Source organism: Microcebus murinus, chromosome 8, assembly GCF_040939455.1.
Source record: "Microcebus murinus isolate Inina chromosome 8, M.murinus_Inina_mat1.0, whole genome shotgun sequence".
Taxonomy (NCBI): domain Eukaryota; kingdom Metazoa; phylum Chordata; class Mammalia; order Primates; family Cheirogaleidae; genus Microcebus; species Microcebus murinus.
In genome coordinates, this window is record NC_134111.1 from 73,425,264 (window position 1) to 73,497,352 (window position 72,089).

Sequence of the window (72,089 nt, forward strand, 5' to 3'; positions counted from 1 at the left end):
TTCCCTACTTCCCCCCACCACCCCCATCTAGGCCAATTCAACCATCTTTCACATTTTCCTGCTAAGATGCATAAGAGGCAACAGCTCCCTTTTAGCTCCCCTTTGAATATTGTTTTAATTTCAATAAGAGATTCTGTTCTAAGGTAGTTATTTATTTTGTAGGCCATTGACTTTATCTTGTAATGCCTGAAAAATGGAGGTTGGAGTCTGGAGACATGTGTTGGAATCCTGGATTGGTCTCTTATTAAGCTTTGAGACTGTGGATAGACTCTGGAAGCTGGTCTCCTTTCTGGGAGAGCTGCTGTGAATATTTAAGGAGATCATCGATCTCAAGTCCGGGCATAGTGTCTGGTGCTTAACAGACCCTCAGTTCACGTTCATATTCACCCCACCCATCCATTTAATTTGGAAATGGGTTTCTTACTCATCAAAGGTTACTGGATATAAAAAGGGGCAGGAAGACTGGGTCTACGTAGAGCATGAGACCCATAGTAGTAGAAGGAAGCACGGGGAAGGGTCTGTGGTGGATGTGCACCATTGTCTCCTGGAAGTGTCAGAGGAGGTAGTTACAGTGTAAAAGAATGGGACAGTGAGTATGGCCAGTCCTGTGTGGGTGTGGATGCCTTTTACAGGTGGAAGGATGGAGCTCTCTAGGCAGGCACGTGAGCAGTCATGGGGACTCTGGTTATTGCCTCCTTGTGGCTTCTCCACAGCCTCACTGCCCTCCTTTGACTTTCCCTGTCCATTTCCCTCCGTTTCCTTGAAATACTTCCTCTCAGTTTGTTATCAAGTCATAAAGGATCTGAAGAACTCTGGGACTGGCGACTGATGACACATTACCATGCATTTCCTCCAAAGAAGAATGATATTTAACAAGGGATTGTGTCTTATTCCAAAGAAATGTCTTTCTAAGGGTAAAATTTCTGAGTGATGGGCTGAGCATATGGTTAGAACTTGGACTCTACAATTAGAAATCCCCAGATTTGAATCCTGGATCCATCACTCAATAGCTCTGAGATCTTAGGCAAGGTACTTCCCCTCTCTAAGCGTCAGTTTCCTTATCTATTAAATAGTAGGCACAATGATTTATCCCCCTGCTGGCACTTACTCAATAAATGCTAGCTGTTATTGTCATTACTGTTTTTATTACTTATGTGCAATCCCATCTCATTGGCACTGATCAATTCTATTCACATATAAAGCCAACCCAGTATCAAGGAAAGGGAGAAGATTCACTTCATCTGAATTAGTTGCAGGAAGTGGCATATTCAGGTCGTTTGGACCCCTGCCTGCTGTGGGCTGAATTCGCGGCTCTCACAATAGAACGAGAGCATTTCTTGTCTTTTCCAGACAGAGTGGAGACGCTGCATGTTTCACTGCTGAGGAGTTTAATTCTAAGATGAAATATTTCATCTGCTTAGCATATTGTTAAATTAGGCTGGTTCCCTATCTTCTGAAATACACATTTTGGAATTGATGGATTTAGAATAATTTCTTTTTTTTTAACTTTTGCTCACTCTAGCTTTAAGCCATGAAGTCTTTTCATCTCCTCTTCCAAGAATAAACATTGACAAAATATAAACAAGGACTGAACCTGAAGAATACAACAAAAGAGCCAAAAAAAGATATAATGAAGCTTAAGGTTTGGTGGTTCTTGGTTTCCAGTTTTGTCTTTTCAAGCTAGAGCCAGTTGGATATTGGGGAGCTAACTTTGCCCTTCATGAATGAACAGACGCATGGCAGGACCTTGCATCCGGCCAGGCCTTGATCTCTTCAGTTAAGGAAAAAAGTGTAAGTAATTCCTCCTTTGGAGCAACAGTTTTCTGGGACAGCTGTTTTCCAGCTTATGGGGGAGAAGGAATTTCTGGCTGCTGGTTAGCTTCAGCTGAGGGGTTTGCAGACTTCCTGCTCGTCCCAGTTGGCGCTAATGCATTCCTGATCGTCCGCGGTCACTGAACTGCTCTCTTCATTAAGAGAATAGGCACGGGGATCAGTTTTCAAAATCATAGACATCTAAATGTGTGCAGGATTTGGCTATTTTAGACATAAGTACTTAAACTATGATGAAAAGTCCCGGATGCCAGACATCTGGGTAAACCTCGCGGGCAGCGAATCATATGTTTCAAGGTATGGAGAAACTTTCTCTTCTAAAAGGGCTGCTTTAAGGAATAAACAAGGCCCGAACTGAGAAAGAATTCCAACTTCAAGTTTACACTCAGAATAACTCTGGTGAGTCATTTTGACAACTCCAGTTTCTTCATCTCTAACATGAGTATAGTTGTTTGAGCCAGACTCACAGGCCAGTTGTGAGAACTATATGAGATAGATGATTTCATCTTATTATGCGTTTATTTTTGGAGATTAGAAAAAATCTGGGCATTTATCCTAGAGAAATGAGAACTTACATTCACACAAAATCATGTACACAGATATTCAAAGTGGTTTTATTTATAATAGCTGAACACTAGAAATAACCCAAATGTCCTTCAGTGGGTGAGTATATAAACAAATTATGGTATATCTATACCATGAAATACTACTCAGCAATAAAGAGAAATTGATCCATGCAACTTGGATGGATCTCAAGTGATTATGCTGAGTTTAAAAAGCTAACTCTAGAAGTTTGCATACTGTGTGATTCTTCCATTTATATAACAGTCTTGAAATGACACAGTTTTAGAGATGGAGAACAGATTAGTGGTTGCCAGGGAATAGAGGTGGGGGGAGGAGGATGGGGATTGTGGTTATAAAAGGGAAGTCTAAGGAATCCTTTTGGGGATGGATCTCTTCTGTGTCTCAATAGCGGTGGTGGTGAGTCTGTGAATCTATACATGCAATGTAAAAGTGCATAGAATTACATACACATGCAATTAGGTGCATGGAATACTCATGTACTATGAATAAGATTGGTGGATTGTATCAGTGTCAATTGGCTGGTTGTGATATTGCACTACGGTTATGCAAGGTGTTATCACTGGGGGAAATAACTCACAGGGTCTGTCTGTATGATTTCTTATAATTGCATGCGAATCTAAAATTATCTCAGAATAAAACCATTAATTTATTAAAAATACAGATAGCTTTAAAAAATATTTTTCACGACTAGTCCAGTAACATAGTAATATCACCTTTTAGATCAATTGAATTTCTTGGTACTCTTTTTCCATATTTCTGTATTTTATTCATCATTGCATCATTGCATGTGTTTGGAGCAGAATGAGTCTTCAAAAAGGAACTCACACTGTCCTGTTAGCCTAGCAGCTAAGCAGCCCAGCTTCTTAGCTTTAATGCAACAAACACACACACACACACACACACACACACACACACACACACACACACACACAGTATATAACTGTAATATGATAGTTATATAAAGTATAGAAATCAAAAATAATCCTACAACTGTATTCATATTCAGTGCTCTAGGTATCTCATTCATTCAAGCAGCCCTCTATGGGGTTAATATCTTTATGCAACTTTGAAGTTGTTCACAATATTACTAACTTTTTTTACAACAGTTTAAGTTATACAAGTAATTCGTGTTCTCTATGGGAAAGTTAAAAATTCAAATAAGCAAAAGAGAAAGGTAAAAATCAAAGAACCCAACGAATTTGTAATGTGAATTTGGAAAGTTAATTTGTCACCTGAAACCCAGAACCATCTGCTGCTGATTAGGATTTTTAGCAGAAAGTTTATCAAGCCAGAATATGGATTTGATTAAACAGGACTCAATTTATAATCAGCAATGATTTGCCTCTTCTCCCTTTCTTTCTACTCCTCCCCTCCCCAAAGAAGTGACTAAAAGGCAGAATTTCACACATCCAAATGAATATTTATGCAGACTCTTATGAAGTAGCTGGATGACAATGTGAGCAATAGGACAAAACTTCATGGCTTGGGGAAATGTAAAATGGATAACTCAACCTCAGGAAGGTAATGCTCTGATGTTCTGGGCCTCCGATTTCTCAAGGGTGCAGGACAGCTGTTGGACTTAAGGAACATAATCGCATTATGATAGTGCTATGATGGAGTTGCATGTCGATATCTATAAAAAGAGGTCAAAGACTATTAAAGATTCTAATGAGGTAATCATTCCTTAATAAGTTCTCCTAAGACTGCAACATTAGGCCATTAGTGAAGAATCTGAAAAGCAACTGTTAGGTGTCCAAAATAGTTACTAGTATTTGTATTAGAAGCAATCAAGCATGTGTTCAACCCATTGTTGTCACATGAGTGTGCAGGGATGCAACGGCATGTGGCCTTGGCTGAAGAACAAGTCGTCATCCTACGATAATGAAGTTGGGGCTAATGCTAATGCTGGATATATTTGGAAACTTCAGCAAGTGCTTTAGACAAGGCTCACCTGTGGTAAAATGCGAGTCTCCAAGGAAAGCAAGAGAACTGGGCTCCTTGTTCTCTGAATGGCTGCCGGGATGCTTCACTTGGTTCTGCAGGCGCGTATGCCTAAGTGTTGTTATTACTGGCAAATGCTAATTTTTTTTTTTTATTTTGGCATATTATGGGGGTACAGATTTTAAGGTTTCAATAAATGCCCATTTCCCCCCCTCCCCCCAAAAGTCTGAGTCTCCATCATGACCATCCCCCAGATGGTGCACATCTCACTCATTATGTATGTATATACCCGCCCCCCTCCCCCCTCCCCCCTGCCCAATACCCTATTACTGTAGTACCTATGTGTCCACTTAGGTGCTACTCAGCAAATGCTAATTTTTAATATTCATCCTAGGTCTTTAGGTCCAAGCCTCTCTAACGTCTAACGCCTGTGGAGTGGGCAGACATGGGAAATTTATGGACTCTGCTTACCCCCCTTAACTTAAAGTCTGGATAGGCAGGCCTGACACCTCTTGCCCCCCTTTCTTCTGGACCCCACCTCGTTGTCCATGAGACAGCACCCAGAGGAGGGAGGCCTTCAGGAAATGAGAAATACTGCTCAGGTAGGAGCCCCTCATTCTACCCCAAATACCCTCTATTTGCCTAGGAGGAAAGAAAGCTGGAAAGAACCAAAAAGAGAGCGCTTAACTCCATTTTTCTCCTCCTGGTATTTCTACTCCCTTAGAACAGAAAGAGCCTTTATATCTTCTTAAAAACTCTATTTTGTCCCTGATCCAAGGAAAGTTAGTCTGGAGGGGAGGGAAGGGAACTCATGAACATGTCTTAGAGCTCTAAGTATTTGATCAGGAGTACATGGGGAGGGGACCTTACTTCTCCTATCTTCTCATTCATCCCTCAACACTCTGGAGCAGACACAGGTGAGAAACTGACGTTCCTTGGGGATCTACTGGATGGGTCCATGTGCCGCTGGCTCATGCTAAATGGCTCACTTGTTTTTCTTCTCTTGGATTTGCCTGATTTAGATGGAGCTGCTTTATACAGCCCGGTCTTCTATAGATCTTGGCTTGGATCTCCAGTTGCTGGGAAGCTCTGCATTTGTCCAGTGTTTGAATCTCACTGGTGCGTAGGTTCGAACGGGAGTAAGAGGTAGAGTATCTCTGCACAGTCCCCAAATTAACTTTGCCAGTACTGCACTTCATTCCTTGTTTGACTCCTTGAGTCTATTTATAAAGTGGTTAGAACTGACAAATAAGGAGGAATGAATGAGTGATTAGTCCCTCTCAACTTCCAACAGTAAAGTGAAACAGCAGTGTCACTGAACCCCACATGTGATAAACAGCTCTTGAGAGAGAAGCAGGGGCCGACCCAGTTATTGAGAGGAAAGAATCTGACTGAAAAAAAAGAGAAGAACATAACACACTAATGCGGTAGCAAAATTTCAAAGCTACAACATGTAGATGGAACGCCAAGTTTGGGCATATCTGGGGAGGCGTTGGATGGGCTACCCAGAGTCTATTTAAATGAGTCTGAGGAACTTCCTAAGAGAAAACAAACCCATTCTAGAAGAAGAAGGAGTCAGGCTTCTAGACCAAGTTACTAAATCCTAAATATGGATGTGAAGGGCAATTCTGAGTACAGTGGAGTGTTTCTCTCAGATTTTTCTCCTGACCCAGATGCCCACTACACCTCTGTAGTATTTTGAAATAGTTCAGTATAGATGATGTGATATATGTGTGTTTAATTTAACCTATATATAAGGTTTAGTATATTAGTTGGTTAACATTTAAAATTCCCTAATCTTTAATCTACACTTCAGAAATGGCTAAGAAAGTATTTCATATATCCTCATCAAAATCTAGCCAACTGCACATCTTGAATACCATTAATTTCATTTTTGAAAAATTATTTCTAATATCTTTTATGCTCATTAACAAAGTCACATTGATCTAATGTGTCTGTAAGAGAGTCTCACACTAAAGGAAGACATTTCCTCCCACTTCCCAACAGCAGCCTGAGGGTCAAGGTCCCCTTGAATCAACCCTGAATGTCTGAGATTTGCTGGGCTGGGGCTCAGGGCACAGCAGAGCCTGTTGGAAGGGGGTGTGGCCAAAGTGGAGCTGGTGTCCAGCCTAGGCACCCAGCAGAGGGGGCAGAACAACAGAGTCCTGGGGAAGCCTTGGCATGCCCAACAGGTTCAGGACAGTTTGACGAACATGGCACCACCCAGAGGAGGGAGGCCAGGCAAGAAGAGAGAACAAAAATATCAGAAGAATCTGATGAGTCATGTCTGAGAACTCCCATAGATACCTGGTGGAGATTTTGTTGGGATCTGAGGGCCAGAACCTGCAAGCATGGATTGCAGATGTACAATTGCATCTAAGTGGGAAGTTGGACATAAAAAACACTTAATTAGCATGGAAATCCAAAAAAGATCTCTCAAAAGGTACTTCCAATTCCACACTTGAGCTAGCCAAGAACAGTTGTCTTGACTCCTTAGAAAACTGGAAGGTGCCTGATAGAGACAGGCTGTCATAGACTCATCTCATTCCCACAAGTCCGTCGCTAACACAGCTGGACAGGTGTGTGACCATGACTCCAGGTGCTTGTGAACGACTCCAGCCTGGGTCTGGAGTACCCACCTCAGTACAAAGCTGTTATTTTCATTTGGGAGTCAAGAGTGAAAACAGTAAATATTTGAAATACCTGGAGAATCTGTTCAAAACATAAATTCCTCAGGGCTCACTCTTGATCTACTGAATCAGAATTCCTAGTAATGGGATTGAGAATGAGTGTGGGACCCCAGATCATTCTACCATGCCCAGCCTGCCCTCTTCCTTACCCTGGTGGAGAATTAGTTCTATTTATTGCTATAATGTGCTATTATCCAAGGAGAGGGAGTAGCAAGGGGAGAGGAAGGGAGAGAATAGATTCATGAGAAAAAAGTCAAATCATGTCAAAATAGGAAGAAAGTTTATATGTATTTTATAAACACAATCTCCAAAATGTATTTTCCTATACAAATACATATGTCAGAAATACATTTCGTTTTTTCTCATTTCTTTTTTCGGGCTTGGTGAGATATATTGGTTGAGTTTATATGTCTATTCATTGGCCTATATTTTGTCATTAGCCATGAAGTCAAAGTCATTATCTCAAATTTACAAACAAGGAAGCTAACAGACACTGGAGGAAAAGTAAGGCATTAATGTTTACACAACCAGAAAGTGGTGGAATTGGCTTGGAACACACCTCTGCCTGATTTTTAGGACTCTATAGTATAAACACAAGAACAAAATGAATAACCCAGGAGAAAATATTAAAAAGAATAGATTACTGAAATTAAAACAACATCCAGAGACTATTCAGAGAAGCCTGAGGTCGTGTCTGAGGGTCACCATTTTCTCAGCAGAGTAGACTCTGAGGCCCGGCTCATGCAGAGAGTGAGGAGAGGGAGGTCCTGGGACAGGAAGCAATTTCTTTGAGCTTTTGCAACAGTGAGAGGCAGATCCAGGCTGCACACTGCTGGGGTTTGTCTCCTTCCAAAGTCTCTGTGCTTTCTCTGACTTCAGCGACAGCATCCACTGTCTTTGCTTTGTGCAGTATTGTTGAATCAAACCCTGATATTATGCCTTTCTTGTTAAGTACCCTCCTTGAAAAGTAACTTTGTCACAATTAATTTGATAGATGCTGGAGACACCACAGTTTTTTGCATTAAACTAAATTGTTTCCACTTCTCCACAGTCATCTCTTTGCCTCCAAACCGTGCTCCCCAGAGTCCCGGGTTAGTTAGGACCCGTGATCTGTCACCCCCACTCCCACCCCGCCTTAATTATCTTTTTAAAAAGAGGTCTCATTTTTTTCTCCTGGGGATTTTGGCTGCTGTTTGATTCTGAAAGAACACCATAGGGAAAACAAATTTTCCACTACTACCAACTTAAGCCTTCTGTAAACCAAGCACAGAGCACACGCTCACCTTCTCTGGGCCGGCATACATTCATATTCCCAGCGCGCCCACTGGCTTCCCAATGCTGAGTGCCTGCTGCCCATCCGGAGTCTCTCTCCACGTGCCATCTGTGTGACAGTAACAATGCTTTCCCTGCCACGGTCTCATAATAGAAACGCCATCCAAAACACCCTAAAGAAAGAGCCCACAGATGTTCAGGAAAATACACAATAATCCTTGGCTGATTAATTTAATATCCTTTGGAGACACTCTATAGATCACTAGGCTGCTGTTTTATTCTGGAAGCCATAACTTCCACCATTCTAGCCCCTACACTGTTTCATTTCGATTCATCTCAGGGCAAGGCAGATGATACCCTCCACACAGGAACAAAAGAGCTAAGCCATATATTATTGCCTCCCTGATATGAGTGTCAGTGCCTAGAAAGATGCCTTTAGTAGCAATGTTGAAATGACACATGGAAGGACAAATGATGTGGGGAGTTTGTAAACCATTTCACATCTTGCCAAATGACTTTGTGTATTTGTGATTTTTTTTTTTAAAAGATAACTTTTTATTTCTATGTTATGTGTTTACTGTGTTTGTCTAGAAAATGAACCTTCCCACTTTGGCTCCCAATAAAATAAGCAAAACAAGTATCTTCTAAAAATCTGATAAAAATACTGAATTGTGTATTTGTTTTGTTCCTTCATTTAGTGTGTATGTCTATAGCACGGGTTCACAAACTTTTTCGGTAAAGGGTCAAAGAATAAATATTTTAGCCTTTTTAGGCCATATGGTTTCGGTTGCAACTAGTCAACTCTGCTATTGTAACATAAAAACATAGACAATATGTAAACAAATGAGCATGGCTGTGTGCCAATAAAACTTTATTGACAAAAACAGGCAGTGGGCCAGATTTCATCTGTGGGCTGTAGTTTACTGACCCCCTAGTGAACACCATTTAGAGTATAAGCTACATAAGGACAAAGGAATCCTCTAACATATAGTGTGCTAATGACTGATGGGGAAAAAAATGGCTACCGTTATTGAGAACTTATTATGTGCGAGGCGTTGTGCTAAGGATATACAAACATTGTCTAATGTGGTGGGTGTCATATCTCCATTTTGCAGATTGAGAAACAAGGCTTAGACAGTTAAGTAACTTTTCTAAGATCACCCAGTTAAGCAGTGGAGCTCTGTGACCTGCCTTTCCAACAGCTAGCGGACAAGACACTGAGGCACTGGGCTGCATTGGTGTTGCACCACTTATGAACTAACTGGGCTCAGGACCCCAGTGATGGTGATGGTGCCCTCAGCTTCATATGAGAGCTGAGATGCTAAGCAGTCGTGGGGCAGGAATTGTGACCGGCGTCCCTTATGCTTCCCCAGAGCTGTACAGAGAAGTGGCTCGAGTGGGTGTGCTCAGGAGCCTGAGTGCCCAGGTGCAGAGCTCAGCCCTGCTATTCATCAGTGTGTCTGCACAGGCTGGCTAATGTCTCTGCATTCAGTTTCCTCATCTGCTAAATGCGGAAAGTGATCTTACGACCGGTAGGGTTTTTGTGCAGATAAAGGAGTCATACATGTGAGACGCTTACAACAGTGCAAGACGAGTGTCATTATTTTAACATGAAAGATAGGTCATGGCGAAAAGAGGCTGCTTGTACCTGTGGCTGGCTGACAAGATCTGTGGTCAGAGAGGTCAGGTAAGGGAGAATTGGAAGGAAGAAAAGAGGAAAAGCAATGGGAAAGATGAAGGTGGAAGATAAAGAGTGGTAGAATTATACATACATGACATGAGTGTGGTAAGGGCAGAGACACTTCGTGCACATAATGATAATATTTGTAAAGTGAATTAAAAATGAATGTCCTTACAACTCATCCCTGGGCATATTTGATATGTTTCTTTCCATGATTTTACATCTACCTCTTTCCCCTTCCGTGTGTTCTACAGATGCTTCATATATTTTTTCCAGCCTTTCATTTAGTATTAAAATAATAATCACTTGAGCTCCACGCACAGTGAATGAAGGAGGGCCAGTCCCTTCTTAAATATTTCCGAGAGCCCTGGGGGCAAGGCTGCGTGTCCCCCCAGCTGTGCTGGCTGTGTCCTCACCCTTTGCTCTGGCTGCCCCGTGCCCTCGCGGGGCACCTCTTGTGGGTGCTTCTCCAGGCTCCTGCTGGGCTGCATCCGCTCGTGCAGAGTGCAGGGACTTGCTCCTCCCGACGTTCCACAGCCCTGCTGGCGCAGGCAGTCACGTTTAACAGACTTTCAATGTCTTGAGGGTCACACTAGGGAATTTCAACGAGGAAAAGGAAACCTATGACAGTATCCGACAGCTGTGCCCAGTGACCATATATATCCCACTGGATGTCTCTTTTCTGAAACCCAGACTAATTGCTGCTACCAAGAGGAAAATGCCAGTAGACAGCATGATGGTGACAACTGAGTCAGACTGTAAGCTCTGTAAAGGCAGGGCTTGTGTCCGTGTTGCTTGGTACTGTCTCCCTTCATCTGACACAGTGCTTTGGCACACAGTGGAGGCTCCCTGCATGCTGTCACGTGGATGCATGGAGGAACACGACCCACAGGGACAGCAGGCTTTGGTAATATTACACAGATTACTTTTTGCAGTTGGGTTTGGATTATTCTGCTGGCTCGGAGCTTCCCCACGGCCAGGGGCCTAGGCACCTTCCCCTCCCGACAAATCCGTAACATACACAAATTTCCACTTCTGTCCTGGAATTCAGAAATGCCTCCAGTTGTAAAAATACCATCTTTTCATTTCCAATACGATATACTATTGGATATACGTTGGATATACTATTTTACATAGTCAAGATCATTGTGTATCCATTGTTCTGTATCCTATTTTCACTGCCCCTCTGCCTTTGAAATTGTTTGTCAACACGATGTTTAATGACTGCATAATATACCATAGAATGTGGTAGATGTATACAACTTGCTCAATAATTCTTCTCTCATTGTATATTTTGCTCTTATAAATAATGCTGCAATTAACATTCTTATAGTTGAATCTTTGTCCATAGTTTACACTATTTCTTTAAGATAGATTTCTGGGAATAAAGTGATCAGATCAAAATATACGAATATTTGTTGCCAAATAATATTCATATATTTGTACTTCTTGCCAAATTGCTGTCCAGAAAGATTGTCCAAATGTATACTCTCCACATAATGTATAAATGTGTTTATTTTATCAAATCACCCTCAGTATTATCATTATTTAAAAATCTCCCATACCATGCTCGTGGATCAGCAGACTCAATATCATTAAAATGTCTATACTACCCAAACTGATCTACAGATTCAATGCAATACCTATTAAAATCCCATCAGCATTCTTCACAGATATAGAAAAAAAAATTTTATGCTTCTTATGGACCCAAAGAAGACCCCGAATATCAAAAGCAATTCTAGGCAACAAAAACAAAATGGGAGGCATTAATATGCCAGACATCAAACTATACTACAAAGCTGTAGTAATTAAATCAATATGGCATTGACACAAAAATAGGAATATTGACCAGTGGAACAGATGTGAGAATCCTGATATAAAACCATCCTCATATAGCCATCTAATCTTTGACAAAGCAGACAAAAACATACGCTGGGGAAAAGAATCTCTTTTCAATAAATAGTGCTGGGAAAACTGGATAGCCACCTGTAGAAGGCTAAAGCAGGACCCACATCTTTGACCTCTCACAAAAATCAACTCAAGCTGGCTAACAGACTTAAACCTAAGGTGTGAAACTATTAGAATTCTAGAGGAAAATGTTGGAAACACTCTCCTAGACATCGGCCTAGGCAAAGAGTTTATGAAGAAGTCCCCAAAGGCAATCACAGCAGCAACAAAAATAAATAAATGGGACATGATCAAACTAAAAAGCTTCTGCACAGCCAAAGAAACAGTCATGAAAGTAAACAGACAACCTACAGAATGGGAGAAAATTTTTGCATCCTACGCATCCAATAAGGGGCTGATAACTAGAATATACTTACAACTCATGAAAATCAGCAAGAAAAAATCAAATAACCCCATTAAAAAGTGGGCAAAGGACTTGAACAGAAACTTTTCTAAAGAAGACAGAAGAATGGCCAACAAACATATGAAAAAATGCTCAACATCTCTAATCATCAGGGAAATGCAAATCAAAACCACAATGAGATATCACTTAACTCCAGTGAGAATGGCCTTTATCAAAAAGTCTCCAAACAATAAATGCTGGCGTGGATGCGGAGAGAGAGGAACACTCCTACACTGCTGGTGGGACTGCAAACTAGTTCAACCTCTGTGGAAAGCAATATGGAGATACCTTGAAGTGATACAAGAGAATCTACCATTTGATCCAGCAATCCCATTGCTGGGCATCTACCCAAAAGATCCAATGACAGTCTACAAAAAAGACACCTGCACTTGAATGTTTATAGCAGCACAATTCATAATTGCAAGGCTGTGGAAACAGCCCAAGTGCCCATCAATCCAAGAATGGATTAATACAATGTGGTATATGTATACCATGGAGTACTATTCAGCTCTAAGAAACAATGGTGATATACCACATCTTATATTTTCCTGGTTAGAGCTGGAACCCATACTATTAAGTGAAGTTTCCCAAGAATGGAAAAGCAAGCACCACATATACTCACCAGCAAATTGGTATTAACTGAGCAGCACCTAAGTGGACACATAGGTACTACAGTAATAGGGTATTGGGCACGTGGGAGGGGGGAGGGGGCAGGTATATACATATATAATGAGTGAGATGTGCACCATCTGGGGGATGGTCATGCTGCAGACTCAGACTTGTGGGGGGAGGAGGGGAATGAGCATTTATTGAACCCTTAAAATCTGTACCCCCATAATATGCCAAAATAAAAGAAAATCTCTATTAATCAGATAGATAAAAAAATAGATTATCAGTGTTACAGGTTGAGTAATCCCTTATCTGAAATACTTGGGACCAGAAATGCTTTGAATTCTGGATTTTTGGATTTTGGAATATTTGCATATACATGATGAGCTATCTTGGGCATGGGACCCAAGTCTAAAATATCCAATTTATTTATGTTTCATATACACTTTACATAGCCTGAGGATAATTGTATGCAATGTTTTTAATAATTTTGTGCATAAAAGTTTTAACTACATTTTGGCTGCACCCTGTCACATGAAGTCAAGTGTGGAATCTTCTGCTTGTGGCATCACGTGGGCACTTAGAAAGACTTGGATTTTGGAGCATTTCAGATCAGGGATGCTCAATGTGTATTTTACAATATGCTCTTTTGATAACTATTGAGTCGAAAGAATTTTTTAGAAGTCAGGTTAGCAGTTATTGTTTCCAGCAATACCAGGTACTCCAACTGTTAATATGTATAAGCTTTCTGTGTAGAATTTCCTTTAAGACCAATACCCTTGCTGCTGAACAGAAGGCCATGATGGATTATGCAGCCCAATCTCTGCCATATGTTTGCTGCTTATTATTAAGCCCAACTACTGAGCAAAGAGAGACATAATTAGCCTTTTTGGGAATTATTTTAAACCTTCAGCAGTAAAAGGCCTAAAGTTGATTTATTTCCCAGAATCTATCTGTATCTGATGCCTTTTTAAGTCTAGTCAGACTAAATGACCAGTCATGATTTCAACCTTCTACAAAGGAGTTTCTCGAGTTCTAGGAGATGGTCAAAAATAATCACCTTAGTGCCTTTGCCCATCTCTAAGGTATCAGTTGAAGACAAAAGATTGAGTCATTTGAAAAGAGACAGAACCACTGGGGCACTAACAGAGACAACACGAGTTGAATTTATCTTCAATTGCCAGAGGTTGAGACTGAGGCATTGAGCCCTGGGCTGAGAGAGCTGTGAGCTCAGCTGAGGGGACTCGGCGTTTGCTGCTCAGGTGGAAATCAGGAGAAGGTACACTCTGTAGTAAAGATGCACGTCCTTTTGTGGACTGACTAAACAAGAAAACTGCTTCTGCCAGTGATTATCCTAGGCCAGACTTAAATCTGTGCTTCCAAAATAAAGGCAAGTCTGATGTTAAAGCTGTTCTACACATTCTTGTGCTTCCAAAGACTTTATTGTTTTGCAATGATGGGAACGAATTTTCACTCCCAGAGCACTTGGAAGCACATTGTAATTCCCATCCTTACTCTCCACCCAAATTGTTGTCTCGATGACTTTGCTCATTTGTGCTGTTATTCATCGGTGGCACATTTGGAAACAAGATCCTGAGGTTGTCACGGGTCTGCACGTATTTACATAGTTTTCAAATGCCAAAATGATAAATACTGTGCAGATGTTCCACAGGACAGTAACCCCGTCTGCCTTTGGCAGTTTCACACGCAAACGACGGAGCATATCAGCTCTAGAAATAGACAGTGCTGCATGAGCTCATTGACTTTTCTTTTCATGCAAAAGTCAAGGGGCCAAGATTAATTAAAACCAGGAGCTTGTTACTTTTAAAGATAACATGATAACCATTCCAAAATGTTCCTCATTTTTGCAATCCCAGCAAGTTGGGGTAAGCCAAAGAGTGAGAATATAAAAACTGCCTGGTAGAAGTCTACAGCCAGGGGTCATGCCTATTTGTATTTCCATGCAATTATTCATTGGGCAAATGTAGTATGTATGCATAACTGAATGAATGTGCAAATGAATGAATGATTGGAATAACTTTTTCAGTTCTTCAATGACCCAGTTTATGATGCAGCGTGTTAGCTCTGCTCCCATGCTCCCACCCACAGCCCTAGCTCCCACATAGGAAGTATTTATTAGGTGCTTAGCCCTGTGTCAAGTGGTCCTGATGCCTCTTCTTGTGCATTCTTCATGATGACACTGTGAAGTAGGTATTTCTTCTCTGTCTCAGAAATGTGAAGCCTAAGACTTAGGGAGGAAGATGTGAAGTGGCAGAACCAGGATTCAAACCCAAGTCTGCTGGATTGCAAAGCCTGTGTTCTCAACCCACATCTGAGACTGCCGCTTATTTAACAAGAGGTCACATTCACTTAAAGGTCACCATCTTTTCCAGGTCTCCATTATAATTTTCCTGGCCACTGAATCTAGATTTGGAAGGCTCCTGAAAGACCACGTGGCCCATACACCCTCATTTTGCAGGTGGGAATCGGTGGTCCCTCAGCTGCCCTGTGGAAGTGAGGTGCAAGTCAGACACATGTCAGCTAACATCTAATCCAACACTCATCGTCTTGCAGATATGGTCAAAGCAGGAATCATAGGAATGAAATAACGAATTTCGATTGTTTCATCATTTCTAAAAATCACCTAAATTGACACCATGATAGAATCATCCTTGAGCACATAACTCCCACGATAAAAATAAACATTAAGAGGACAGATGTATGAGAAGTACTTTCACTTGAAAACATCATTAAAATGGTGAGAACATGGTGAACTTACTAATTGCACAATATCTTCCACAAATATTTGAATATGGCCTTTAAAAAAAATATCGATGTGTGTGCTGCCTATGAGTTCTTGACGGTGGGAGAAACTGATGGTATGTCACTGGTTAAAGCTAAAAGCAGGATGAACATGGACAACGTCAGTCTTCAATTCCTGCTAACTCATCACTCTAAACTATTTTAATGGATCTTTTCCCCCTCCGTTTCTTCCTGCACAATTGATGCCCTCGACACCCTTCTGTGGGACCAATTCCCTCTGCTTCCCCATCAAGCTCCTTCCCTCTGGTCCTGCCCCTGCAGTTTCTCCACCGCATCACCACCAGAGTGGTTTGTCTAAGTGCAGCCTAATCATGTCCACTCCTCTGCTCGGGACCTCCACTGGCTCCTCCCTGGTCACAGTTCTTTTGTATTGCTTTCTCCAACCTCATCTCTTTCCTCTCTTGCCTCTCTCCTTACATTCCAGAAACACTTATACCCGTAAAGACTCATCACCTAGAAATAGCCATGCGTGAAATTCTTGGGCAGTTTATCCACTGTACCCCAAAGTTACTGATTACACAAGAAGACTGGACAGGATCTCCAGGCCTCCCTCCAGCGCCTGATTCTATCACTCTGGGAGAACACACACAACACCCAGCCACCAAGATGCTTCAGTCTATAAGCTGATGGAAGAGGCATGTTAGCTTTAAGGAAAACTAAGAAGGAATTTCTCAAAGAGGATTTAAAAAGTACAATGAATACTCTCCACCTTAATGCTGAGCCCAAGTCCCATGATGACAGCCCTCGTTTGTCTGCTCATGAATCTGCCCAATGGTGTGAGCCAAACGGCAAAGAACCCACGGGCAAGCTCTTCAGGAAATGATGTAGTAAACTGTGGTGGCTACTCATTTTGCCAGTTTAGAAAGTTCTCCTACCCAGGGTTGCCAGGTTAAATATAGGACATATTTTTATTTGCCAAGTCTGGGAAGCCAACTCCCCATCCACTTCATTTTTTTGGTTAAAAGATACCATCTTCTTGGCCACAGGTAAATATGTGCCCAATTCCTATTCCAATAGAAACTGGTCCAGGTCATGTACCTACAACCCAACCAGTGCCAGAGTCATTTCTTGGGGTGGAAATGTGCCCTTTTGGCTGTTTGTGTTTGCTAACCTGGGATTTCTGGTAGCCACATCCTTTGTTACAAAATAATGAGATCAAAAACCAAAGAGAAGCAGAGATAGCAGTGAACAAAATGGGCGCAGAGAACACTGGCAGCTTTGAGTCCCCAGTTAGAGTTTCTCGGGCTCTGGTTCCCGCAGTGTGTCCCTGTCATGGTTACGGGAGTTGGTACATTCCTTTTTACCCCATTAACCCAAGTGGACTTAGCTTTCCGTTACATGTTCCTGAAAGAGCTCCTGGCTCATATGTAGAGAATTCTGTTCCAGGCTTTATGTTTTCCCTAAATTACGTGTGTGGAGCAGGGAGAGCACACAGGGTAGAGGGCAGGGGGACGGGCACAGTCCGCCCCTGTTAGCCACCTACAGAGTGGAGAATCATTTGCGGCAAAAAATTGAATCCCAGCCTCCTTTCTCTCTGTTTTTGGATAGTCTTCTTCCCACTTCTCTTCATCATAAAATCAAAGACCCTCATTTTACAGATGAAAAATTGTAAATAAGCAGAAATTAAATAACTTGTCTTAGGTCATATGGCTAAAACCCAGGTTTTGAATCAATTATTATGTATTGAGGTTATAGAAATTAATTTTAATATAAACCTAAGGTAATAAAAAATGAGAAAGACAACTTTTACGTCTAAAAATCTAAGGTGGTCATTTGGGAAATGTAAATGCTTCTATTGCTTTTATGATTATTGATTGTAGCAAATCGCAGATTGGAAGGATTGATTGTCTCTTAATCATTCTCTTGGCAGTTATGTCTGTCATATCCTCTTTCTTCTGCTATCAGACCCTGTTGCTTTGGGAACTGGGCTGGGAACATGACCCAGCCTGGTCAGTCATGGAACTTGATGTCCATGGCCACAAGGGTGGGTCCAGAAATGGGTAGGTTATTGCCTGAGAAAGAAAGAACCAGTGATTAAAGGGTAATATAATTAGACTCCTTTCCTGAGATTTGCTTTTTATTAGATGTGATGGAGAGCATGTTTCCCTCCCTGGCTATTGCACTTGGAGGATGTATATCTGGAATACTCTGCACCCATTTCTCCTACCATATGGGAAAAAAAATTGTCTTCAGTTGGAGGAAAGAAAAACCAGTAAAAAGGGAGAAGCAGAAACAAGTGAAGGCTTGCTCTTTATGACTTTCACATCCTGAGCACAGATTTATCGCTCCCCTTTCTCCCTCTATGAACGCCAAAAGACTCGTTTTACCAAAGTTATTTTGATGCAAATTTCAGGCACTGAAAAACTAAAGGAGTAGTTTGATTGTATTTGTGACACTACTTTTCTTTGTTGACATGGATCATTGTAAGTTGCCTGCTTGTAACTGTCAAAGTTAATAACAATCTGGCAACACCTTTAGACAGAAAATCTAAATTCAATATGCGTTTAAGGGGATAAGTTATAGCAACCTCACACAATATTCGAAAATAAAATTTCAGTATAGACTTTAATGTAAAAAAAACCTCCTTAAATCCCATGTATACTAGCTACAGAAAATAAAATATTTAGGATTGAATTTAACCAAAAAGGTGAAAGACTTGGACTCTGAAAACTATTAAATGTTGATGAAAGAAATTGAAGAAGACACAAATACATGGAAAGACGCCCTGTGTTCATGGATTAGAAGAATTAATATTGTTAAAATGTTGATACAACGCAAAACAATCTATGGATTCAATGCAATTCCCTATCAAAATTCTAATGCCATTTTTCATAGAAATAGAAAAAACAATTCTAAAATTCATATGGAACCACAAAAACCTCTGAATAGTCAAGAGAATACTGAGTGAAAGAACAAGCCAGAGGCATCACATTACCTGATTTCAAACTATACTACAAAGCTATAGTAATTAAAATAGCATTGTAGTGTTATAAAAGAAACACATCGACCAATGGAACACAACAGAGAGCCCACAAATGAACCCATGCATGTACAGGCAATTGATTTTCAACAAAGGTGCCAAGAATGCACAATGGGAAAGGACAGTCTTTTCAACAAATGGTGTTGGGAAAACTGGATAGTCACACACAGAAGAATGAAATAGGACCCTTGTCTCATAGTATATACAAAAACTAACTCAAAGTGGATTAAAAACTTCAAGATAATACCAGAAACTGTAAAACTACTAGAGGAAAACATAATGGAAGAACTATACAATGTTGGTCTGGGCAATGATTTTTTTGATTTGGCCTTAAAAGTATAAGCAACAAAAGCAAAAATAGACAAATGGGATTATATCAAATTAAACACTTCTGCACAGAAAAGGAAACAATTAACAGTGTAAAGAGACAACCTACAGATTGGGAGAAAATATGTGTAAGCCATACATCAAATAAAAGGTTAATATCCAAATTATATAAGGAACTCAACTCAATAGCAAGAAAACAAAAGCCCAATTAAAAAATGAACAAGCAACTTGACATTTCTCAAAGAAGACATACAAATGCCCAATAAATACACAATCAAATGCTCAACATTGCTAATCATTAGTGAAATGCAAATTAAAATAATAGTGAGCTATTATCTCACCCCTGCCAGAATGCATATTATAAAAAAATATGAAATATATGTTGGTGAGGACGTGGAGAAAAAGGAAACCCTTGTACACTGTTGGTGGAAATGTAAATTAATACAGCCAATATGGAAAACCATATGGCAATTCTTCAAAAAGCTAAAAATAGAATTACCATATAATCCTGCAATCTCACTTCTAGGTATTTACCCAAAAGATTTGAAATCGGTTTGTCGAAGAGACGTCTGCACCCCCACGTTCATTGCAGCATTATTCACAATAGCTAAGTGTCCATCAAAGGATGGATGGATAAAGAAATGTGGTATGTATACACAACGAAATACTATTCAGCCTTGAAAAAGAAGGAAATTCTGTCATTTCTGACAACATGAGAATTGGAGAACACTATGCTAAGTGAAATTAGCAAGGCACAGAAAGACAAATACCACATGCTTTTATTTATATGTAGAGTCTAAAACAATAAAACTCATAGAAGCAGAGAGCAGAATGGTGATTCCAAAGGCTGGGGGCTGGGGGAAATGGGGAGATGATAGCCAAAGGGTACAAAATCTCATACAGAAGGAATAAATGTGGGGTTTTTTTGAGATCTATTGCACAATGTAGTGAATATAGTTAATAATAGTGTATTATACATTTCGAAATTGCTAAAGGTAAATTTCAAATGTTCTCACCACAAAAATGGTATTTGAAGTGATGTAGTTTAAGTAATCCACATTGTATTCAAAAATCATAATATCACTTTGTACTTTATAAATATATGCAGTTACAAATTGTCAATTTATAATAAAATTTAAAAAATAAATTTAAAAGATTTGGTGATAGGTGCAACACTAAATAGTTCCATTTTTAAAAACTCCTAAAGCTACAAAAAATAGATAAGAAATTTTAGAATATGATCTTAGGGTAAGGAAGGACTTCATAAGTAAATCTAAAACCCAGAAACCATGAAGAAAAATACTGACATATTTGACTGGGGAAACATTTAAAATTGTTGGAATATAAAACTTGCCGTTAACAAAGTTAAAAGACAAGTGACGGAATGGAATAATATGTTTGCAAAATACATAATTTATACTGGGTTAATGTTTATAATATACAAAAAGTTCCTATGACTCAATAAATGAACATAACCCAAGACAAGAATAGACAAAAGTTATAAATAGGCAATTCCCAGAAGAAGCAAGAGAAATGGCTGATTCTAATCTATCAGTGCAAGGAACACAGGCAGGAGGTTTAAAATCAAAATTTAAAAAGTCAGAAAACACTCCTTTGAAAATGCCCCCCATGCCTGCAGCGTCCTGCCCTCCTTTGTTGCCCTAGAGCACTTGTGTATTTTTCCATCTCGGACCCAAGCATTCATCGAGATTTCTTTTGTGCCACCAAGATACTTTATGCGTCTGTCTCTTATGGCCCTTGGGTCATTACATCCAGTGTCTGCTTACCAATTTGTTTTCCTCACTAACCAAGGGCTGGGTTTATCACTTTATTTTAGTGACCCAGACTTAATCTCTTCAAATTCCTATACCTTACCTAACATGTGTCCATAGAATAGACTTTCAATAAATGTTTGCTAAATGAATAAATAACAAATAAATGTTGCATTTTTATGGGCACTGTTGGAGTCAATACTTGGATTCCACAGGAAAATGCCTACCTTTCCATTTCATTTGGACTAGAGATACTAACACATACTATCTTACTCATGCAAGAGAGGGGGAACATGACAGGGAAAATTCTGTCTTTAATCAACTCTAATATACCACCTTTTAGAGTCATTGCTGTGCATGTATCAGCTAGATTATTATTCCTGATGGCATGACAAAACAAAGGAAATTCCTTGATATTTCAGTCAACAGATGATTGAATGGTCATTTGAGAAAGAACTGTCCTTCCTGGCTTTTGAATGAAAACATGCTTTCCTTATCATTTGATAAGATCTGGGAAGCAGCAGCATGGAAACCTGCAGAAGGGGTGTCAGTGGCTGAAAAGATGATACAACAGCACCAGCACTCTCGATGCCTAGCACATACTGTGTAGAAAAACAGCTATCAGCAATTATGAGTCAAAAAGTGATTAAGGCAGTAGACTTTGAATGTGAAGAAATTTAGAGATATATTAGCCAATTTTTTTTGCTTGCATTTTCCTTTTTATACATGCATAAGAGTGCTATATAATAAAAATCTGTTTCCATCTAAAAAAACTTTCTCAATAAATGTAAAATAAAAATTCTAAGTAATGAGAAAGCAAAAGCCTTACATCGTAAGTTGCATAGTTGAGCTGGCAGAGGTTTTTTTTTTTTTCCTTTTATGGTGATATTCAATAATGGTGCATCTGCAATCACTGGCATATTAGATTTGATGAAAATATAGTAATAATAACACCTTACACATATTAAGCCTTTATTTTTTTCCAAGGCACTATACAAAGCACTTTATATGCATTATCTCACTTAGTTGTTATAACAACTCCGTAGGTAGACTATGATTATCCTCATTTACAGATAATGAAACTGAAACTTAGAGGAGTTAATAATTACTGACAGAATTAGAATTTTTGAGTGAATCAGAGTCTGTGCCATTAATCACTGTCTGAAGGAAGCAGGAACAGCAGTTTCTTGGGACACATACATCATTGCAGGGCTGTGGGTTCGGGGAGCGCTTTCTGGAATATCCAGTTGTGTATTTTAGTGTCTATTCTGTTGAAATTATGATAAAGGAGAATTAAATAAGTGCGAGCATGTGTTTATGTTTATAAATAATAAATATGAATATCTATTATACGAATGACATGTCAAATGTTGTAAATATTTGCCGTGCAGTGGGAGATGTGTTTGTGGAGCGGTATATACACCAACACGTAGCACTGTGACAAAGCCCTTGGAGGTGACAGACCCAGTCAAGTCACATCCCTGTCAGAACGGCAGGTGCACAGAGCACAGTTCACCCCTCTCTAGCACAGAACGCCTAAACACAAGTTACCCTCTTACATTTCAGTGGTAGTTCTACCATATTTATATAAAAATCTATACTTACAGCACTAGCTCACGGAATCCATTTAGTAGTAAATAATTCAACTTAGAACAGCCTCCTAATAATAAGTATAAAGTCAAATTAAAAAATGCTGCAAATGAGAATCAGCTACTGAACCTGTGCAAATATAAACCATCTGGAATGAATCAGCAATCTTAGCCAAAAGTAAATTAACTCTTAAAACTTCTTTTCTCTCCAACTTTCTGGCAGACACTCTGATTTAAGCCCTGAAAACGGACTTGACCTTATTAGAAAACCATTTGGAAGACTGCTTTATTAGCTACAGAATATCTTCCCAGATGGTAAAAGTCAATAAAGAAATAAGTTTTAAGACTTTTCATAGGTGTCAGGAAAAGCTGTTTGCTTAAACCATTACTTATATAGTTTTCTATTTATGAACATCTTTGTCTCTTGCACTGATGTTAGAATGACAGCTTCCACAGAACATTAATTAGCTTGGGGGTGAACATATGTCTGTGTAAAGGTTTTATCCATCATGTTTTGAAAGAATATTGCTTGCTTGCTCTCATTTTATCCAGTCTGCATCTCTTCCCAATACCACCTATTTTAAGGTAGAAATACGAGGGCTTTTTGTTTTTTTTTTTTTTTTTTTTACTCTTTGCATAATTTTTCTGCTGGTGGGTTGCCACTGTAGCAGCCGTCCCCAAACTCTAAAGCAACGGTAAGATGAGTGGTTGCAACTCAGTGGCATGGTTTTTTAGTACTTTCTATCTCAAACTCTGTCAATGCTTAACCATTTGTGTCACCAAGAGACGGATATTTATTGTTCCTGCTGTTCAGGGAGAAATGTTAAGATCTTGGCCGCAGGCCTTTTCAAACAACAGCCGGTGGGGTTTCCCATTAGAGGGCATCGCGGGACATTGCTCGGTGAGCTTTTCTGGTGCATTTGAACTTTGCCAACAGTACACTGGAGGTGTGGTTTCTGTTTCCTGGCATTTGTTCGCCTCCTTTTTTTTTTTTCTTTTGAGGCAAGGGAAGAGGTAGGATATTCTGTTCTCTTGTTCCTATCAGGGAGGAATTTTTCTCATCTCTTTTTCGTAAACACAAATCTGGGCTAGTTACTAGGGTGTCGAACAGCCAGAGAATTTAATCTGTAACAGGTTTAAGTATAATCCTATTAAATGGTCCTCTGTGTCCTTTGAAATCTCGATTAGCTGGGGAACTGCCCATGTTGAAAGCCATACAGTCTTGCATGGAAGGAATTATGCTCCTAGCTACAGCTGGCCCATAGGATCATGGCTTTTTTGAGCCCTATCCCAAGATAATTTCTCTTCACTCGCTAGTCTTCCCGACTTAAGGGTTTTAAAAACTCTGTGAAAAGTGAAAAGGCTTTGTGAGAAACTATGAGAGTAAATCAATTAGTTCTGTATCAGACTAAAAAGGAAATCTTCTCACTGGTGTTCTGTGTAGCAGATACTTCATCGTCAGGGAACTTGTCTGTCCTGTTGATGACTGAATCCCTACTGCCTAGAACAGCAGCTGGCACATTGCAGGCATTTAATAAATATTTGCTGAATGAATGGATGAATGAATGACAATTATTTGGCTAACCTTGAGACATTGACTACAATGTGCTAAAGACGATCACTTATTTTCTTTATTATGATTATGTGTGAAGATGACAGGCTAATGTTTTTCAAACCTTTGGAGTGTTAAAATGACATTTCGCTATCTAAGCAAACAGGTCTGTATGGGTGGGAATACTATATCCAGATTTGGCTAAGCCAAACTACACGATAAAGGCTAAAAATTCATATATGAACCCATCTTTGTGGTTCTAAATCGACCAAAGGATCTTCGCCTTGTCACATTGCTCTGCTGTTTTATTAATTCAAAGTGGAGACCCCAAGAATCCTTTGTTTTTGGTGGTTGAGTAAAGGATCACTATCATGCCTGCTGCTTCTCAGTTAGACTTTTAATGTTCATGGTACAGTCACTTCACTATGACTTCAAAATCAAATGACAAAGAATTGAGTAGCATTTGATTCTGTGCTGGCTAACATAGGTCTTCCCAACTATGAAGAGGCTTCCGATAAAGATGCCAAACTAAGAACTCCTGTCTACAAAGGCAGTTTGGAAGGAAGGATGACATTCTTGACCCTTTCCACTTTTTATTATAGTCTTCCCTCATTTTAATTTCCCTTGCATCTTTTACTTGTTTCCATTTTTATCTTCTTCTCAGCTTTTCTTTCTTTGACCTTCTTTTCTTAGTTTCCATCCTTCTTTTTTTTTTTTAATGTATTTTTAAAAAGAACTTGTGTTAGTTTTAACTGAGTAGTTCTTCAATCAGTGGTGTTTATCTGGTTTTTTTCCCTACTTAAAAAGACCTTTAAAAAATTATCACTCTTCTTGAATACCATGTTTAAAGAGATTTTTGTCTACTAAATTCACTTAAGTAAATATTCATTACTTCTTCCTGCTCCTTCACAATTACAAAGATGTGGAAACAACCCAAGTGCCCATTGATGCATGAGTGGATTAATAAAATATGGTATATGTATACCATGGAGTTCTACTCAGCCACAAAAAACAATGGTGAACACCTCTTGTATTATCTTGGATGAAGCTGGAGCCCATTCTCCTAAGTGAAGTACCACAAGAATGGAAAAACAAGCACCACATATACTCACCGTCAAGTTGGTACTAATTAATCAACACTTATGTGCACATATGAAAGTAACATTCATTGAGTGTCAGGCAGGTGGGAGAGGGGAAGAGGGGATGGGTATATTCACACCTAACGGGTGCAGTGTGCACTGTCTGGGGGAAGAGCATGCTTGGAGCTCTGATTCAGGCTTTGCAAAGGCGATATATGTAACCTAAACATTTGTACCCCTGTAATGTTCTGAAATGAAAAATAAATTTAAAAAAATCATCAAAGATATATAACTGCCTATCCAAGCTTATGATTAGCATGGCATGTCAATGCCAATGTTGATATTCTATCCCAGTAAAGACACTTGAAAGTTGGTCTTTTAGGTAATTTAGGAAGCCTGAATCTAGGTAACCTTGCTGACTAGTACCAAGGCAATGACAAATTCTTTCCAGTTGGATTTTCTTTTAACCCACACAAAATGAACAAAAAGAAAAGAGGGGTCATAGCTTAAAAAACAAGATGGTCATGACTGAGTTGTTAAAAAAAATAAAACATAGATTTATATTACTACCCTGAAAGCATTTAGCATAACGTACTCATTTTATTACAAATCTGATGCTACCCAGTGACCTTACATCCGATAGTGATGACAAAGGGATGATGGATTTCCCCTTAGAGAACCAAAAACAACCAAACAAAAAAAACACACTTAATAACTTGTCGTATAGAGATCCTATGAGAAACTTTAGACACTGATTTAGAAAAGACCTGAAAATTCTAAATTGTCTTTCTTTTGTATTGTCTTTATTAAGCTGATGTTTACTATTGTTTCGTAAACATTGGAGGGCTTTTCCGAATTTAGTTGCCAGGGCTGGAATGTATTTCTAGGCAATTAAAAAGCATTGTCTTGCACATCACTGAGAGGCTAAGTGACCTTATCAACATTTAACCTTTTCCACTAAAGTTAGCACATTAATAGGTGAAAAATTCTCACCTACTTTGCACACATGTGGGGGGAAATTTAGTGCATGAAGCAATTCCAAAAGGAACTATAGGGATTGAATAGGTATGTTATTCTAGCTTACTGGAGTCCAAAGGGTAGTGGGAGGCAAGGCACTGGATATAACCCAACAAATACGTTAGCATGGTGTATTAGTTTGACTCTTTATGATTGTGAGAAAAAAGACAGGCATCAATTACTCTCAGTAATGAGGATTTGTGTTAAGGATACAACAGAATCTGATCTTTTTTAGGCAGCTAGATACTCCTTGTCCCAGACCTTCTAAAATAGAAAAATACACCAGATAATGCTGCCTGACCATGTGACTTACCTTCACCTTGCTAATTAGTATCTACATTTCCCCAAAGAAAGGACTTGATTGGGATGCTTTACTTCCATCCCACGTAGAACCGCTCTTTGGGCAAATTTCCAGGTCAAGTTGTTTTAGAAGCGGTCACCCTTTCTTGGTGGAGCCCATGAGTGGAGCCTTTTGATTCATACACCAATCCTTGGTTGCATTGTTGTGGCCAGAGTGGCAGGGATGGTTTTACCTAGCGTATAAAACACTAGATACGGGAGCTTAATGCAGGAAAAACACCTCTTGATTCTATACAGGTTTTTTTTTTCCTACCAAGAAAGAGTGACAACAGATAATCACTTAGAAACTTCACGGCTTATTCAATATATGTGTGGGCTGAAATAAGGCTTGATAATTTCCCTAAATTATCTGGATGAATCAGGCAAAGTTGTTGGTACTTAACCTCCAAAATAGAGATAATTATAGCTTAATAGACTGCCTCAGAGGGACAAAAGTCTTGGATTTTATTTTCAAGACGATGGTCGATAGATTTATGTATCATGTTTGATTGTAGATGCAGATTAAAATAAGTCTCAGCAAAGATGAAAACTAGGAGAAATATACTTTCTTTTTTAGTTTCCCTCAGTTTTCTTATCTATAAAACAGGGGTAATATTGATAATAATAGCTACTGCATAAGGTTGTTGTGAAGATTAAATGAATTAATACAAATGTACTTAGAACAGTCCTTGGCATGTGCTAAGCACTTAGTTCATGTAGAACATTATATTGTTATTAATAATTGCAAATATAAAATAATCAACATTGTAGTATAGTTCAAAGTCTAAAGAAAAAAGAAATTAAAAAAATAATAATAACATAATCAACATTGTACAACAGCAGAGAAAGATAAAGATTTCTGAAGAGGGATGTACTCTGAATATTCTAGATAATCTATTTGAAGGGTACAGTTTTTTAAAAAAATAGGCTGAAAATATACTAAAATTCTGCTGTTCAGAGTGTGTGGCCCCTAGGCCAGCTGCATGTCTGGGAGCTCGTTAGACATGCAAAGTCCCAGGCCCTGCATTTCGACAAGACGCCTAGGTGGTTCCTACCTACATTAGCACACGCTGCTCCTTTTTGGGAGCTAATTTTTTTTTGACAGTTTTTTTTCTTGAAGCTATGCCATTGAACGGTATGTTGATCTATCTAATTTTATTTTATATCTCCTATAAAAGTTCCTCTTTGAAAATATTCATTTCTCTTGACTGTCTAGGGCACACTGTGTAGAAGAGGCAACAGAGCAGAAAGCACGAATGTGAGCGTCTCAGTTTGCATCCCCAGAATAAAGGGTCAAAATGCCTTTCTCTGTCCGTTCACCAAGGTGCACACCTGCCCCCAAACTGTCCAGACACCTTATTTTGCTTCTCCTACTTTGTACCTAAAAGGAGGTGTGTTTCTGCAGCTCCAAGTTCCCCTTTCTCCTTTCCTTTGAGGTCAATTTTTTGAGGATATAGATATGGTCGCTCTCCACTTTGAGATCCTGCTTACTTATCGCTCCTGCAGGTGCATGGCCCTCTTGCACCCCACTTCCGGGTTGGGGCTGGGCTGGGGCAGCTGTCGTCCCCATGTGCTGGGTGTCCTGGGCCACAGGCTTAGCGGGCTGTGAGTCAGAGGCCACTCCTGAGGGGAGGGAATTACAGTGTGTGAGGGAATCCGTTGTGGTGGGCTGTGCACATGCGCGAGCGCAGACACATACACACATACACACCACACAACACACACGCCACACAAAATACATATATTTACACACATGGCCCACACACGTCGCACATAATACTTATACCACGCACACCCCATACACATTCACCACACATAACACATATACCACACACACCCCATACATACATATACCACACCCCCCCATACATACATATACCACACACACCCCATACATACATATACCACACCCCCCCATACATACATATACCACACACCCCCCATACATACATATACCACACACACTCCATTCATACGCCATACACAATTTATATACCATACACATGCAACACACAATATATATACCACACACATACACTCCCCACACATATGCCACACACACACATACACTCCCCACACATATGCCACACACACACACATACACCACACACATGCCTGCACCACACCATACCACATACATACACTATACATAATACTTATACCACAGACACCTGCCACACATTCACCACACACAATACATATACCACACACACGACACATAATACATATGCCACACACACCACATACTTACGCCACACACAATTTATATACCATACACATGCAATACACAATATATATACCACACACATACACTCCCCACACATATGCCACACATACACACACATATACACCACACACATACGTGCACCACACCATACCACACACACACACACACATGCACATAACACACACATACCCCTCTCCCAAGGATAAACATTGATTTTCAGAAAGTATAGTCTAAGTCATCATTTTTCAAGTTAAGATCTAGGAACATATTTTTTCCCTTTCCAAAAGAACATTTTTTCCCTTTAAAAACAAAAGAGGGTGTAAGTTTAGAAACAATGGTCCAAGTCCATAGGAAGAAGTAGAACCCTTTTCCTAATTGCCCTGTGATTTTTCATACTGGCCTGTCTCACAATGGCATTATTTTATGTGATCACATTACAGCCTCATCCCCTAAGCGCTGCCCTATCCCATAATCCAACTGAACATCCATCTCCTAATGGCCTAATGCCTGCTCCTTGGCCACCCTGGAGCCCGTTAAGAGACTGCTTAATCTCCCAGGCTCAGCACCAATCTCTCTCTCTCTGTCTCTCTCCTCCACCTCTCTTTCTCTCTCTCTCTTTCTCTGTACTTACCTCTGAACAGGAGAGGCAAGGAGACTTTTTCTTCCTGTCACCTGGTGGTAAACAGAGAAGAGCCCAGCCTGAAGGTCGCATTGGCTGCTGGGGGCTGCCCACTGCAGTGGTGGGTTGGGGTCTTGCTCTCCTTGGAGGCCATAGCATTGCACTGGCCCCTTTCTCATCTGGGGTTGGGGTTGACTGAAGCTTTGATTCCCTAAGGAGTTAGAATGGAGTGCAGGAAACTCTATTCTTTCTATGGTATTTACTTTGAGATGTTTGTAAACATTTTTCCTAATTCTAAAAGAAAATCATCTACATAGGAAAGCGTGATGGAAATACAGGACTGGTATCCCAGAGGCCTGGTAGTGTGCCTACTTTCTCAGCCTCGAGCCCTTAACTATAACATAAGCTGAAATCCCTCATAATGCTGAAAAACAGTATGTTTTTCTTAAATATATGGCACATGGTTTATTTTATGGTCTTTCATACTATTTATTTTTTTAAATTTATACTCTACCTTGTCTCAGAAAGGATTTAAGGGGCTTTACAAGGATACATAAAAAAATAGCAAAATAGCATAAATTAGAAATATGTGAAGAACAAAAGAGGAAAACAAAGAGAGAGCCACAAAATGGAGCCAGGCAGTAGCTAGAACTTCCAGGCATCCCTTGAAACCTTGCCTTTTTGCTTCAGGTAACTGTGGCAGATTGTTTTTACATCCAGATAAAGAATATGAACAGAAAGGGACATAATTCTCCTTATAACAAGGCAGTCAGTAATAGCATTTTAGCAGGTATGGAAAAACCTGTTTGCTTGTAAGGACCATCAACCTGCCAAAAATTTAATCAAGGAGTTTGTATAAGTCAAAGACAATTTATTATGTGTTTTATTGTTGTTTGGATATATATATATATATATATATACACACACATACATATATATATAATCATTCTATACATTTTAAATTAAGAGCAGGCACATTGCATATAAAATATAAAAATATCAAATAAATTAGAGCAAGTAGGAATCAACCGATCCCAGTTGCATAGTGTAGTGAGTTCTTTAACTGAAGGGGTGGAATTCCACCGGGTGAGACCCGCAGGGACTGGAACACACTGTCCCAAAGAGAAGTGCACAGACTTCTGCTCTGAGGAGCAGGGGAGCTCAAGGCTTTGGGCTTCAAAATGACTGAGTGGGCTGGTATGACTTTAAAACAGGGCAACTTGGTTTTAAAGTCTGAATTTAAACGCGTGCTGACAAGAGATGCCTAAAAGTGGTGTGTCAAAAGGTTGGTATTTGGAGCCAGTTTCAGTGCCTCATTTGCTGCTGGGTAGGGGTGGTGGTAGGTGGGAAGGGTTTTTATTCTGTGGGCAAAGAACTGAAACCACAGATATCACCTTATGGGAACCAGAGAAGCTCTATATTGTCTCTTTGGCCTCATCTTTTAGCAGCTTCCATGACCCTAGGCACAACCCCCAAATATGTACTCATATACATACGCACTCACACATACACACACATTCACACATTCATGCCTACACACACCCTACCACATACATTCATGCAGACACACACTCCTCACATACTCACATGCGCACATGCACACACATACACACTCACCCCTACGCACACGTGCACACACATTGACATACACACCAGGCCTTTGAAGGCTGCAGAAGAGGCCTCTCTCTCATTTCCAGGCCCGTGCACAAGCTGAGCCCCCACTCCCAGAGTTCTCCCTTTTCCATCCTCCTTGCCCTCATTTTCCACGGAAAACTCTACTTGTCCCTTATGATTCAACTTAAATGTCACTGCCTCCCAGAAGCTCTCTCTCCAAATCCTGGACTGGTAACTACTCTTAAACAACAGCTTTCACAACAACTTTGCTCAAAGAAGTACACAAAAGAGATGCGTTGCCATAACATCCACAGAAAAAAATTTGAAAAGTCTGTTCTGTCAGGGAAGTCCTGCACTCTGTTCTGATGCTCCTCCCACCGCCTGACACCAAGCACACAGTGTTGGACCAGCACAGAGAGAGCGGGAGAGATTAGAAAATTCAGATAGGTGGCAACAGATGAGTTATTCATTTATTTCAAATGCGTTTTTGCAGGGAGAGCCACATGAGATGGATATCTTATTTCCAGAGAAATCTCAGGGGAAAGAGCTGTCATGTGGTTTCATTCCAGAACTCCTCAGTATGGTACAAACAATGTAATGGAGGACAGACAGCCTCAACAGCAGACCACAATACGGAGCTGCCTCAGTTGCAGTTCATTCTACCCTGTAACTTCTTAACATGAAGTGTAATGCGCCTTACAATAAAACAGTGCACTGACCTTTGGGTATTAAATCAGATTTCACGCTCCAGGACTGTGATCAAAATATTCCCATGCTATTTTTTCCTTCCAAATGGAGTCAAAATGCTTTAAGAAAATTTACTGAATCCTTGAAAACCTAATGATCCCTTTATAGCCTCGGGTAAGTTACTGCGAAATTTAATTTCTGCTAACCTACTTGAGATGGCAAACAGCAAAATAAATGCATGCTGCTTACCTGCTTGCTGTATTTCTCTTTTCCTCTCTGACCCACTCTTCAGAGTGTGCCATACTCTTGCAAAACACTCAGGGATGCCCTGGGTCCCACAGTCACCCCAGGCACCTATAGCATTGACTTTTGTCCCTCCCGGGCCCTAGGTAGAGAGAGTTATGATTCACTTTCTACAAACTCATTCATCGTATTAAGAAGTTCGTGCAACAATTTTTTTTTCTTAACAAGAATGAAAACTGACTTGTTTCTGAGAGTTTCATCATTGGAAACAAAAGAATAGATAGCAAGGATTTACATAACATTTTAAAAAATGTTGTGTCTGTACATTTAATCATTTATTGCATTCTTATGGTTGGAAATGTTTTTTTTTCCTACCTAGAATCTATTTCCCCCCTTTTTGACAACAGCATCATGATGTCCTGTTAGTAAATTACCACCACCACCACCACCCCACCCCCGCTTTGTGGGCCCTTGGTGAGATCATCATTCAAGGCATGCTGCCCTCCCCTAGCTAAAGGGCAGGCCTGTGGGCAAGGCTAGACCAATTTGCGTTAACTGGTAGGAAAATAAAGTGGTTGGCACCCATCCCTTCCAGGGCTGGGACCTTGATGAGTTAGCCTATAATTAGGGACTATAGATTAGATCTTGCAATTGAGTCTTCCAGAGCTACACTGACGGCTGTCCCTTTCCCAGCCTGGCTTTTCAGACTTCTCTTCAATGTTTCGTGCTACTAATACCTTTTTAATATATATATATTTTCTGCTTAATAAATCAGAATAGGTTTCTGGTGCTTGGAACCAAAGAATCCTTATTATGAAAGAATTTATAACCAGATGTGATGTTGAGGATAGAAATAAGGAAGATTACAAAAAGAGAGGAGATGACTGTTCAGTGTATTAGTGAGGAACAATAAGAGGGTAGCTAGCTAGAACCATGGCCAAAATCATGCCACAGACAGTGCAGGGAGCAGACACCACTGCTGCTACCAGTCTCCACCAAGTGCCACAGCAGGCTCTGGGCTCTGGATATTACCACTGCCACATGGCAGTGCTGTCTTTGAAATGGATATGGGTGCTGCCTCTTTCACCAAAACAGAATTCCTTGACGTCCCAAGTCAAAGAATTAGTGGGTGCATATAATTGACTGTGTCAAATTCACATGTTCACACCCCAGCTGTCTATGAGTGTGAAAGAATCTTGCCATTGCAAGTCCTGTAGTTGAAGAATGAGTTCTATGGTGCAGAATTCTGTATCTTTAGGAGGGAATTTCTGGTGCTGGGAAGCTGATATCTATAATTTTCAGTAAATATGATTTGGTGGAGTCAGAAATGAGCCCAAAGTAGTGAGGATTATGAAAAATATTTCAATAATATAATAGTTAATAGACTTCTGATCTAATAAACTTGATTGAATTGTAAATTTCTTTCCACAAAAGAAGCCTGAGGTATTTACACCTGCATTCTTGACTCACAGAGATTGTGAGATGATAAATATTTGCTGTTCTAACATACAATGTTTAAGAATAACTTTCTATGTAGCATTTGACAACTAATAAACACCCCAATTAAAAGATAGAAATATTCCAATTGATTATAAAAGCAAAACTTAAGTATATGCTGCTTATAAGAAACATACTGTATAGAGACACAGGTTAAATGTAAAAATATGGAAAAAGATATATCAGGCTAATAATAATCAAAGACAGCTGGAGTGTCTCTATCAATAATAAATGGTAGATTTCAGAGCAAAAATATTACCAGGGAAAAAGGATCATTTCATAATATTGAAGGAGTCAGTTCATCAAGAGGACATCATAATCCTAAATGTTTATGTACTTAATAACAGAGCTTCAAAATATTGAAAGCAAAAACTACTAGAACTGCAAAGAGAACTACACATATCACAATTATACTGGGAGATTTTAACACCCCTTTATCAGTAATTGATAGAATGATTAGAAAACTGATAAAGGTTTAGAAGGCTTGAACAATACTGTCAACAACTTGACTTAATTGATATTTATAGAACACTCCACCATCAATAGCAGAATACACATTCTTTTCACATGCACAACAGAACATTTAGTAAGATAGACATTTTGAACCATAAAATAAATATCAGTAAGTATTAAAGGGTTTAAATCATACAAAGTATGTTCTCTGACTATAATGGAATTAAAATTTAGAATCAATAACAGAAAATACTCTGGAAAAACCCCCAAATATTTGAATACTAAATAACACACTTCTAAAAAACTTTTGGGTCAAAGAAGAAATAAAAAGAAAATGTATTTTGAACTTAATGAAAATAAAAACACAGTATATGAAAATTTGTGAAGTGCAGTTAAAGTCATACTGAGAGGGAAATTTATAGTGCTAAATGTCTTTATTAAAGAAAAGAAAAAAGGTCTCAAATCAGTGATCTTGGCTTCCACATTAAGAAACTAAAATTAAAAAAATAAGAGCAGATAAAAATACATAGTAGTGCAAGAAAGTACATAGTAGAAACAGTAAGTAGAAATTATTAGAAACAAGTAAATAATAAAGATCATAACAGAAATCAATGAAAGAACAGAAAATAACAAATAAAATAAAGAAAACCAACAGCTTGTTCTTTGATAAAATTAATAGTATCAATCAATATCTAACCAGACAACTACATAAAGAAAGACAGAAGACACAAATTATAATATTACCCTGTATCTATTAAAGAAATCAAATTTAATAAATAAGTTTAAATTATCATTAAAAAACTTCAAGGCCAGATGGCTTTGCTGGCAAATTCTACCAAACAGTTAAGGAAGAAATATCAATTTTACATAAGATCTTCCAGAAAATTGAAGAGGGAGGAATAATTTCCTACTGATTTTATGAGGCCAAGATTATGTTACAAAAATGAGGCAAAAATATTGTAAGAAAACTATAGACCAAATCTCTCATGAACATAGATGCCAAAATTCCTAACAAAATTTTAACAATTTTAATTCAACAATACATAATAAAAATAATATATCATGGCCAAGTGGGGTTTATCTGAAGAGTGCAACATTGATTTAATATTTGATGATTATTCAATATATTTTAGCATATTAATAAAGAAGAAAAATTATACATGATAATCTCAATAGATGCAGAAAAATCATTTGACAAAATTTAACATTTATTCCTGATCAGAAAAAAGTCTTTGTAAACTAGGAATAGAGGGAATCTGCAAAAACAAACAAACAAATAAAAATCTATGACTGATATCATACTTAATGGTGAAAGACTGAATGTTTTGCTCACAAGATCAGGAACAAAGGAAAGATGCTCACTCTCACCACTTCTGTTCAACACTTTACTAAAGATTCTAGCCAGGACAGGCAGGTGGGTAATAGAAACAAAAGGCATCCACATTGGAAAGGAAGAAGTAAAATTATCTTACTTCGCTGATGACAATGATCACCTTCAGAGAAAACCCGAAGGACTCTACTCTATTAGCTCTAGTACTAGAGCTAATAAATTTCAGGATATAAGGTCAATATATAAAAATCAATTGATTGTATTTTTATATAGTAGTAGTGAAAAATTGGAAATTGAAAATTTAAAAACAACCATATAAACATCAAAATATGACTTAGGGATAAATCTCACAAAAGAAATACAATATCTATAAACTGAAAATATAAAACATTTTTGAGAAAAATAAAAGAAGATCTAAATAAATGGAGCTATACACCATATTCATGGATTGGAAGACTCAACATTGTTAAGATGTTAATGCTTTCCAAGTTTTTATATAGATTCAATGCAAACATGATAAAAATCCCAACAGGCTTTTTGTATAAATTGACAAGCTAAAATTCATGTGAAAATACAAGGAAACTGGAATAGTTGAAACAACTTTGAAAAGGAAAAATAAAAGACTTACACTTCCTGACTTCAAGACTTATTATAAATCTATATTGGGCAAGACAGGTGGTAAAGATGGACAACAAGATCAATGGAACAGAAGAGAGACCCCTGAAAAAGACCCACAACTATAAAGACTATTGTCTTGCCTGAAAATCAATCACAGATCTAAATATAAAGCAAAAAAATATAAAACTTTTAGCAGAAAACATAGGAGAAAATCTTTTTATGTCTGGATTAGACAAAGATTTCTTCCATGTAACACCTTATAGATTATTATGTTAAATGAAATAATATGAGGAAAGCTCTTAGGAGAATACTCAATAACTGTAATTGCTTATTGTTAAATATATATGTGACTTTCAGGTTTATGAATATTTTTTAATTTGAACCTTATAATGACCATAGGTAGTAGGAAGGGATGATTAGCCTCATTTTTAGAGAATAAGAAACTGAAGTTCAGAGAGGTTAAGTGACTTAAATTATTCAAGGTCACTGTAATGGAAAAATGTTTATGTGGTTTCAAGTACTAGCATACTTGACTAACAGAAGCTTTAGCAACTATGGGTTCATTTCTCTCACACAGCAAAAGTCGTGTAGGGGGCATTGCTGGCATTGGTTTGGCAGCTACACGGTCAGGTCAGGTTCCAGGTCATGGCTCAAGGTACATGACTCCATGCTTGTGTTGACCTTCCTCTTAGGGGTGTAAGAAGGCTGCCACATGCCCACGCACCCATTCCAAGGAGGTACAGGCTTTTGTTCACATCTTCCTCTCACCAGGGAAGAGGCACCTCTGCTGGAAACCCCGCAGACTTCCCTTCCAGCTCACTGTCCAGAGGTGAGTTACAATTTCCACTCCTGGATTAGTTCTTCCCTTGAGATGGAATAATCTGCCACACACGTGAACAAAATCGGGGTTTTTATTACAAGGGAAAATGGAGGACTGATTCTGTTACCAACCTCTGCCACAGCCATACAGATGGCCATGGAGACGCCTGGACTCAAATTGGATTTTGTGACTTCCATTTCAGTTCACTTGCCACGACATAAAACCAGCCTAGCACTGTGGCACTGTGCTAGCCTTGGGATACAAGGATGAAAAGCCACATTCCCCAACCTCAAGAACTTATAGGTCGGGCGCGGTGGCTCACGCCTGTAATCCTAGCACTCTGGGAGACCGAGGTGGGTGGATCACTCAAGGTCAGGAGTTCGAAACCGGCCTGAGCAAGAGCGAGATCCCGTCTCTACTATAAATAGAAAGAAATTAATTGGACAACTAATATATATAGAAAAAATTAGCCGGGCCTGGTGGCGCATGCCTGTAGTCCCAGCTACTCTGGAGGCTGAGGCAGGAGGATTGCTTGAGCCCAGGAGTTTGAGGTTGCTGTGAGCTAGGCTGATGCCACAGCACTCACTTTAGCCTGGGCAACAAAGCGAGACTCTGTCTCAAAAGAAAAAGAAAAAAAAATTATAGATCACTGAGAAGACAGACAGCACTTATAAGAATAAGCAAGTAAAATGCCATTTGAAATCTGTGTGTGTGTGTATCCTATGTAGATATTACATCGGGTACATGGAGAAGGCTGGCTGGAGGAGTAAAGCCTCCCAGAAGAAGCAGCATTTGAAGGACGACTAGGCATTTGCCGGGTGGACTTGACCAAGGAGTGTGCAGTATGTTCAAAGGCACGGAGGAACGACAACATGGCATTTTCAGAGTTCCATGTTACTTTATTAATTTACAGCTTAAAAGGCAAGAGGTGAATAACAGGACTACCAAATATCGAGGGTAGACAGGGAGGCCGCATATATTCTGTAGGTGATGGGAAACAAAAAAATGCCTGTTTGATCAGGGAATCTCAATATAAGATTTGTAGAAGATGATTGGAAAGAGCATAATGAGGTTTTTAGTTAAAAGACATTTCTGTTTTTGTATAAAGTAACCTAGATCACAGCTGAGGTGACTGCATCCTTTGAAGGATGAGAATCAGAAAGGATGAAATTTCATCCTTTGAAAATGAGATGAGTTCAGTCTCATCTTTAGGTGCCCATGTCCCATGGAAGGTTTGACGCCCACCCTAAGATTCTGGCAAGTTTTCAGGAGCTGTATTCGTTTCCTAGGGCTGCAGTAACAGAGTTCCAACAAACTGTATGTCTTAAAATAATAGAAATTTCCTGTCTCACAGTTCCAGTGGCTAGAAGTCTGAAATCAAGGCGTCGGCAGGGCCATGCTCCCTCTGAAGCCTCCAGGGAAGAATTCTTCCCTGCCTCTCCTGCTTTTGGTGGCCCAAAGCATCCCTCGGTTTGTAATGGCCCAGCTCTAACTTCTCTGTCTATCTTCACGTGGCCTTCTTCTCTCTGTGCGTCTGTCCTCTCCTCTTCCGTAAGAACACTAATCATTGAATTTAGGGCCACCCTAAACCCAGGATGGCTTCATATTTAGATCCTTAATTATATCTACAAAAGACCCAATTTTCAAGTAAGGTCACATTTGCTGGTTCCAGGTGGACATGAATATTTGAAGGACAGTATTCAGCTCACTATTGGAGCTCAAAGTCTCATGGTTAATTTTGTCTCTAAGTTTCTGCTTATCTTAAAATCTTAATTTCGGATACATGTTCTCACTCATATCTTGGAGCTAAATAAGTTAAGCTTATAGCAGTAGAGAGTAGAACTGTAGTTACTAGAGGCTAGGAAGGTGGGTGGATAGGGAGAGGTCGGTAAACAGATACAAAATTACAGCTAGGGCCAGGCTTGGTGGCTCACACCTATAATCCCAGTGCTTTAGGAGGCCAAGATGGGAGGATTGCTTGAGGCCAGGAGTTTGAGCCCAGGCTGAGCAACATAGCAAGATCCCATCTCTACAAAATATTTAACAAATTAGCTGGGCATTGTGGTGCACACCTGTAGTCTTAGCTGCTTGGGAGACTGAGGTAGAGTTTGAGGTTACAGAGAGCTATGACTGGGCCACTGCACTGGCCAGCCTGGGGGACAGAGAGATACTCTGTCTCTAAAAAAATAAAAAATGAAAACAATTTCAGCTAGATAGGAGGAATAAGTTCTAATGTTCTATAGCACCACAGGGTAACTATAGTCAACAATAATTTATTATACACTTTTTAATAGCTAGAAGAGAGAATTTTGAATGTTCTCAACACAAAGAAATGATGAATGTTTGAGGTGATGGATATGCTAATTATCCCGATTTGATCATTACACATTGTGTACATGTATCTTATAGACATGTACTGAAATATCACTCTGGATCCCATAAATATGTACAATTATGTGTCAATTAAAAGTAAAATTTTAAAAGTCTTAATCTCACATCTCGTTTTCCATGGATACACTATTTTCTTTGCTGTATAGCAGCCCAGATCTAGAACTCGGTCCCCTTCCTTAATGTGCCCCAAACCCATCCACCCATGGTATTTATGAGCGCAGATGACCTTATGGAAGTTTTGGAGCAATGGGTGGTGCATCTCAGCAACACACACATACACTTAAGAGTATTAGGAATTCATGTCATTTGGTTAACCTGGAAATTTTTCATTCACAAACTTTCATCAGAACCCAGAACCCTTCTTGATGCCTGTTCCCCTTTCTCCTTATTTCTACCTACCCTGTTCTCTTTCTTTCTCTGGATTCCTCCCTCTGCTCCTCTCTCCAATTCTGATTAATTTCTTTCGAGGTTTGTTTGAATGGATTCACTGACCTTTCATATCTTGCCCTGAGGAGGTCATCTTCTATGTGTATCAAAGAGTCTTGCTAAATAAAAACAGCTCCCTCTAAAAGGCACCCAGGGGCCATCTGTCAAAATATTACTTGTTTCCCCCTACTATAAGGCAAAGAAGATAATAGCACAAAATTTGGAAACTTCTGTACATGGATTATAAAATCTACTTTTTGAAGGAGTTGAAAATTTTTATTTCAAATAAGTTCCACCATAATACATTTGGGAGGCTCATTTAGGTACTTAATGAGCTAAGGCATTGATTGGGATCAATGTTTTTATTGCCGCCTCACTAATAAGAAACAAACAGAAAATTTTGTAACTGTGTGTATGACATACTTATATTGTATATATGTATGTTTATATGTCTCTGTGTGTAATTAGTATGCATACATTTAATTCACATACATGTACGTATTATATATATTATGTATACTATCAGCATGTGCATATACTATGTACAATTAGTACTTTTTAATTAGTATGTGTATATATTATATATACCATATATGTGTATGTTATATGTATACTGTATTGTATATTATGTATACTGTTAGTATGTATGTGTACAATGTATAGTTCGTATGTATTTATTTGATTATGTGTGTATATTGTGTATATTATATGTATATGTGTATACTGTGTATGTATATTTATGTATATTAGTATGTGTTTATGTATATAATTAATATACAATTAATAGTATGTATTAGTAAATGCTTTGCACAGTAATATACATTGAGTACCTTATTTAATCTTCACAATTAGGAGGTAGCTATTGTTATTTCCTACATTTTTAGGAAGTGATAGAACTGTCTCTAGCAGTGTCCTTGCTTTTAACCCAATGATTATCATTGCCAAAGAACATATACTAAAATGTTAACGGTGGATATATTGGGGAGGAAGATAACAGTTGATTAAAATATGGTTTTCTGGACATGTTAAATTTTCTACAGTGAACATATAATACTTCTGTAATAGGAACCTGCTCCCCGCTCCCACCCATAAATGCTATAAAGAGACAATCATTCTAGTTTCATAACTGACTGAAAAATGCAGTGCCGTAATGGAAAAATGTCAACATTAAACTATAATAGGCAAGTGGCTGTTTCTCTCCAGTGGGAGCATGCCAAAGGCAGAAGTCCCCACAAATAGAGGGACCCACGCCTCTTTCTCCAAGGACTGGTTGTGGAACAGGGGTGCACAATTTTGGAACTCCCCACCCGCCAGTGTTTTGTGGAGATACACGCAAGTGGGTCAGATGCACAGACCAGGGGAGATGTGAGAGCTGGACTCAGGTGGTGAAGGAATGTGTGCTTTGGGGGTCCAAAGAGTGGTGATTTAGGGGAGCACCCACCCCTTCATGCAGAAAAACTGCGCTATGGGCAGAAAGATTCCAGCTCTGAGCCTTAGCACTCAGTGTTTAGGATCCTCCTCCAAAAACAGCCCTCCTGGTTTAGTGAGCCCACCCTGACCCTCATAACAGTGGCTTCCCCGAGTGGCTGGAAAAGCATTTTCTGAGTCATGCTGAGGCTTTGCAAAGCCTTTTAGGCTCCTACAACCTAGACACTGTCTTGCTCCTCCCCCCACCTCAGTGGTGGTGGAGATCTAGAAACCCCCTGGGAGCTTCAGGGTCTCTCCTAAAGCTTGGGACACTCAAGTATCCCACTTGGGGAGACTGGAGTCTACTATGGGCACAAAAGAACACCTTGGCAGGTGACTCTTTCATACAAACATCAACCCATGACAGGAAGAACAACACTATAGCAGATGATAGTATTGCCCAACTCAAGCAAACAGGGTGTGGCTGATTCGTATTCACAAGTACCACCTCCACCCACATCACAAATTAATCTGTGGGACGTAACACAATTCACACTGCTGGGAAGAGGTGAAGACAGCAGGAGAGAGGCAACCTTAGAGGATCATCATACCTGCTTGAACACCCAACAGGCAACTGACGACCAGCACTCTTCTCCCTGGCATGGTCGGGGATTGATCTTTGAGGACCTGGGGACAGGCCACAAGCCAGACACAGTATGCTCAGGACTGGATCGAGGGGCTAGATGAGAAGGAATCAGCAAAAGAACTCCGGAAGTATGAAAAATTAGAGTGAAAGGTCACCTCCATAGGGAAACAACAGCTCTTTACCAATGGATACCAACCAAAATCAAAATATTGAAATAACAGATAAAGAATTCTAAATTTGGATTTTAAGGAAGCTCAAGGAAATACAAGAGAAAATGGAAAACCAACACAAAGAAACCATAAGACTTATACAGGAAATGAATGAAAAAATCATTAAAGAAATCAAATTGTTAAAAAAAATCAAATAGACCCTCTGGAAATGAAAAATTCATTCAAGGAAATACAAAACATAGTGGAAAGTTTTAAGAATAGACTTATTCTTAGAATAAGTATATTCTTAGAATAAGAATAGAATAAGTCTATTCTTAAAACTTTCCACTATGTTTTGTATTTCCCTTTCCTTTTGTATTCCCTTCCCTTCCCTTCCCTTCCCTTCCCTTCCCTTCCCTTCCCTTCCCTTCCCTTCCCTTCCCTTCCCTTCCCTTCCCTTCCCTTCCCTTCCCTTCCCTTCCCTTCCCTTCTTCTGCCTGACAAGTTGGATGCATTTCTGTTTATCCTGTTGGGTAGACCCTTATTACTCTGTTTAGCTTCTTGAGCTATTATTATGTATGGACTCTGAGCTTTAGCTTTTGTGTGATTTTACACTGGTGGGTGTCTACTGTGCTGATCAATGTATAATGGAGATCTGAGTACTTCCTGCAGAGTCAGTCTGATCTTCTCCCTTGACCAGGCAGAATAAAGAATCTCAGAGCTTGAAGACAACACCTTTGAATTAAACAAGTTGGTCAAAGAGAAAGAACAGAGAAATAAGAGGAATGAACAAAGCCTACAAGAAATATGGGATTCTGTGAAGAGGCCAAACATAAGAATCAAAGGCAACCCCAAGAATGACGAAGAAAATACACAAGGGTTGGAAAACCTACTTGAGGGAATAATTGAGAAAAACTTCCCTGGTCTTCCTAGAAATTTAGATATCTAGGTACAAGAAACTCAATGAAGAGATCCATCATTAACAGGCAATCACCATGACACATAGTCATCAGATTGGCCTAAGTTAATATGAAAGAGGAACTCCTGCAAATTGTAAAGTGAAAAAAAATCAGGTAACTTACAAAGGAAAATGCAACAGGCTAACTGCAGACTTCTCAACTGAGACTTTACAAGCCAGAAGGTATTGGGGCCCCATCCTCAGTCTTCTTAAACAGAATAATGGCTGGCCTAGAATTTTGTATCCTACAAAACTGAGTTTCTTATATAAGGGTGAAATAAAGATCTTTGCAGACAAGCAGACACTGAGGGGATTTGTCAAGATCAGACTGACTCTGCAGGAAGTACTCAAATCTCCATTATACATTGATCAGCACAGTAGACACCCACCAGTGTAAAATCACACAAAAGCTAAAGCTCAGAGCCCATACATAATAATAGCTCAAGAAGCTAAACAGAGTAATAAGGGTCTACCCAACAGGATAAACAGAAATGCATCCAACTTGTCAGTTCTTTCAATAAAGGTGAATGCTTTGACTTCCCCACTCAAGAGACATAGGCAGGCTAAATGGATAAAATACACAAGCCAAGTATCTGCTGTCTCCAGGAAACACATCTAACTCACAAGGACTCATTTATACTCAAGGTGAAGGGATGGAAAATAATATTCCATTCAAATAGATATCAAAGTAGATATAGACATTCTCAAATCAGATAACATAGACTTCAAATCAACAATAGTAAAGAAAGACAAAGATGGGCATTATATAATGGTAAAGGGAGCAATTCAACAAGAAGGCATAACAATCCTAAATATTTATGCACCTAACACAGGTGCATCCAGATTCATAAAGCAAAACCTACTAGATCTAAACAAAGTCAAAACAACAGCATAGTAATAGCTGGGGATTTCAACATCTCACTGACAGAACTGGACAGATCCTCCGAGCAGAAAATAAACAAAGAAACACTGGACTTAAGCAGGACTGTAGATGGAAAATCTAGTGGGGGAAAACGTGTATTTTTTCACCTTAAGAAAGATTGTTCCATCTCACTGTGCTTTATTTAGCTAACCAACTCAAAACTATTTTGTACAAAAACAAAATTTCTACTCTTCTTATTCTCCCCTCATGGAATCAATATGAAATCCCAATCAAATTAGAACTCAGAAGATATTTTCATTCTATATACAAATAATAAATTTTAACTCTTCATCTAAAAAAAGTATAATTATATCATTACATAATATGCCGTGTAATGCTTTATATGATATAAATCATAGTCACATGTATTATCTCACTTAGTCCTTGCAATATAACTCTGTGGATTAGAAAGGGTAACTATAAGAAGGTATTATTATCCCCCTCCTTTTGTTTGTAAAATGAATGTCAAAGAATAAATTGACTCTCTACAATCATAAGGATTTGTTGTGTAAAATTTGGATTTAGTCAAAAAGTCACACTCAAGGATCCAGAAGGCCACACGTGGCCACAAGGCTGCAGGTTCCCCACCCCTGGCTGGACTTCAAGCTCCCTGGAGACTGGGGCCATATCTGAAATGTCAATGTAGCTGTATCTATAGCCCCCGCCCCCACAGATCACATGGTACGTGCTAAACAAATATTGGAATGAATGAAATCCACGGTGTTACTCTGAGTTGTGTCTTCTACCCATCGACCTCAAGTTCTGGCCAGCTGAAATGTAACCTTTTTCTTGCACTCCCTGCTTAGGACTGTCTTCTTATTCACCACCCTTAAAAGGGGTTGGATGCAAAAGTGGAGGTACTTCACAGAACCATTTAAGTGTTTGCATGCGCACATGTGTGTAGTAAAATACACGTAACAAAGTTCATTATTTAAACTGTACAATTTATGTACATTCACAATATTATGCAAACCTCAGCACTATCTAATTCCAGAACATTTTCATCACCCCAAAAACGAAACCCATATCCATTAAGGAGTCACTTCCTAATCCCCCATCCCCTCAGCTGCTGGTAGCTTTCTATCTCTATGGATTTGCCTCTTCTGGATATTTCGTATAATAGACTCACACAATATATGGCCTTTTGTGTCTGACTTCTTTAACTTAGTGTAATGTTTTTGAGGTTCATCCATGTGGTGGCATTTATCAGTATTTCATTCCTTTTCATGGCTGAATAAGAGTCCATTGGGTGGATATACGATTTAAACATTTTTTTTTTTTTGAGATGTTGTCTCACTCTGTTGCCCAGGCTAGAGTGTGGTGGTGTCATCATAGCTCACAGCAACCTCAAACTCCTGGGCTCAAGTGATCCTCCTACCTCAGTCACCTGAGTAGCTGGGACTATAGGCACGCACCACCACCATGATGCTCAGCTAAGTTTTCTATTTTTTGTAGAGACAGGGTCTCACTATGTCACTTAGGCTGATCTCAAACTCCTGACCTCTAGCGATCCTCCTGCCTTAGCCTCCCAAAGGGCTGAGATTACAGGCGTGAGCCACCACACCCAGCTCATTTAAGGATTTTTTTTCAAGGTGGAAAATGTGTCCTAGTAGGAAGAGAGTTTTGACTAGGGAAGAGGACACTCAAGCTTGACATCACTTGGATGCTCTCACTTAAAAGAGTTTGTTTTAGGAAGAGGCTGAGGCGTTATTCTCCATGTCTGTGGAGGACAAAATGAAAGGAAAGCAGTGAATAGGGGGCAGAAGAAATTGCTGACTGAGCTTATGGGAGAACTTCCGGATGATCTGGGCAGTTGAACCGGGAAAGCACCCCAAGGGAAAGCTGCAGAATCAGAATTACCAACCTTCAGAAAGAGAAGGGTCATCTCTTCACTCCAGGTATTTGTGGGGCACTTAACCACCCAAAAAAGCAGGGCTAGGCCAGGTGACATTTCAAAATCCCTCTCATGCTGTAAATCTAGGACCATGAGAAGGAAAACTCAGAGGATTGAAAAGTAAATCACAGAGGGTTTGTAAAGATACAAAATTGACCATTTAGGGAACTGCATAAGTAGCTTAAAATTACATAAATTGGCCATAATGTTAGAAGGGAGCATGTGACAATTTGACAGAAAAACAAATTAATTAATGGAATAAAACAGCAATTGATGGCATTGATTATAATTTATGGTGCAAAGAAAAAGGTCAACTCATCTGCTGGATTTTATTTGGGTTAATGATAATTATGTTTAGATAAAAAGAAATGAGACTCCTAATTGCAAGATAATGTCAGTTCTTCAGAGAACATCATTGTTATGCCGAACAACAACAAAAAGAGATAGAGTGAAAAGAAAGCAGTTATTATTTCCTTAATTTCAAACTCAAGTTAATATAAATTACATGGAGGGAAAAATTATCTATGAAGATTTAAAATATTGTAAACCCTCAAATCCGCAGACTTCGGCATCTTAGGAAAAACACCCACCAGTGCTTTCAAACTAGTTTTAAGCCTTAATCCCTGTATGCTTAAATAAACATTGCACACACAGATGAAGTGTGTGAAGCAGGCTCTGCTTTAAGAGGGGAAAGATTACATTTCTGTGTTTACCCAAGAGCTGACTAAAACACATTCCATTTGGCTGGGACACATAGAAATTAGTTTTAGAAACTGGAAAGGGAACTTTCTGTCTTTTAACATAACAGGCTGAATGTGGTGTATATTTTACAGATATCATGAGAAGTTTCTCTCTTCCACCTTTCCTGAGCCATCAAAGAGGTGATTATGTGAACGAAAAAACACAGTAACATGTCACATTCCATTTACATCCATTTATCAAATCCAGGAAGAAGCCTTCGCACTTTCTGGACTAGTGAGCACCACTGGACCAGTATAAAAAGCTGAGAAAGGGAGAATTTTCAAGGAAAACACACATTAAAAATGAGAACTCCCCCAGAATCATTTTATTTTTTTTTTTTGGTACATGCTTTTATGTTTATGGACTTAGATTCTCAAAAACCAGTTCAGGGTAGCAATGTGGCTTTTGGGGACCTTAGGCACCTTTGCCTTCGTGGCCCCCATCCTTCATTAAAAAGACATTTTAAATTATACATTTCAGGGGGGGCTGTGTTTGTACAGAGATGACTATAATCCAGGCTGGTTTCATTATCATGTATTCATTATTATTATATTCAATCGTTTCTTCTGATTTTAAAAGAAAGAAAAATTAAACCATTTTCCTGGCCCCTGGAAGTTTTGTGGGCCATAAATCTGTGTCTCCTGTGCCTAATGGATACATCAGCCCTGAGGCAGGCAGTCAACGAACAGCCTGTATGGTGCGCAGAGATCTGAACGAGGCCCTGGGGGAACAGGAAGCCCTGTGAGATGTAACAGAAAATGCAGTTGGATTGGGGGAACGAATTCACAGAGGGGTAAGGAGCTGAGAATTATTGCAAGACAGTGAGAGGTACGAGGAGGGTGGGAGGGACAGACGGAGGTGAGGCGAAGGGTAAGGAATGTGGAGGCAGCAGATTAGGTAAGAAGTTATTGCTGCATCCAAGTTAAAGTTTTAAGGGCCTGAGTAAGCCCGATGACATTGAAATGGTTAATTAAGAAGGAAACAGACTTGAGAAAAAGGACACAGAGAACAAGGAAGGGGAAGAAGTCCTCTATGATGTCGTGGTATTAGATGGCATCTCAAACCTCAATTCTTAAAGGTTTTATGGCACATTAGTATGATTTTCTTGGGTGTTGGCCTTCAATATTTCATTTAAAATGTTCTCTCTTTATTTCCTGTTCCCAGAAAAAGACAGAGCCAGACTTATAAGTATAATTAAAATGTGATTTCAATTGAGCTATGTGACCATGTTTCCATCGTGTTCTCAGCAGCCATCTCATCCCCCTCACCCCCGACACATTGCGTTTGTAAAATATGGGAATGAAGTTTAAAAGATTGGTTCAAATTCATGTTCTGGCCCTTTAAAATCGCAATGGCTTGGTCCAAGTGCCTTTGCCACCCATCACACTCTAGGCAGTCCCCTAGTAACAGGTACTGACCCATTTGAGTGGAAATTGAAATCGGCATTTCAATACTATTTTTGGTTTGGTTTCAAAGCCATGTGCTTCTTCCTCTAAAACTGTCACCAGTCACAGTGGTAGCTTGGAGTACTTTGGAATAACCTTCCAGATATTTTTAGTGTTTTCACTGTGAAAATACCAATGTTCCAAAAGGGAGATGAGAGTGGAAAATCCAGATCCAGAAGATGCTCAGTGATGTGTGCAATATGACCAATTATTTAGGGACTAATTCCCCAGACCCTGTACCAGGAAATCCATATGTGATGAAGATGGCACATGTCATCAAAGAACTCACAGTCATTGGAGAAGAGAACCAAGCATGTAATGTAATATGAGTTCTGTCCGGAAAGTATTCAGTCTTTGTTAACATAACGAGAATGGTTTGCACGACATGGATGTAACCTGGCAGCCAAGGTGAGTGGACTGGAATGCGCATGCCTGAACAACGATGGCTCCACTGTACTAGTCAGTGTTGCGATAGACGCCATTGAGCGAGCATGTGTACTGTGTGGCCGTCACGTTCAAAATGACTGAGCGAGTAGAGCTAAGTTTTAAAGGATTTGTTAGAATCAACAAAGTGGACAAGAGGCGGAAGGGAAAAGCTCTGGCAGACCCACAGCAGCATGAAGGCACATGGAGCTCCTGGGGACTGGCAGGTGGTTCTGCTCAGTAATGAGGTCAGGAAGTGGAGCAGCTACTTACTCCCTTTCAGGCTAGCCATCTACCAGTACATCTAGTTTTTTAGTCATGAACGTGTGGCCACACCTGAGGACTGCCACTTACTTACTGGTTCTAGCATGCAAGTGGGAGCCCTGGTCTCAATGAGATAGATAGCAGTGACGGCAGTGATGGCAGGGGAAAAGGTGAGTGAGGAAGGAGCGGAAGCCAGCAGAGGTGTAAGTTCGGGAGCTGTGCTCTGGGCAGGTTGACGTTGCCTGTTCTGTTCTGAGAAAGAGGAGATGGAACCTGGAAGAGACAGGTTTGAGGAGAGAAGAGGAAGTTTGAAACAACTGCTGCTCATTTATGCCTTTGTGTCCTTGTGTATCCAATTTTCCCTAATTAAAATGATTTCATTGTAATTCTCCTTCTGCTCCTTGCTACCTGATCTGGAATCTGTTTTCATTCCCTCGTATCAAATCTCCACTGCACAGGCTTCCTTGACCACTGGGACGAGCTCCCCTTTCTCTGGATTCTTACTGCCGGTCGTCATACACAGCTTTGCTTTGTGTTGTGTCATGTCTATGGTGCCATCAATCATGATGCTAAAATAAGAAAACTAAAAAATATAAAGGGTTTTAGAATACCTGGACCTATGAATACCTTGGATATTCAACCTCTAAGCAACTTTCAACCTTTCCTCAACTGTATGATCATTCGCTGTCTTGAAAAGTTATGACAATTCAGAGAATGCATATAAAGTGCTTAGCATTGTGCTGGGTGCATCATGGGTATTTAATTAGTGGTAGCTTTTGGTTTTATCACTATAATAAGTAGTATACTCTTAGTAATTACTCTCAATTGAGGTTGATCCAGTGCCCAAGGTCTCTGTACACTGTAATCCTAGACCAAGGTGTCCATCAGTAGGAAGTTCCTTTCCATGGCCCCCTTGATGCCTCAGTGACCATATCACCTCCTGGTCCTGGAAGGACATCATGGTCCATTCTGGTTTTAGACTAATGGTTCTAAAGTCTGAGATGCTGAATGGAAGCTCCATGAGGGCAGGGACGGAGCCTACCTATAGATAGGGTCCAGCACAGCGAGAAACATAGAGGGGGTACTCAATGCATACTTATTCGTTCAATAAGTAAAAAAATGAAATGAATGAATGGATGAATGAATGAAAGAGGACTTACCTTTGGGAAAAAGCAGTTCCCTTTCCCTTTATTTCCACTCGGGTTACTGAAACATCCCTGCCCTCACAAAATTTAGCGCTTGTGTGCTTAAATCTTTATGCAACTTAACTCCTCATTTATTTTTTTTTTCGTCACTTTAGTTCTGACAGAACAGGTAGTAAAAAGCAAAGGAAGATCTTTAGGGGAAAACAGGACTCTTAACCTTTTTGAAAAGGCTCTCCAGTATGCCAAGTGCACGTTCAGCTCCTACCTGTGCTTCAGCAGGCAACAGAGACACAAAAGCTGGGTCTGTGTTCTTGCTCCACAAAGCACCTGATTCATGAGACAGCTTTGCAGGAATTTAATTAGTGAAGGAATGTGCAAAGCTTAAGTGCTTCAGATGCCATTAACCATTGGGGAGGGAAGAAGGAGGGAGGGAAGCCTAACAGATGTTTGATTCAGCCTCGTTCCTGTGAAACAGATCGTTGCACACATCGTTTTTCTATTTGGGTAGTTCTTGGGTAAATCTTCTTAATGATATTTCATTCTTTCAGGATCCTGGCTTCACATGTGTCCAGTTTAAAGCAAAGAGAAACGCACCTTCTGCCTCATGAGGGGAAATAAGCGGATGTTTCTTTTTTAAAAAATCTGGTTATTTCAGGATTGCTTTTCTAAAGTCATTATTTCAACGCATTGAGTGACTGTTGATCCCTGAGTTGAATGAACATGAATCTTTAGTTTTAGAAAGTTAAACTGTGGTCATTTTGTGAAGGAACTGCATGTTTTGGTTTTCATGGCTGAAAGTGTTTAATAGCACTTGACTCCTTTTAAATCGATCACCATTTTGTGCACAGGAAAGTATTCTGCGAGGGTGTCAGCCTGAGTGGCCAGCCATCAGGACAGCTCCGGCCCTGGGCTGGCAGTAAGGACCTTGGCTGGCCTCAGAGGCACTGTTGCCAGCGTAGATGAGCTGGATGCTAACTAGCTGAAATGGACGGCATTTGCTGCTCTTTCAACAGAACTAACAACTGCCTTTTTACAGATAGGAACAAGCTACTAGATGTTGTCATAGAAATAAGAAATGCAAGAGGCTCGAGGCCATCTGATTTATCTTTCTACCAGCTCCTGTTTGCAGACTATTTGTCAGTGCCCATGCCAAGTTCTTCTCTGTTGTTAACATCGTAGGATACTTCAATTCGGGGTGATAGAATTAGAAAAGGAAGAAAAAAATGCATACCAACTAGACTTGCTTTAAATTCCACATGTAGGTTCCAACCGACTTTTGACTATTCTAAAGAGCAAGTTCCTAGAACTTTTCTGTGTGTGAAGGTGTTAGTGTAATGGTGCTCAGCAACTGATTGCTGGCAGGCCTAAATTACACTCTTTCAAAGCATCATACTAACCACTCGATGATGTGAGATGAAAAAAAGAAAATCAGCAAAGCAGGCTTCCTGTCTTGGTCTCCTTGATTTCTGGACCTCTCCACTCCAAACGCTTAGAAATTAACACTTAACTACCTCCAAGTTTGCTTTATACCCTTTTCTAAGTTTAACCATTCCCATACATAACAGTGAATTGTCATTAGAGTAATTGACACTATGAATAAAAAAATTTTCCAATATTTGGATGCAACACAAAATGTTTCATACAGCCAGTAATATTTCTTCCATAGCCCTTCCCTTTCAATATTTTTTAATTGCATTGAGTATTTTTAAATTTACTCATTCATTCAACCAACAACTATTTGTTGAGTGTCTACTCTCTGTCAGACTCCAGAAAGATAATGGAGAATAAGACACCATTTCTGCATTCATAGTGAAGTTGGCAAGCATTCAGAGAGAGAAAAGGAGCTGAAGCAGGGCTGGAGCTACCTGCACAGAAGTCACAGAGAGTTGTCAGGATCAGGGTCTTCACGTACAGTTGTGTTGGTTGTGCACTAACGGGGTTCCCCAGTACAGTTGTGTTGGTTGTGCACTAACGGGGCTACCCAGTACAGTTGTGTTGGTTGTGCACTAACGGGGTTACCCAGTACAGTTGTATTGGTGGTGCACTGATGGGATTGCCCAGGCAAAGGGGCCAGCAGGCTTTGCACCAGCCTGAAAATGTCTCCAATGGGAGGAAGGAAGCCTTTTCTTAAATCTCACAAAGGTATTATACAGCGAACCAGTCAGGATACAAACATCCTTTACTAACCAAAGTTTTAGGTAATTCCATTTCATATTTCTGTACTAAAATCTTTGAATCTTCAAATTTTTATATTATGCTTGCTAAGTTCAATATCCCGGAAACAAAAGAACACAAGTCTCGTAGAATTTGCAGACAGGTCTATGGAATGATTAAATTAGTACGGTAAAGAGGAAATTGGATTTGTTCCACCCTTTTAATACTGCATATGGATGAGGAGCAACACCTCTATCCCCCTCCCTCAACTAGTATCAGGAAAAGCCAGCTGGCGAGGTTACCTGGGCAATTTGCTGAGTCTTTCGAAAAGGAAACAAAGCCAAATCACATTCAAACACATTACATTTTAAATCAATATAGACAGGTTAAAAAAAAAAAAACTTTAAAAAGAGCACAGCCTTTTAAGAATAAATCTTGAAGCAAACTATCTCTCAGTAGACATGTTTTTATTTCAGTGTTTCCTGAACAATTGAAGAAGAGCCAAGGTAAGGCTACCTTCCTGGAAAAAGTTTTAAATATCAACACATCAGAGTTTTGCTAGTTTTTTTTTTTCAGTGTTTTAAAATTATTTAGCATCAATCTTCTCTTTTTTATCCACAAATTTCTCTATTTTCTAGGAGATATTAGTTTGTCAGCCGTGCGTGTTTTTGGAAGGGCACCCAATAGTTAGCGAGGGATTACTGCATTCAACGCCCTAAGTGCAGATGGGCGCTGCTTGTGTCGACTGCTGTTTGTCACTCTGTCCAAATAGTCTCAATTACTTGTTGGAGTGTTATCTGGAAAGCAAATCCTGTGTCTGTGGACGTGCAAAGAAACGTTCTGGACCTACTCTGCTGAAGTAGGTGGGATCAGATTTGGACAACTGTAACCCAGTAGATGGGAACATTCCCACGGAGACCTGACACAGGCAGGTCGGGTCCTCTGCTCGCCCATGTCCCAGAGCAGTGCTGCAGCCCTGGGCAAGTGGCCGGCTGCCCTCTCAGGAGGACCAACCAGGGATGGAGTCTTGTGTCCCCTGCCTATTGTCTGGCTGGTTTTTCCTTTCTATCGCTCTTGCATCTCCCTAATTTCTATCGAATGCTTAATTCATGCTCACTGATTTCCAAAGCCAGTTAGTAGAGAAATCAAAATTCAAAACTCTTTGAAGGGAATCATGTTCTCTTTATAAAAACTATAGGGCTTTTGTGAAGGGATCATTGAGCGTGCTTTGGGGGGTTCCATCCAATCTGCTATGTTTTAAAACCATTGCCTCTGAGTAGTGAAAACAGTTTCTTTAAAACCCATTATTCTCCCTACTGGGAGTTACAGAGAAGTGTATCTTGCCCTCCTCTATCTTTTCTAGGCAGGACCCTAAACATTTTTTTTTTCTTTAGAATCATTTTATTAAATCATAAATGTACAACAGCTTCTTAACTCTACACACGCACTTAAATTTTTTTAAGGAAAAACGTTATGTCTTATTACACCATGATCCTGGCTAATAGCTTTACAAAACTTTAAGAAAAATCTTAGCAAAGGTTTCACATGTCACCTGAAACTTACGAATTTAACATTATCAAAGAAGGAATGCTTCTACACTCTTACAAAGACCACTAGAAAGAAACAACAATTAAAAAGCTAAGAAACTGTCTCAAAGGCATTTTTTTTACAATCCTTCCTCCACAGTAAGGTAATGTTATTAAATAGCATTATGGTTATGGTATGGTATTTCTGCAATACAATTTTATCCACAGGATCATAGTCATCAAAAGTAACAAAGCCAAAGCCTCTTTTCATTCCAGACTGCCTATTAGTAACTATCTCAATGGTATCGATTTTTCGATACTCCTCAAAGTAATCTCTAAGGTGATGCTCCTCAGTATCTTCCTTAATTCCACCAACAAACAGCCTCTTCACAGTTACATGAGCCCCTGGTTTTCCAGACTCCTCTCTTGCTACAGCACTTTTTGGCTCAGCCACTCTCCCATCAATCGAATGAGGTCTTGCAGCCATGGCAGCATCAACCTCAGCCATGGATGAAAAGGTTACAAAACCAGATCCTCTTGATCGTTTGCTTGCAGGATCTCTCATGGCCACACAGTCTGTAAGTTTTCCCCATTGCTCGTAGCAGTTCCTCAAAGTTTCCTCTGTGGTTTTAAAGCTTAAGCCACCAATAAAGAGTTTACAGTTCCTTTTCTCTCTCCATCACAGAGTCAGTCTCTTCAGCCTGATTTCCTGCAGCCGAGCGAGATGACAGAGATCTCCGTGGACGAACATGAGCTGGACTCGTCCTGACGCTGCAGTAAGAACTGCCACTGGTGGAGAAACAGCACCGCTAGGAGCACCTCCACCCGGGACCCGGCGCTGCTGCTACTGGAGACCCTAGAAATGTATTCATAGAAGCTCCTACTGCATTTCTGTGTAGGGGACAGGGGCCTGTCTCATTCTCCCTTAGGATTGTTAGGAATGATACTGCTCCCAGCCAGTATCATTCTGTGACCCGGACAAGTGGGCTGCTCAGCCCCAAGCCTCAGAAGGCCACGCACTTGAGTGCACCGTCCTCAAAGGAGATCCCCCTCAGGCGCAGGAAACCGGCTGGGGCGGGTAGTGCCATCTGAGTAGAGAACCAACTGCAAGGCCAGGTGGAACCCAGGGGGCCCATTTCCACTGTCCCCGTCAGGGTGCTCTCCAACTCCCAACCCCCTGTATGGGATTGAGCAGATGCCCTGAGGGGCTTCATGAGTCTCACTTATGGGGATGTCCCAGCCCATTGTCAGTGGGATTCTGGGATGGCCACCTGGCCCGCACATCACAGCCACTGGACCATAAGGCATTTCCTTCACAGGATCATGCAAGACTGGGCCACCAGAATGGTGCTGATGTACTGATCTGGGGTGACTTTCACCGATGTCAGACCCAGGATGAGATCAGGGTTCTGAGCTCTGGATGGTCTGCTGCCCACTTTGGCCTAGAGTTGCATTTGTGGGCCCCTGTTGGCTCTCACCCATTTGCGTTCTGACCCTGGTGCCACCTCAGTCTCCCGCACCCAAGGGGAAAATGTGGCTCAGGTATCTGTTACCCTGCCTGCCCTCTCTGCTGTGGGTGCCAACAACAGTCACCCTACTCTCTTCACAGGCTCCATGCCTCCCGTCAGGCAGGCCCTGGCGGGTGGCCGCCTCTGTGCTCCAAGAGCTTTGGTGAATGTTGCTCCATAGTCCCAGGGAGGGGTTCTTCTGCTTGATGCACTCTCTTGCCTCCAGTTGGTACAATGACATCTTATTCTTCAGGGCTGGTTTTAATGAGGGGCCAGCACGTCTTGCAGGAATAGAACTGCTCTCCTTGCTCAGAAGTAGCCTCTGGCCCCCCTAAGCCCCTGGCGATGGTGGACAGGGCTGCAGTCAACACAGAGAGAGACCACGCTCTAGAAATGCAGTGACTGCAGTGTAAGGAGAAATACTGCTCTACACCTACGCTGTAAAACTCCAAAAGGAAAATTTTACGTGACCAGAAAATAAATTATTGTTCACACTTTTCTGCATACTCTGGATAAGGCTTGCTTGAGCTTTTGGTCATCATCAACAAAGCACAGTAACAGCCTCCGGGAGGGCCTCTGGAGCAGCATCACGGGCTGCAGGTTGCATGACACAGCATCATGAGTACGGCTGTGACCGGCATTAAATAATTGGTGTTAGGGAACTACAGAGGCCAACAGATATGTGTTGTTTCAATCTGAACAGCTTCTAAAGAGCTGTAACATTGTGAGTAATATCAGCATTGCTACCTTTTACTCATGGAGAAAGGCATGAAATTAGCCAAGACCAGCACATTTGACAATAAAAACATAAGGAGATGGTTCCTGGACTTGAACAGGAAAATATAGCATCTGGACACTACGAAGAATCTTCATGTGCACTGATTGGACTGTGAAGACATATGTATCTCTTCTCTGTCCATGATTTGAAATCCTCACCACTAAATTACTACATCTTTCATAGGCCTCTGATGTTTAAAATATATTTGTATAATCAGATTGTTTATATAGACAAGGACTCCACAAAAATATTTACCTGGATCCCACATAGTCTTGGGGCAGCCCTGCCTCTAGCTCATGCAGCTGGGGCATATTTTTGACTTTAACTCTCCAAAGTTTTCTCAGTATGCTGATTCTCAGGACCCTCCTTAGGACCCACTGAAGATGGTGATGAAGCCCCTGCCCTTCCAGGCCGGCAGGTTCCCCATTCACCCTTTTTCTATCCCCAAAGAATGGACTTCCATGCTCACAGGATTTGCCTTATATGGTGCTTACATCTCATTACAGGGACTTGATTTGGGCTTTACAGATTTTTAAATTACTTAATAATTCATTCAACAAAAACATTTACTCAGTTGTTGCTATGTACCAAGAAATGCAATTGGCATAGTACTTAAAAGATGAGTAAGACTTGGACTTGGTTTGTGTCCTCTCTGAGCTCACACTGGCGGGGAGACAAGTCAATAAACAACAAACAGGAGCTACCTACAGACAGGTGCAGAATAGAGACTGAGTCCAGAGAGAAGGCTGCAGGGCTCTGCACAGAGAAAGGCACAAGGAGGCCGCATAGAAGTCTCTTTACACACATGTTTAAACTAAGCTTTGAGAGGTGAGTGGTGGACTCACCAAGCCAGATGGGAGGGAGGAAGGGAATGGGCAGTTGAGCCTTGGGTGCAAATGAGCAGATGGAGGGGACTCTAAGCATGTGGTGCGTCAGGACAACTGTAAGCAGGTTCCTCGCAGCTGGGGTACAGGGAGGGGCTCAGAGAACAGTGAAGCTGGAGACATAGGGAGGACAAGATCACGGCAGGCTTAATATAGCAAGCTGAGGAATCTGGGATTCAGACCATGGGCAGTGGAGAACACTGATGGTCTGAGGGTACCAGGCACATGATCTTATTTTGTTTCAGAAATGTAACTCGGAAGAGGTGTAGGTTATGATCTGGGGAGAGACTGAGGGCAGGGGAAAGTTAGGAGCATGGCAAGGTGTGCAGTGCAGACGAATTGAGAATCTAGGCTTGGAGCCCTAGAGGAGGTAAAGGCCAGGTTGATGACTGGGAAATCCATACGTAGGTAGTAGTCGCTCGTGACAATGGCAACTGTCAGGATGGCTTATTTGTTAGAAATGTTTGGGCCGCAAGAAAACATGACTAACAGTGGGGTTTTTTCCTCTCCAGTAAGGAGTCTGGAAATAGAGGGCCACTGGCATTGGCTGAGAATCACAACACTATCAGTGCTGGTGTTTCTTCTCTGGACATCATGTAAACATTCAAGGCAAAAAGAAGGGGAAGAGGCAGCACAGGCAGTATTTATCTCTCTGTCCCAGTTCCTTTCCATCCCAACTGTCCACTGTCTTCTTGCCTTGATCAAGAAAAGAAAAGGAACAGAAAGCTCTGTGCATTACTGGGGACACCAGGAGGCAAGTAAAGCAGACGGCCACCCCTTGGCACTCACATGCAGGCTGAACTTGCCAGGGCTGTGTTGGTGCCTTGTTGATCCTGTGTTCTCCCTAGAAACTGAAAGTGCAAGAACAAGAGGCGTGTGTGTGCAGGAGTGTTTTTGAGAGGGGCCTCTCCCCCAGTTTAAGCAACAGAAGCTGTAAGCAAAGAGGCAGAATCAACTTCCTCAGGGAACTTTATTAGAAGGGCAAAGTGACAGACTAGCAATGGCCACCATTGAACACTTTCCTTTGCCGAGTGTCAGGTGACACAGGAAATAGTTTACATACTTATTCTCAGCTAGTCTCAGACTTGAGGTAGATAGCATCACCCCATCTTGAATAAGAAAAATTGAAGCTCCGGGTGCTTCCCTTGCCCAAGACAGGACAGCTAGCAAGTGACAAGCCAGGAATCGAGCAGGGCCAGATCAACTCTGAGTCTGCCTGTGTGGTCAGCTGCCCTGGTGCTACTGGGTGCAATCATGGCCCAGAAGAACCAGAACCCAAAAGTTCATCATGAACTGAAGCTTTAATGGTGGAGAAGATACCGTGAACCAGGCCTGACAGTCTCCTTCATCTTAGCATCCTGTGCTCACAGCTCAACAGCAGGATGGGGGAAGCTCTCTGCACAGTTTAAGAGCAGAATACTTTTCTCTTTTCCTTTACCTGAATCATCTGAATGATTTTTCCAAGTGTGCCCTGACCAGCAGCTCCTTTTCATTTCCTGTGAACAAACATCGAGGGCCCCAATATGTGCTAAGTGCTGTCAGTCCACAGAGAGGAATCCTTGAATAACTCTCCTTGATTCCCACATCTGCTGTCCAATACCAGAGAATCATTCTGCTTGTTTTTCTGGTAAAGTCATGGCATTAACATTCGCTCCCAACAGGACCTCTATAACATTTGTATATACTTAAAACCAGTATAAATGTTGTATATAATTCAAGCCTGGAATTCTAAGTACTCTTCCTTAGAGAAAATTTTAAAAAGGGAGGAGATTTTTTTTTTCTTTTCTTTTCTTTTCATGGATCCTGAGTGCATGGACAGAGCGCTTGGTGGGATTAAGGACACCAAAGGTTGAGCACAATAGCATTTGAGGATAAGAAGATGAAGGCGGCCAGGTCCCTGCCCTGGTGAAGTCTGGGCCCTCGTTCCATCTGCAGCTGCCTGTTCCTGAATTCTGCCTGGGCCGGAGGACATGGCTCAGGCACCCGGGCATTGCTCAAATCAACCGCTAAATAATAGCCCTTAAAAAATGACAGTTGAATGCCTTTTCAAAGGAGATTATGAAACCCATTTTGGCCGTCTTGAAGTAAAGGACATTTGCTTATCTCCAGATCAATTTCATTACGGCTCTTCTGGAGGTGGGCATGTGATTTAGCGACCTCATAAATTCCTCTCCTGGCTCCTGGATTCCATAATTCTGTTTCCTCTGCAGCGGATGAAAAGCAACTGGAGCAAACCCCTTGGCCTTCTTTGTACTTTCCTACGCTGTCATCTCCTTGGCTTTAGTGTGTACTGGTTGCCATGGAAATAGCAATGTCCTCGCTGTGGACAGAACTTAATCACAACCAAAAGGGTGAAATAAAGTACATTTTTATCTTGGATTGAAATTTGTATCATGATTCATGAAATGGAAGAGAGCAAGTAGAAGAAGAAAGCAGGGAGCTAAGCAGGAGAAGGGGAGGGGGAGAGCCAGGGAGGGGGAAGGCGGGAGGTGGGGGCTGAAAATGATACCCTGTGTGTCTGCCTGAAGAAACTGTCTGAGCAGAGCCTGTCGGTTGACACGCACTGTGTCCCTTTCTCCGTGCCAGGCTGGGTCTGTTCCGGGTCTCACAGAGACCCTGCGCAGCCAGAGCTGAGGCTGGCCGGGCGGCGGCTGTGAGCTGGATGTGATTTGAGAGGTGTCTCCTCCCCCCCAGTCAGGGATAAATCCCCTTAGGAACAGTTTTCACCCGTGACACAGGTCCCACAGAGCGAGGTATCAGCTTAAACCGTGGTCAACTAGCATATTGGGGGGACAGTTTGCTCAGATCCCTTTCAAGCCCTGGTGCTCTGGCACTTAGCAAACGCTTACTAAAGTTTCAAGCCCCCGGGGACGTTCGCACCTCCTTTTCCAGGTCTCCTGGCCTGCTGACGCGCCCGCCATCTGAGCACCTAGCCTGTGCATCCGCCTAGGAGCAGACCCAGGTTGGTGCAGTTTGAAGCCTATATGATCTTAGACTCCTTTTAACAAAAAGGATACAAAATTATGCATATAAAGCTGGGTACAAGGTCTTGAAAGGAGTTCACCCAAATGAGGGACTTTGACCTCATTAGCTTCATGGTAATTTGTCTCTGCATGTACAATCTAATTTAATCTTTAAAATAACACCAAGCAGTGCGTAATTATATCTTTTAACAGATGGGAAAACTGAGGCTCTATGAGAGTCATCAAAGTTTATTAAAAAATCACTACAAATTTACTAAACTAGTGGGCTCAGCTGCGACTCCTTGGGATGGTAATTAGGGATAGATCGTTGGAGGGTGTCTCCATAGCTGGATTTTTTGCATAAGCATCAGTGGTAACATGCAGAATCAATCCCACTTCTCCAAAATGTGACTTTCATTTCCCCTCCAAATCCAAGCCAGCTGACGGAATTGGATTTCAGCTGTGGTTGGAGTGCTTGAGATGGTATCGCATATCTCGCTCGCAAATAATTGATTGGCTTCCTGCAATGCATTGCGTGCTCTCACCACACAGCAGAGATGGAAACTGGGGCCGTCAATCGGACGGCTGGTGAACACGCACAGGCAGTGTGCGTTCAGAGATGCAGGAATGGGAATCAGGGCCAGCCTGAGAAACAGCTGGACGGGGCACTTTCTGCAGTCCTCCCGGGTGCATGGCGTCACGTGGATCCTGCCAGGATGACAATGGAACCAGCCTCTCCTTTCCCTTCATGGGATTAGTGATATTGTCCAATCTTTCATTTAAATCTAACCACTTTAAAATGGATAAGTGCACAAACACCTCACATGCAGAGTACCTCAGAGCAGCTCTTCTGGTGTTTTCTTCAAAATGGTGGAAACTCAAATACATCAGAAAAGTTGGACACTTTCCCACCTCTCCCTCCCCAGACAATCCCCGGGAGCAGCACATGGTGAAGGGCCTATTTCGCACGGAGCCTTATAGCAAGTCAACTACCCGCACCAGCAGGGCCCTACCCAGGGCAGAAAGCAGGGGTGGGAACAGGAGATGCACTCCCTACAAGGAGGGAACTGGGTGGGAGGGACAGTTGAGAGCCCTGACCAGATCCAAATTCATATATTGTGGGAAGTGTTTGCATGTGAGGCATAAAACCTCCAATCTAAATCGATTCCACAATCTTTCCTACAGGCTCCTGCATACAAAGCACTGTTCTAGGCCCCATGATGGCAGCACAAGTTTATTGAGAGATTGCTAAAGGTGTTTGTATCTATGATCTAATTTAATCTATTATCAAATTTATTCTTACAACACTACCATGAGGAAGGAATAATGGTAGGTAACCATTTTCTTTTTACAGAAGTGAAAACTGTGGCTTCATGAGATTAAATTATTCTCAAGGTCATGGGATTAAATCATTCTCAAGGTCGTGAGATTAAATCATTCTCAAGGTCATGAGATTAAATTATTCTCAAGGTCATGGGATTAAATCATTCTCAAGGTCACCAAGCTAGCCAATGGCAGATTCAGGGTTCAAATCGAGTTCTGTCTGACCCTAGAATTGTTGCTCCAAACCTTGATGATATGTAGGACGTGCATACCATGTGCTAATCCTCATGCTATCAATTTTCATAGAATCTCTTATTTGACCTCCACACTTACCTATCAGGTGTTTTTTTCCTGTCTTCAATGACTCTATAATTTAGTCTTGGAGAGAATGGAGTAAATAGGAATTATATATATCATTCATATATTTATACATACACATGCACACACACCCATATATTTACATACATATGTATATATGTATATATAAAACCTATAATACAAGTCAGAGTAAAATCAGTGTCAAAAGAAAGATTAAGAATTCACCAAATTAGTGGCTCTGGGATGGATTTTTAAAAACAGTTTGTATTTTCAACCCACTGAATTGGAGCGACAGGGCATTCGCCATGGAAGGACCCATGTGAGCAAAGACAGGTGCCTGTTCGGGAAATGACGTGTCTTCTCAGTGTGGTTCGACTGAAACATAGGTTGTGTGCAGTTGAGATTTGGCTGGGGTGTTGAATTAGCATGGACCACCAGATTGCAAAATTCTCAACTTATCTTGTAGACATGGGAGAAAGATCATCGGGTCACAGCTAATCTTTAAAAAAGAAAACGCTGCAGCATTTGTAGACCAGACAGTGCATCAGTTTGCACAAGAGGTTACAAAAGGCCTGAGTTTGGGTGGGGTTAGGGAGGAAGGAGGCTCATATAAGGGTTGTGTCTGAAACATCAGACCTTGTGTCCAGCCTTACACCATGTCCCTACTCATTCTGCACCAGGGTCTTTAACCCCAAGCAAGGGTCCCTCCTCCAGGAGCCAGAAATCTCTGGAAGAGACTGTTTTTTCCAAACTGTTGACTCCCTGGAGAGCTAGAAGCCCTGCTGCCCACCTGGGGGTGGCATGTCTGCGGTCTGCATACTGACTGCTGTTTCCCCACATCTGTGAGCCTGGCCCCGAGGGTGGGAAGAGAGTGGGAGAGCACGGAGCTTAGGGACTGGTTTCTGGGACAGCACAGCAGAGTGTAGCCCGCAGGTCTGGCAGGAATGTTGGCTGCCGTAGGACCCAAAACCTATATTTTGTAAACATAACTGTTTCACAGTATTCTGTATTTCCTTTGTTGCTTTCCCTTTCATTCTCCCTTTGTGTTTTCTGTGGTGGTGCTTTTAAAAATGAAATGCCTTCTGAAAATTACTGCATGCCTCAGCTATGCTGAAAGAACATATGAAAAAGGGATTTTTTTCCCTACTTGGATCTGAATTTTAAAGGTGGAGAAGCACAATGACTCAGGCCTGGGGTGGGAGCAGGTGGGAAGTGTAGTGAGAATTTAGGGAAGAGTCAGGAGTCAGGATGGGTTTAAGCAGCGGTTCCTTCTGGCCCAGAGAGTCTCCCTCCAGACCTCTTCTCCTGGAGGCTTTGGGTTTTGTTTGATTACCTTACTTCTGGATATACCACTGACCCTGAAGGACAAGAAGAGCTCCAGTGTGACTGCAGAGGTTTCCAGTCCTCCCTGGTCCATCACCCATGACAGAGCAATGAATCTAAAAAGCAAACAGTATGCATAACCCCAGAATAAAATCTCTCCAGCCTAACCGACCTGATCTGATTCCCATTTACCTTTTGGGCTCATTTGCACTACATTTTATTTCCTGGCCATGCTGAACTGCTTTTTATCTTTCCTCCTGTCGACCTCCATAACACAAGCACACGCATGTGAGTGAATACACACATACACACGTGCACACACACATGCGCGCGTGCGCGCACACGCAGGTGTTTCTTACCTAGAAGGCCCACTCCCTCATGTGGAAGGGCAAATCTTTCTCATCTCTTAAGCTTTAGGAAGCCTCCCCTGACTTTATTCTGGGTGACTCAAATGCCTAACTTCCACCATCCCATAATACCTGTAACACATCACTGCAGTTGCACTTACCAACTTGTATCAGAAAAATTTGTTTGTAAGTCTACGTTCTGAACCAGACTGCGAGCCATGAGCTCCTAGAATGTAAAACTGAGTCCTACTCACATTTGTATCACTGCGTCCAATAGTGACTTACAGGTGCTCAATGAATGTTTGAAGAATGAGCAGATCCTGCAAATTATCTGACGTAGTGCTGCTTCCACGTAGTCCCAACTTTAACGCAGAGATGTGATAATCATCTGCAAAAGGAGAAATAACATCATACAGACTTTATACTCATTCCCAGCAAATAAAGATGAAAATCATATTAATTGTTTAAGTGTGTGCTTCATTCGGAACCTCCAGTTGGGAGCTTTGAGCCCGTTGGTTTTTTCTCTTTATTTACACATGGTAAAATCTGGTTTCCTGTTTAGAGAGAAAATGTTTTTCACAGAGCTTTATTAAAATGTTCAAACAGTCTCACAGACATCATATCACTCTCACAACACAACTCTTTAGCGTAAACAAATCAGAAATGCGAGGATTAAATTCCCCTTCAAGCATATGTGGGCTTAAAAAGAAAGAGCAACCGTGCTTGACAAAATAAGCTCTGAGCTTTATTGAACCTCTGTTTAGATAGAATCCTAAGACCTTCCATCAACCAGAGACGCAGCTGGGGCCCACCACGCTGACTGCAAGGAACCAGAGAATGAGGGAGAAAACGCAGGGAAGGAGATGAGCCGGGACAACCTTTCCAGCCAAATACTTTCTTCTTCTTTACAATAAGAGAAGCGTAGATGCCATTAGCACACCAGCTGGGCTGAGTACCCATTCTTATTTTTCAAACAAAGAGGCCTAAAAGGCTGAACCCTCTGGTGACCAGTATATAATTCTCATCAACATGGAAAAGGGTAAGCAGGATTTTTTGTTTATTTTAAAAGAAGAAATAGTTTGGGAGTCTGAAATCAGGCACAGTGGGGAGAAAACAACTACACGTGTTTTCTCAGAAATGCAACAGTACGTGCATATTGAAATGACTGGTTGCCACCTTTACAATGTTATCACCGTCTCTTCCTAAAGTGAACAACTGGGAAACAAACAATTGGGAAATTAGAAGATGGCTTTTCTTGCGACTCTCTCCTTCTGGGGGTCTAGACTGCTCTTGCTTATGTGTACAATAGATCCAATAACAAAGAAATTTTTGAAAGCACAGCACATATGCTCGTCTGTACATTCTGAAAGCCACATGGGATTTTTCTACCATTTTTAGCTTACTTTCAGAAGCCGAAGCTGTCATTAAGTAAAGGGAAAAGGCTGCTTTCAAGCATGAATCATTTTTCACAGACTTCATTAAAATAAAATAAACTTCTTTGCTAGTTAGTGAAAGGCAGTAGGGGAAGGCGGGGAAGGAAATTCTAACTCCCTTCTGTGCTGAAGATAAGAAAAGATGCTTCCATTCTTGCCATCTGAAAGAGGTGGAAGACAACACATCCATCCTAAAGATAAATAAAATGAAACATGAGGATGTCAATGGAGATAGACTAGCGCAGAGACTCAAAATGAATCAACAGCAGAAGCATGAACAGAATTTTGGTTTTCTGATTCCAAGGCTAGTGCTTTGTCCCCTGGGTTTTGGGAAGCTTCCAAATTCAAGTGCCTTCCAGGGCCAGGTACAAGCAGTTTCCTACTTTATGCACAACATATTTCAGAAAATGTTACCAAAGCTGAATGTGTAAAAATTACACTAACACATTTTAAGGCAGGGTCTCTTCTCAGATATCTGAATATAGTACAGTATCAATCTCAAATTATAATTTTTACCCCACAAGTTTCATAATATACTTGAAATTGTGCATCCCCTTTTAAATTTTAAAATAGTTTGACCCATCAAAAATAGTAATATAAAAACATCTGTATACCCACCATTCAGCTTAAGAAATAAGATATTTGAAATTTAGTTGAAGCCCCTATCTCTTATATTCCACACTAGCGACTGCTCTCCGGAATTTGATGTTTATCATTTGTGTTTATTTGCTAGATACAGGCATTCTAACAGGCACTGTTCTGAGTACTTTACAAATACTAACTCATTGCCAATCCTTATAACAACCCAATGAGTTGGCTGCCAAAATTATCCATATTTAACAAATGAAAAACTATGAGCCAGAGAAGTTAAGCAACTTGCCTAAAGTTGTGCAGTTAGCAAATTACAGAGCTGGAATACAAATTCAGGAGTCTGGATCTTGAGTCTGTGCTATTAACTACCATGCTGTGCTGTCTCGCACTCTCGGTCTATCTCTGTGTACCTACCGATCCGCCCCTAAACAAAACATACTCCTATCTCAGCATCATCGCAATGCCATCACCATAGAGTATGTATCCTTTTGCTTCTTCCCTCATTGACATTATATTTATGAGATTCCCCCAAATTGCTGCAGGTAGCTCTAGCTCATTCATTTTATTGCTGATTATTACACTACAGTGTGGACATACAGAAGTATCCATTTTAAAATTAATGAACACTTATGTGCTTCCACAGTGCTTTTCTATAGTAAACACTGCTGTCATGAACGTGGTTCCTCGTGCACACATGCATTTTTTTTCTATAGGGTGTGTGTAGGAACAGAATTGCTGTATCAAAGGGTGTGCTTATCTTCAAGTATACCACATTTCACCAAATTTTTCTCTGAAGAGCAGGGACTAATGCATATTCCTCCAGCACATAAATTCCCATTTTTCCACATTATTTACAAAACTAGGAATTGTTCAACTTTTAAAATTTTTGCCGTCTTGTTTTAATTTGTATTTTCTTGATTGCCAGTTACATAGAATCTTTTCAGTGGGATGTTCTGAGTAGCTTGTCCATATTTTTTCTATTGAATTGTTTTTTTCTTATTAATTTATAGAAGTTCTTTGTGTATTCTGCCTAATAACCCATGCCCATTATATTCGTTAGAAATATTTTCTCCCAGAGTGTTCTTGTAATGAATACAATGGATATGGGTGCTGAAGACGACTCAAAAAGGTGAATAAATACCTAGAAGTAGAGTTTCTGGGTCATAAAGTAGGTTTGTATTTAATTCATGATTGACTTCTAAAGTGATTTCCAAATTGGTTGTGGCATTTTAAGCTCTCACCAAAAAGGTATAAGAATTCTAGTTATTCCATATTCTTATCAGCATTTTGTGTGGACATTCTTTTTAATATTAGCCATTCTAGTGGGTGTGTAGTGATATCTCATTGTAGTTTTAATTTAAATTTTCATGATTGTTCAAGATGTACATTTTTCATTTGCTTCTTGGCCACTTGTATATCTTTCTTCTGAAATGCCTGTTCAGATCTTTTGCCCACTTTAAAAAATTAGCTTGTCTTTTTTATTATTAAGATACAGGAGTAGTAGTTATCTATATATTCTATAGTAGTTATCTATATATTCTATAGAATCTATATATTCTATATTCTCTCTCTACATATATAACATATATATATATATATATGGAATGTATATATATGGAATCTGTTATCCCAGTATGTAGCTTGCCTATCCATGTTTCTTTTTGTCTGTTTTGTTTTACTGTACTGACTAGGAATAGAAATAAAATGTTGAATAAAAGTAATGATATTAGCTATCTTTTCCTCTTAGGGAAAACGTGTCTAGTCTTCACCAATTAGCATGATGTTAGCTGTAGTTTTTTGTAGATGTCTTCCATCAGGTGAGGAAATTCTCTTCTGATCCTAGTTTTCTGAGGATTTTTTAAAAATCAGGAATGGAAGTTAAATTGCTCTCAAATGTTTTCTTTGTTTTTATTAACATGATTATATTATATTAATTTGATGATTTACATTAATTAACTATGGAATGTTAAACCAACCATGAATTCCTGGCATAAAGCCAACTTGGTAGTGAAGTATTATCCTTTTCATGTATTACAGGATTAAATTTGCTAATATTTCCAAGGGATATTTACATTAATGTTCATGAGAGATATTGTATTTTCTTTTAATGTCCTTTTCTGGTTTTACTATCAGGGTTATCCTGGCCTCATAAATGAGTTGGAAATTGTTTCTTCCTCTCTATATTATAAAAATGTAAAATTATTTTTTCTATCTTAATTTTTGATAAAATTCTATAGTGAAGAAATCTGAGCCAGCTGTACATTTGTTTTTAATTTATTAATTTAATTTGAATTTGTGACTATGTTTTTTTTAATTACAAATTAAATCTAATGGCTACAGGGCTATTCAAATTTTCTTTCTTTTTGTATCTATTTTGGTAATATTTTTGTCTTTCAAGGGATTTTCCATTTCATATAAGTTGTCAAATTTGTTGGCATAAAATTCTTCATATTTTCTTATTATGTCATTTTAATATTGATAAGATCTATAGTAATTATTCTTCTTTTATTCTTGATATTGGTAATTTGTTGTAGGGTTTTTTTCAGTCTAGCTAGGGATTTTTCAATTTTATTAATCTTTCAAAGAATTTGCTTTTTATTTTATTGATTTTTCTCTGTTTGTCAGCTTCTTATTTTATTTATTTTTGCTCTTACCCTTAGTAATTAATGTCTTCTGATTACTTTGGGTTTAATTTGCTTTACCTTTTTTAGCTTTTTAAGTTGGTAACTTGGATCATTATTTTTAAAGATTTATCTTTGTCAAACAAGAACATAAGCTATAAATTTCCCTCTAAACATTGCTATAACTTCAATCTACAAACCTTTGTATATTGTACTTTTATTATCTCTCATTCAGTTCAAAATATTTTTCTAATTTTCTTTCACATTTTTCCTGCCCCAATTTATCTCTTTTCTTCATCTAATATTGTCCCATATGTCATGAAGCTCTGTTTATTTCTGTAAGCCTTTTTTTTTTCTTTCTGTACTTCAGTTTGGATAGGTTTTACTGCCTGTCTTCAAGTTCACTGATTTTTTTTTTTTTTTCAGAAGTGTTCAATCTGCAAATAGTCCTATTCAACCAATATTTTGTTTTGGATATTGGATTTTTCAGTCCAACGATTTCTAACAAGTCTATTTTTAAATAGTTTCCCCTTCTCTATTGAGATTCCCTATTTGTTCCTTCAATATGTTTATATTTTCCTTTGAATCCTTGAACATATTTATGAAGTTCTTATCTATAGTATTACTTCCATCATCCCTATGACTTCCAGGTCTGTTTCTGTTAACAGATTTTCCTCCTAGTTAAGCAAACCATTTTCTTATTTTTTCACATTTAGTAATTTGATTAGATACTGGACAGTGTGAATGTTACATTGTTGAGTGTAAGGATTTTATTCTCTTTTTTTAGAGTGTTGGCTTTTGTGGGAACAAGGATTTGGTTATTTGTAAATCTACTTGGTATTTTTAGGGATTGCTGTTAATTGTTAGGATGGATGTAGTGTAGCCTTTATGCTAGGTCCAGTTGAGCCCCTTTTGGGGCCTCTACCAAGTGCCCCAGTGAAGCTTTGCCATTCTGACTGGTTGGAACTCAAATGCCTCCTGACCTTTGGTGAGCTCCACTAGTTGCTCAGCTCCTAGTAGCTCCACTAGTATTTCTTCCCTGGTTATCTTTCTTCCCCAGGCTTGTGGAGTCTCTGTTTAGGCACAGCTTAATATTTGGCCAAAGACTCAGAGATAAGCACCACATGTATTCACCAGCAAATTGGTATTAACTGATCAACACCTAAGTGGACATATAGAAATAATATCTATTGGGTGTTGGGCAGGTGGGGGGAGGGGATAGGTATATACATACATAATGAGTGTGATGCGCACCAACTGGGGGATGGACATGCTTGAAGCTCTGACTCGAGGGGGAAGGAGGGGCAAGGGCAATATACGTAACCTTAACATTTGTACCCCCATAATATGCTGGAAAAAAAACTATACACATTAAAAAAAAGACTCAGAGAATCTTCTGTGTAGACATCTAGGCCTGTTTTTGGCTGTAGCTCCTTCTCTTGTGCTCTGCAAATTCCAGCCATCTCAGGAGCCCTGACCCCCAATCTGTGTCTCTTGGAATCAGCAAGACTATTATGCTCTGAGCTTGATCTTCCTGTGACCCAATCTGGAAAGTGCACCAGGCAAGTGATTGTGGGGCTTACCTCACTTCATTCTCTTTTCTTGGGGATCTTTTGTCCAACTTCTGAAAACAGTAATTAATATATTCACCCAGTTTTATAGTTGCTTGTAATGAAAGAGCTAATCTGGTGCTAATTATTCCATCATGGCCCAAGAGTTTTTAGTTTTTAATCATAAATGTGCTTTCAGTTTTATTGAATGCATTTTTTACCTATCAAGATTATCTTGTGGCCTTTCTTCAATTTGTTATGGTGGTGAATTACTTTAATTACTTTAATAACATTTCTAATGATAAAATGTCCTCATATGCCTGGGATAAACCCAACTTGATAATGATTTTTTTTTAACACTTGCAGATTTATTTTGCAGATGCTTTGTTTAGGGTATTTGCATGTATATTCAAAAATGAGACCAGCTTATATATTTTCTTTCTCATGCTGTTTTTTTGTTTTGGTATCAAGATTATGCTAATTTTTCTTTTTGCTTTCATTACTATTTTTAATTGACACATAGTAATTATACATATTTATGGGGTAGAGTGTGATATTTCAATACATGTATACAATGTGTAATGATCAATTCAGGGTAATTAGGATATCCATCACCTCAAACACTTATCATTTCTTTATGATAGAAGCATTCAAACTTCACTCTTCTAGCTATTTCAAAATATACAATAAATTGTTGTTAATATAGTCAGCCCTAAAACTTATTCCTTCTATGTAGTCATAATTTTGTATCTGCTAACCAACTTCTGGTTAACTCCCCTGACTCAGCCTCTAGTAACCACTATTCTACTCTCTACTTCTATGAGATCAAATTTTTTAGCTTCTATATATGAGTGAGAACATTTGGTATTTGTCTCTCTGTGCCTGACTTATTTCACTTAATATAATGTCCTCCAAATTCATCCATGTTGTTGCAGTTGACAGGATTTCATTCATATTTAGGGCTGAATAGTATTCCATTGTGTATATATACCACATTTTCTTTATCCATTTATCTGTTGATGGACACAGGTTGATTCCAAATCTTGGCTATTGTTGTGAATAGAGCTGTGCCAATATGCTGTTCTTTTAAAAGATATGGGGGATATGTTAGTTTCCTTATTGTTGCTGTTAACAATTTACCACAAGCTAGCGACTTAAAACAACATTTATTCATGTTGCACTTCTGGAGGTCAGAAGTACAAAATTAGTTTCATGGGCTGAGATTAAGGTGTCAGCAGGGCTGTGCTCACTCCAGAGGCTCTACGAGACAGTCCATTGTTTTGCCTTTTCTATCTTCTAGAGATTGCCTGCATTCCTTGGCTCGTGGTTCACTTTTAGCCAGCAATGGCATCACTCTGAACTCTGTCTCTGTCTCCCTGAGACAGCAAGAACAACCCCTCCTCCTTCTCCTCCTCCTCCTCCTCGGCTTACTCAACATGAAGATGAGGATGAAGATATTTATGATGATCCACTTCCACTTAATGAATAGTAAATATGTTTTCTCTTCCTTAGGATTTTCTTAATAACATTTTCTTTTCTCTAGCTTACTTTATTGTAAGAATACAGTATATAATACTTATACAAAACACATGTTAATCGACTATTATTGTTAAGGCTTCTAGTCAACCATAGGCTATTAGTAGCTATATTTGGGGGAGTCAAAAGTTATATGCAGATTTTTGACTCCATGAAAGTCAATTTTCGACTCCATGAAAGTGTTAATCAAGGATCAACTATATGTGTATATGTATATATGGGCAATCTGCCATTTTCATTTAATAATACTATATATTGTATAGTTTTCTATTTGATTGACATGTATTTTTTCACTTAAGTTTTTAACTCTTTTATATTATAGTTGAATGTGCTTATAACCAAATTCATAACTATTTCCTAGTAAAATTCATAGAAATAAAAGAAATGCACATTTTAAAAACTTTTTTGATAGTTATCATCTCTCATAAGGGGATAATAAATATTTGTTGACTGAATGAATAAAAACTGGTAACTTTTTTGAGGAGGGAATGAAGAGTCAGGGCAGCTGGTTTTCGCTGGTCAGGGGATCTGATATACCAGAGAAAGTGGGAGAGAGAAAATTCCTGTTTTTTCCAAACCACACTCTACCATCCCATCACCTAAAGGGATGCCGCAGCTCCCCAAGGGGAGAATCTTAACATTAAACAGTTGTGGCAACGCCTGCATCATACCTCTGTCCCCCTCCTGCTTTGAGGCCACTGCCCGACAGGACTTGTGATTCTACGACAGAATACATTGAAGAAGGCAAGTAGGCTCACCTTTCTTAGCCCGGAAGTTCAACTAGAATGAATTTCAGGTTTTCAGAATGAGGATCAAACTAGCAGGGGTTAGTTCTCTGCGAACCTGCCTGGAGCAGGAGGAGGAGCTGGGCTTTAGTCTGGGTCAAGCCTGGTCTCAGTGGATTCTGGCTGTGCCACTGTGGTTGTGTACGTGGCCACTGGACTCTTCCGAGTCTCAATGACATCTTCCATTCTAATCAGTTTGTGAGGACAAAGTGAATATGTGTGTCCAGTGCCTAGCACAACCTCTGTCACATAGCAAATACTCACTAAATATGTGAACTCTCCCCATTTTATTAGCAGAATGCAGCGACAATGACAGCCTTATTAACCCCCTCCCCAGCCTCCGCCACCAGACCACTGTAGCTGCTCTTGCGGGAACCTCCTCCCTGACCCAACCAGAGCTCCCACGGGACATGGCACTACGGACATGCGCCCCTTCTCAGATGTCCCACCACTACGACCCATTGCACCTTCTGCCAGCCAGTATTGCCCGAGGCCCCCCACCTACCATCTGCGCCACCCCCCCACCCCCAGCCCACGATGGCCCAGGCCATCTAAAAGTTGCTACTTGTAGCAGCCCTGTTCCCTGGTCTTTGAGCTGGGCCTGGATATCTTCTGCATTCCCAGCTAGAGCCAGAGCAATTTCCCACAGTCATCTGTCTACACATGGTGGGAGGTTGAGCTCACTGACCTTTGAGTTCTTTTGTGACAAGCAAGTTGATAGAGTAGCAAGAAATCTCGACCTTGAACTCGGGATGCCTATTTTCTAGTTCCCACTTTGCCACAGTCTTGCTGGGGCCTTAGGCCTAGTCATTTCCCTTCTCTGTGCCTCAGTTTCTGAATACGTGAAGAGGTCAGACTAAGTAGATCCCCTGGTTGAGCATTCATCATGTGCTGGCCCCTGTGCTATTCTTTGTACATGTGATGGGGAGAAAATAGTGGCACGTGTGCTTTCACCATCTCAGCTTTCTAGGGTTTTCTAGGGTTATGGAAATACTAATGCCACAAACCCCTTAGCCCTTGGGGTGAGCCAGCAAAGCCTGATTACTTTTGGATGGCAGATCCGGGGTTCTTTGACACAACATGGCGTGGTGATG

At 40.2% G+C, this 72,089-nt stretch overlaps 1 pseudogene; it reads right to left on the reverse strand.

The window, feature by feature from the left end:
- Positions 1 to 10,411: 10,411 nt before the first annotated feature.
- On the reverse strand, positions 10,412 to 53,730 carry LOC105856898 (heterogeneous nuclear ribonucleoproteins A2/B1 pseudogene; annotated as a pseudogene).
- Positions 53,731 to 72,089: the final 18,359 nt, after the last annotated feature.